Source organism: Cynocephalus volans, chromosome 8, assembly GCF_027409185.1.
Source record: "Cynocephalus volans isolate mCynVol1 chromosome 8, mCynVol1.pri, whole genome shotgun sequence".
NCBI lineage: Eukaryota > Metazoa > Chordata > Mammalia > Dermoptera > Cynocephalidae > Cynocephalus > Cynocephalus volans.
Window position 1 is genome coordinate 86644079 of NC_084467.1, and position 72089 is coordinate 86716167.

Consider the following 72089-nt stretch of genomic DNA (forward strand, 5'->3'; position numbering starts at 1 on the left):
CTAAATCTCTGGGCTCAAAGTCCAGCTCAAACATTTAATCAGCTGTGTGACCTCGAATAAATTACTTACCTTCCCTGGGCCTCTATTTTTCATCTGTTATATGTAATTTATATAGTTTTTTTTTTTTTCTAATCAGCAAGAGCATTGACCTGCCATGACCTACTGCATCCTCCACAAAAGCAAAAGTTTTATTTTCTCTCTTCTATTTTTGTCAATATAATAGATAAAAATAGGTATTTTCCTTTGATTTGTATTTTATGACTACAGTGAGACCAAGAATATTTTCTTAAACTTATTATCCATTTAACACCTTTTTATGTAGTTATTTTTTACTATCATTTGCCCAATTCTCTGTTGGATTGCTTCTTTTTTTTTTTTTTTTTTTTCTCTCAAATTTAGATTTAAGGAAGGCAGGAAGGGAAAAGCAAGTTCTCATTTCACTCTTAAAACATACGGTTGTGGAAATCCTTTCTCTAATCCAAGGTGCATTTTGAAACAATTTTAAATAATCACCATTCCAAATAATTTCCATGAGTAAAAATATGACAGTTTTCCTTAAAAATGTTATTGAAGTCAGTTAGGTTATTTATATAATGTTGCATGAACTGAAATGGTCTACATCAATACTACTCAAAGCAAGATGTGAACCTGCAGCATCAGCATCATCACATGGAGCTTGCTGGAAATGCACAATCTCTGGCCCAACCCCTGCTGAAAAACAAACTTCATTTTAACGAAATCACCAGCTGATTTATGTACAGGTTGAGAAATATTAGTACAGAAAATGTACTAAGATTAAATTTCAGTGTAAGAAGTAACTCCATCTGTTAATATATATTAGCCCTTTCTATGTCATATGGGTGGCAAATGTTTTCCTAGTCTATAATCTGGGTGTTTTTAAAAAAAACATAGTATCTTTGCCATATATTTAAAAACTGTTATGTACTCAAGGATGTTTATCCCATTCGTTATGAATTCTGATAGTTTTGGCTCCCTTAGAAGAACCCCACTCAAATCAAAATCATACAAATATTTTTCTGTATTTTCTTTTAATATTTTCATGTAAAAAAATCACACAACTTCTAAATGTGATCAACACTTTTTATAAGAAGTAAAACATAATACAATTTTAAGAGATCTGAATGTGGAGTTAATTTATTACGCATGATAGGCTGCTTTATTGCCAGGCGATTTTTTTATATCTCATGTTCACTGGATTATTGATGGGTATTTTTCCAGATGCTTTCAAGGCCATTCCATCCAAGAATCTAAAGCCTTCTGAAGAATATCTGTTAGAATGAGGCAAAATATTTTAAATTATTAGATCAATAAATTAAACATTGCATGAGATTTGCATGCTGGTCTCTGTCCTTTTTATGGAAGTAGGTCTTAGGTAAATGTGAGAATTTTGCAGGCTTTCCAATAGTAACTGAATAATATTGCAGAAGCATGATTTGTTTATTTCCAGACATGGATTCATGATTCATTGCTGTTTAGTCACTCTTGGACCCAGTGACATATTGTCTGAGAGATTTGGGTCCTGAGACCTGATAATTTATGTACCATAAAGTTCTGCAATATGTCTCTCTTCAAAGACAATGTATTGTAATATTCAAGAGCTTGGATTCTGGACTCTGACTGCCTGGGTTCAGATCTTAGCTCCATCATTTAATAAAACTGTGTGACTGGGCAGTTAGATAAATCTTCTGATTTGGTTTCTTCGTCTGCAAAATGAGGTAATAAGAGTACTTACAACACAGTGTGGTTACAAGGATTAAATCAGTTAATACTTATAAAGTACATAGTTCAGTATCTGACATGAAATAAGTATTCTCTGAGAACTATTATTTAATAGAGTTAGCTATTATTTAAACCAGGTTGAGACAAAAATAGTTTTTTAATATGAAGAGGAAGGACATAATTGGAAATTTCCTATATAAGAAATTAGTAGAGAACAGGTCCCCACCTCCCACCCCTCCGGGGGTTAATTCAGATTAAAATGAAAAGAGATGAGCAATTTCTTTGGATACCAGTTACCAGTTTCCCTATCCCTCTGCCCAATACACTGGCCATTTCTTTTAGGTCCTTTCTCCCTCCATTACAATGTCCCACCTTATGAACAACAGGGACATATAAGATCACCAGCTCCAATTAAATCGCCTGAACTTACTTTGTTATATAACAAATAGGTTTGGGTATTCAGAGTATATTCACTTATTATGTTGTACAGTTACCAATACAGCTTCAATAATAAAAACAAATGAGGGTTTTACTGTTAAAGCAAACATTACTTTTTATAATGAGGAGACATAGTCTTCCTTTGACTTTACCGTTTTGTCTTGTTAACATCTCTGTTTCCTCTCCTTCCACTCTATCATAATAAAGCTTTTACTGGAAAGGGGGGAAAAACCTAACAACAACAAAGAATCACTGCTCTTAAGGGAAGTAGGAGACAATGACTGTTAAGGATATCAAACTGGATAGCATGTTTTATGTCTGGCTTCCTCCTGCTGCCATTTTACTGTTGCTGAAATAAATATTGGCTACTGAAGCCTTATGAAAGTACATAAGTAGCCACATAAATCTGGCTACGACTATGTAATCCATCCTTTTACAGAGAAAAAGAATAGTCCTCCAAGAGTTGTACAATATTCTGCCTTTAACATCTTCTAATTTTTATATAATACTTTAGTAACAAATTTGAAAATAGTTTTGCAGCTATATTTAAAGTTTGAAATTGCACCCACTTTTGTTTCATTTCCCAGCAGTTACTGCGCAGATTGTTCCATTATTTCTCAAGTTACAAAGTAATTTTGCTGAAAATTTTCAAAACACCATTGGTGCAGGCTAAAAACTGCGTTTTGCATACAACCAAAAGAAGCAACATTTTTGCCATCAAAACTCATTACTTTCTTTCCTAAAACTATGAAAGAAATCAGAATATATATTTTCCCCTTTGAATATTAAATTTTTCCCTTAGGTATACATCTAATGTTTGTGTCTGAGTTTTCAAGCAGAACACTCCAATTGCAGTACTCAGACCAAGTGGATAGATGATGTTTTTTTAATCTCTGTGGCACAAGCACTGCACATCCTAGCCCAAGCATAAAATAACAAGATGAAAATATTATGTGTGTGGTTCATTTAGTGAATAGAAAACACATCTTCTAGAATCGTATATGTTTATGTGAAAACAAAATTGAAAAAGACAATATTTCTCACAATGTTGCTAATATAGAAATACTGCATTGATAAAGCTGGAGAGAATAATGTCATTGTTTTCAGTACCTCAACTTTGTTACTAGCTGCTTGTTATGTGCTGTAACATGATGAGTATAAAAGCCTTGGCAAAAAGCATTTTAAAAATAACATGTTTGCATTTAAATAGTTTTACGCTCTGAACCCTGGAGGTTCTTCTAGGTACAGACAGCTTCTCTAAGAACAATGGTTTTACAGAACCTCGCAAGCTTTCTATTTTTTTTCCTTTTGTCCAGGTTATTTTATTTAACTATTTCCTTTTTTTTTTTTTTTTTTTTTTCTGATTAGCTTATAGCTCTGTAGTTCCAGCTGTTTCATTCTGTAACTCTAAAACCCTATCGCTGGGGAGTTCTGTGTAATTGCCCATAATATGTACCACATTATCCATTTCAGGAACTGTGCTGAAAGACAGCAGCAATAAGGGGGTTTCTAAAGGCAGTCTGGCTTACACTAATGGACCTAACAGGAAGGAAATGCAATTTGAAAGAAGCTGATGCATATGTTCTATTGCCGAATATAATGTTTGATTTAATTATTAACTGTCAGTGATGGAGAGGCAGATCCTGTTCAGCTCTACTTAGAGTGCAATGCTTTGAATTCAAAGAAAATAAATGACAAAAATTTTGTCTTTCAATTCATGATTTAACAGAAGAATATGATATTTCTTTCCACCCACAAATCATAGTTTCTGAATTTTCCTTACTTTAGGCATAAATGGGGCAATGTTTTATTTTTTAATCTGCATTTGAGAACACGTCAATGAAAACTTGTGGCTAGCACTTCCTCCTTTCCTCCCTTCCCTCCCTTCTTTCCTTCCTTCCTTTCTTTTACTGTTATCCTACATGAATACTTCCTCTGATAAGTGGTTTTGAGTCAAAGTCCTGGACTGAGTAACTTCCTAAGTCACCTTCCAGTGTGGTGTTCTATCGTGTGCTGACTGGTGGAAGACATTTCAGTGAAGAAGGCTGAAATGTGTAGCTGTCCTGTCTTCCTCTTTTTCTCAGAATGAGTGATTTGGCACTAAGCTTCTGTCCATTTCTTTTAATAGGCATTTTGTGACTTCCCGTAAGGCTCTTCCTTGCTTTAAAAGCCCATAATTGTATGTGAAAGGCAGAGAACAAGATGTAAAGAACAGATTCATTAGTGAGCAAACATATTCATGCCTCTTCTTAGTTACTTTATTCTTATGTTGGTAGAAAATGACCTAATATATACAAAGAAATGGGTATCAGCCCACTGAATTTGCAAGGAAGCTCAATGAACATAATGCTCTGTTGGATCAGTCAGCTGGTTTAGTACTACGTGTAAACAGAATAATGGAGCTATGTAATTTTAGCTGTGCATTTTATATCTATCTGGTGAGATTATTATCTTTGACACTAGCCTAGGCAGATGCATAACTGGGACTGAAATTAAACAATAGTGATGATATTTGGAGCTTGTCCAAAATGTTCTCTATTATTTATGTAAGTGGCTCCAACATCATTATTTGATCCATAATTTCTCATTTTTTATTACGCATATGTTCTCTCATTTAAAAGTACACAACATCTACTCAGTAGGAGGCATTTTTCTTTTTTTAAAAAAATTCAGAAGAAATTTTTCATTTTTGTCATGAGGATAACAGAAAGCAATGAAGCTTCCAGGAAATACAATACCACAATTCAAATGTCTAATTGATTTAGAAAGATTAAAGAAAAAATATAGGACCAATCTATGTTTTTGTTCTCTCTAGCAACCCAAATATCTTATTTGAGAGTTCCCATTCTTATTCTGGGATAAGGAATTCACTACTTTAGTTATGAATGACAGGAATCTAGCTCGTGTAGAGTTATTACTGAACTGATAAAGTTTAATTTTAACATTCTCAGTTCTAAGGAATTTAGAAGATAATTTATCCGTGGAAGTGCCTAGTGAAAGAAGTGCTTGATGAACTCTAAAAAGTTCAAAACTCGTTTTCCAGAAGCATATCAATCACAAATCATGAATATGCTGCTAAATTCTATCATTGAAATCAAGCCTCAAGATAGCCATTCTTTCATTTTTTTTCCCCAGACTGTATAGTTAGATAAGTTTGATAACTTCTCAAAGATGATTTTCATAGAATTTTAAATCTTCCTGTAATTGTTCTTTGTTGTACTTTAAATAATTTGCCGTGCATTGTAATTTAAAATAACTACACATGTATTTTTTTACTTTTACTCTTAGAGATGGGTTATTTCATGTGTCTAGGCTTGAACTTAATTTTCAAATGATAAAATTTTTTAATTTTTTAAATGCTCAAAGAAAGTGTACCTTTGGACCATTACCTGCCTGTTCTTTTCTATATCAGAAATGCTATGTATGGTATCTGACTCATCCTGTTGTCAGAGTGAGATAATTAGTTCAGTTTTTGAACCCCTCCGTGTGCACACACAAGTGCTGAGGAACTCCTGTGGAAGGCATAACACTTCAATGTTAAAATGCCGTTTTAAAAAAATGGCTATTTGAGTCTACTAAATGGGCCTGAAGTCATTTCGGGGGTACAGTTATAAACATTTGGACTTATGGGAAGGTATTCACCCAAACACTAAGAAATATGTTTATAAATACAGTGCAAATATTTGACTGTGCAGGTGTATCTTCATTTCTAATATGATTCCTCCAGGCAGCAAAACAGGTGTTTTGGCTGCATGCTAATCAGGAAAAAGAATGTCTGAAATATGCATCTGCACACTGACATCTGGGCAGAGATTGTCCAAACACATTCTCAAGTGCAGAGTCTTAGAAAATGGGCCTCTTTTGCTTTACTTAGAACCAAGGGACATATTTTGCATGTGGAAAAACCCACCTTCTCCAGCCATTAGGGACTGCTACTTATGTGTGGCAGATGAGATGGCCAGAATGCAGACACTGACTAACAAGCTGGCTGAGTTTAAGACAACTTGGTAAAAGTTTCTAAGTTTTTTGGAAAGGTAAAGTTTTCCCCGACAACAGGATTGGATCTCCAGGAAGGTAGATGTCAGGGGTTGTTGGAAGGAAAGCAGAGAGACGGGTGATGTTTGTGCAGACATTTCTTGTTTTGGTTTCTTCATTTCACTCTGTTCAATTCTTTTTATTTTAATTCCTCCCTTTTTCCTCCTCAGGGACACCTCTGCTCTTTTCCTTCTTCTTAAGATAAGAACTGAATTTTAGCTGATGGGATTTTCAGAATACAAAATATGGTGAGCTGGATTAATTAGAATATTTCACAGAAACTTTCCTGCCTTCAGTTATCCTCTTGACAAAGATAAATGCAAATTCTTACAGGACTTATAAACTCAAGTCACATTTTCTAGATACATTCCTATAGGTGCTAGACAACTAAAGTAGCATAATAAAGAAGGAAACAACTGAAAAAAAAATGAACAAATGGAAGATATGCTGTAAAATGTATTCGCAGCTCCTGAAATGTGTTCAGTTTTGAATTTTTATTTGGTCCATCTGTCCTTCCATATATTAACACCAAAATTTGTCTCAAAGATATACTTCCCTGTTTGGGTTTTTTTTTTTTTTTTTTTTTTTTTGGCAGCTGGCCCGTATGGGGACCTGAACCCTTGATCTTGGTGCTATCAACATCACACTCTAACCAACTGAGCTAACCAGCCAGCCCCTACTTGCCTGATTTTAAGTATTTTAACATTAAAGTAAGTTACCTTGGATTTTTTATGTCATGAGTGGGTACTTTTTGCCTCCTTAAGTTTCACTTAATAATTGCCCAGAGAAAGAAATAACTGTACCCTTTACCCCATAAAAATAAATTACAAATTTTGACTATATAATAAACTCTCCAACTTTTATTTATTAACAAACAAGGAAGCTCGGTGGGAAACAGCCACAACCACAGCAGTCGCTGCTTTACCAGAGATCACAATTTCTCACCCTCTTTCCAGAGTCAACTCCAACTGGCTTCTATTAGATTCATAGCCTTCTATAATTTCAGTGGCTAATGAAAAGATTCAGTGGACAGTAAAATCTACATTTGAACAACATTTGTTAGATTGATGCAAATTCATCACTGATTTTTTTAAAATTTTAAGCACTGTGTGCTCTAGCTGTCAGTGTGTCTTCTATCATATGATTTTGCTTTTAAATTTTAAAAGAACATGAGATTTTAAACAAACATCTCCCAAGATTGTACAGTTTTTCAAAAGTCCAATTTGACAGTATCAGTAATAGTAGATTCTAGAAGACTTATTCTGCAAGGGTTGACATAAGGTAAAAAGAAGCTTGTCATCACTACCTCTCCCAACACTCTCAGGCCTGGATGGATGGCATTCCTGCACAAGTGACCCCAGCTTCCACTCCTCCTTCAAGGCTCAGTTTAAATGACACCAATTCTAAAATTCTTCTCATCGTAACCCTAACTGGAAATCAAATCAATTCATCCTTATTTGAAAACGTATGGTATTTAACCCATATTTAGAGAAAGAGAGAGAACAATGTTAAGAATCATCGTTTAAGTGACTCCACAACAACCAAAAGAGGCACACTAAATGTCGGGATTTAAAAAATGAAATAGAATTTGGCATATAGTATATTAAAATTATGATTATGATCATTCAATTGCTTAAGTCTTCTTTATAGAACAAGGTGGAGAATAAAAGATTATGAAAATTTTCATTTTACTAATTTCATCCTGAAAGTGTCCTATTCTCATTATTTGATTAAGATGTGTAAAGTGATTTGAAACAAATGGGCTTTAAGTTAAGGGGTGCCGGTGAATTCTCCCCACCGAGGGTTTTGCGTGACCTCCTATCTTGACTACCCTTTCCATACAACTTCCAGACTGAATTACAGCTGACCAAACACCATGGGTATCACCCATATAAATATCTTTAGATAGGTTTGTGGTGAGAAAGTCCTTTCTTATGTCATTACCTCATAAGGGGGATAGTCACCTATATTTTTTGGCAGAAGATATAATTGGCATATACTAAGATAAGTTATTTGCAAGTAGAATAATATTGATTGGGGCTGTTTTGCTTACGAATAAAGGTAAAAGACACAACTGACATGATCGGATCTCAGCTTCAACAAAATACAGTTTTTAGCTTTTGTATAAGGAACTGAAGTTACTGTGATAAAGCAATATTAAGCTCATTTGGGATTTGTCATAAGGTTCCTAAAATACATTTCGTAAATGAACAAGTTCTGTAAAAGAAAACATCACAAGTATCTATGCCTACTTATTTTAGCCATATCTATTCTTATAAATTAATTTGGGTAGAGAGAAGTTGAAATCAAATCATCACTTGCTTCAAAATAGCCAATTAGTTTTTGGCTGAATAATTTAACTCCCTTCCCTACCACCATTCCAAACTGTTTTGCCTACTTTCCATCAGCCAATTTAAGTTTAAAAAAAGAGTAAAGTGTAAGAAAAAAAGAAAAACAATAAACATTCCAGAAATTCTGTAAGTCTACATGGTATAAGAAAATATGTGTTGTTTGGAGCTTCAAAGAAGGAAAAAGGAATAAATTAAGAGTCTCGAAAAAGGGAACAATATCTCCGCATAGTCCTTTATACTTCTCGCTGAGAGCAGAGCTTATCGAGCAAGTGACCTTTAGGAGATTATTGTTTATGATCACTCGGCATGTGCCAAGAGTAGCAGGAAAGAATATTCCAATTTATTTCAAAGGTTACATATCAAAATTGAATATGCAGTACAACTACATTATCATATGGTATAACTTTTACATATGAAGTTGGAACTGAATCACTACCATCGTTTCCCTTCAACCCAGTGTGTTTTGATTTCTGTTCTGTGAAACATGTCCCTTCTGATTCCTAAAATGAAATATAGTGCCGTGATGCAAATAAAGGGAAAAAATGTTGTTGTTTGCTGTTGCTGTTGTTTCTCCAACTGAGAAACTTGCTTCAAGTATGAGAGATCTGTGGAGTTCTTTTCTCAATGTATTCTACTCCAAAGAAATAAAATTTAGTTTTAATTTTCACATCGTCCAACCAGGTGATTACCATCATCTACTAAATGTGCTATGATAGTTGAAAGAACAATACAACAGAGTCACATGGCTGTAGCAAGAGAGAATTTTGCTATTATGAGGGAAGGGAAATTGACCAACAGGGGGGTATTTTTTTTTCCCTGCCCATAAAAGGCTTTTTAGGGAGAGAGGGAGAGGCTTCTGTGCATTTTGCTTTCTTCAATTTTCCTGTACGTGCAACTTAACGTTTTAGTTCAATAAGTCTACTCATCCTCAAATTTATCGCTTTGCACAGAGTGAAACATAAACCAGAAGAGTATCCTCTCCTCTTCTTTCCCTCTCGGTTGTCAAACTCAGTTGTCAGAGAAACTCCAGCAAACGGAGGTCCACAGCTAAACCCATTTCTTTCTTTAAATTTGCTACTTGGAAAAAGAGTATCATTCCTTCACGTGATGGAGAAGCAATTTTTTAAATCAGCACATCGATCTGCAAACATTTGTTTAATGTCTGCTAGACCTTCAGCATACCTTGGTGTCAAGAGTTCAACAAGGAGGCAATCACTTTATCCTAGGGGCAAGAAAAATAAATGAAGCAACCGTCTTCTCATTTTCCTTTCATCTCCTGATCCTAAATCCTCCCCAGGAATTGCAGACATGGTAGATCAGCATAGCATATGGCTCCTCAGGAAAGGCTGCTATATAAGAGTCCTAGAACAGAAAGCATTTCCCCCCTGGAACTGGGAATTTTAAATCAGGACTCTGTCTGCTTAAACCACAAATACATTTCAAAGTGATAGCACAGAAGAGTCCAACACACCGTCTTCTGGCATCAGAGCCCCTTTAAATAAGAGAATCTGAATAGCTCCTGCAGCTTTTGAAATGCCCTCTGATCTCCACTGTCTCTAATGCCTGCTTTCACGTGTACTTCCATGGGTTCCCGCGGTAACTGACAACGCGGCTGCCTGAGACTTCAAAGCCAAACTTTTCACTCTGTCTGGTGAAAGAGAATTTAAAGAATGACAACAGTGAAGCAGGCATAATGCCGAAACTAGATCTTTAGGTAAACAAACCTGAAAGACTATGAAGAAATAGAAAGTTGCATCAGCATAGGAGAAAACCAGCACAGACACAAGCCGTATGGCTCCTCCTACTTGCAACTTGCAAGTTTCATAGGCTTGTCATTCATCTTGCAGACTACGCTGACCTTGTAAGTGATATTTTGATAGACTGTCTTCTCATTGTATAGCTGAAAAGCAAGAATAAGTCAGTCATTCCACTCTTCCCAGACAACAATGAGTATATTGCATCATTACAGGATTAATCAATTTATTTTTTTCTTCATTTATTTATTCACCTACCCCAAGTGCCTCATCTATGCCAGGTACAATGCTAAAGACTTTCATATACTTTTTCTCATTTTAAAATATTTTATTTCCATTTGTAGGTTAAGAAATTGAGACTCAAAGAAGTTAACTTATTTGCCCCAAGTTACAACTAATAGGTGAAGGTTAATTGTGAACTGAGGACTTTGGAACCCAAGCATACCGCAAGTGTCCCATGTGAAAAAAATACAGTGACAGGCTGTTGTGGAAGCAGAGCCGTGGGATAGACTAAGGGGGTGGGGGACAAGGAAGGGAGGTCTGAGAAGAATTTGTTGAGAAAGAGTCATCAGAAATAGGGTTTGAAGGATGGGTAGAGTTATCAGTGGTTCCATATTTATGCAAAATAGGCAATTTACATCAGTGAGTTAGGAGGCATAGAAATAGAAGAACGGGGTTTCTGAGAGCAATAAAGAAGTATGATGTCTTCAGAGTCAAGGCAATGTAGTAAGATTAGAACTGGATGTGTAAATTGGGTTCAGATAATGAAGGACCTTGAAAATCACACATGTATGATGTCAGCATAGCGCACAATGAAATGTTTCTGAGCACAGGGAGTTGAGGTCAGATTGTGCTTTAGGATGATTTTGCAGCACCAGTTTGAAGCTAGAGTAAGGAAGACGTAGAGTTAGGAAGACAAGGAAGAAATTGCTGTGCTTAGAACACCATTGAAACATTTCAGGTGGGAAGTAAAGAAATACTGACTTCAAGTGGGGGGGGGCGTGAAAAGAAGGAGGTGCACACCAGGGGATTGGCCACAGGAGTGTGGTCCTTCTCATCTGAAGACAATCTTGTCTGTGTGTAATAATCAAGGCCAGTAAGGCAGCTAAGGTGTACGATATGCAGCCGCTGGGTTAAAGAGATTCCCTGACCAGTTTCAGCATCCAGAAAACGGGACCAAGGATGACTCTCCCCCCCCCCCCCCCACACACAGCACACTTGGAGGAAGCGCTACCATTTTGTGCAGAGCCTCTGTTTGTGTATTGTAACCAACTCCTTCTTGGTTTACACACACATCAATAGCTCTGCTTCCCAGCAGTGCTCAGAGAGCTCCTACTGGTGTGTTTTCCTTCTGCCCTCCCCTTCCTCTCTAGTCCCCAGATGCTTCCTACACATACCTACCAGCTTCACCGCTCTCCTCCCTGCAGCTCTCTGCACATCCAGTCACCAGAAAGCACTAGAGTATATCCTTGGTTGGCTCCAATAGCACCACCTCAGTCCAAGTGAAGAAGTAAATTGAAACTGACACTATCCACTTAGAGTTTTAGGTGTTTGTTTCAGGACTCTCTCAGAGAATTTACTGGTTAGGATAAAATAAAAGCTCTTTTTTTTTTTTTGACTTGTTCCACAGCTTTTCTTCAAAAGATCTTTTAGAGTCTTGGCGATAACCATTCATTAATCTTTTCAGTATCTCCATGGTGAAGGAGGGACAAGGTGACTATTAACAACCCCATTTTACAGAAAATAACCCTAAAACAGGAAGAAGTTTAGTGACTTGCTCAGCATCACACTGTGAATCAGTCCTCGGAGGGATCAATACGAGCACTTATGTGGCTCTCAAGAAGTTTTCTTGCTTTTCATGTGACCTCAGGGGAAAATTTAATTTAAAACTGAGACTTGAACCCTGGTGTCCTATCACTTATAATTCCCTATTCTTGAGGTCAGTGATTTTCAAACTGTTGCCCAAAGAAGCTCAAGTGTCCACAGTCATGCTTCAGAGTTCAGGGCAAGTAACAAAATATTTTCTGCTGAAAAATGAAGATTTAAACCTCCAAGGAACCCATTATTTGCTTTTACTTTTTTTTTTATATATTGAAGTTCTGTGTAAAAATTCATTTTTAAAAAAACATCGATAACCACTGTATCAGGACATGTTGTTGCTCATAGTAGACTAGGGTACAATACTTATAAATCAGCTCTTCAGTAATGTCACATGCATAAGAATCATAGGATCGAAAAGATCTGAAGCTAATTGTATAACAAAGAATAATTTCTCATCGTGAGAAGTGGATACCATTACACTCTTGAAATAATTTGAGATTAAAGCCTTTTTTCTTTTAACCGTCTAACCTTGACTTATATTGACTGAAGACAGAGTTTCAATTCGTAGCATTTATTAATATGCTGTCTAGGGGTCCTATACTTTGTAATTTCATATCATACCACAAAAATAACACTACATTTAACTAACAATCTCACCTTGGATCTGACTGAAGACCTTCAAATAGTCTCCTAAAATCTGAAGACTGCAGGTATTTACAGGAGGTTCTGGTAGTTTCCAATTCTGAATACACCACCCCCACACCCATTTGAACATTGAGTTTCCTTGCTATCAGCTCATGGCAGTAAAGAGCATGCCCAGGAAGTCTCCTAGGCATACAGACTAAGGGTACATTCTCCCATCTGCATAGAAACCCTCGTTTCAGGCGCTCTTTAAAATGTTGTACCTTCTCTCTCTAGAGTGACCCAGTCAAACTAGCTATTGCATTTCTACTCAGCCTTCATGTCCCAGCTCAAGTGTCTCCTGCCACTGAAGCCTTCTGCACTGGCTACTTTTGTATGCCTGCCATATTGACTCTTGGTTCTTCCCTACCCTGTTGTGTGCTCTAGGGGGCTGACCTGTATTGAGTTCATCAATGGACTCCCTTGCCCTTCGCCTTCTGCCTGAGTTTGACCAATGTGAACACTGGCAGATCAGGAGGAAAGAGGAGAGTGAAGCAGGATTTTATCTCCCTAGCTCCCTCACTGGGGTTGCTGTGGGTTAGCTGCATCTGTAAACTGAAAACCATAGCTGCTGTTAAGCAGTTTTCTCCAAAGAGCTCTTTTCATTCCAGGATCCAGGAATTTTCTTGCTCCATGAGGCTTGGAAGTATAATGACTTTCAACATATTACACTATCTTCTTTCCCTACACTTGCCTATGCCTTGGTAAATGATCACTTTAAAAGCCTTTCCTCCAATTAGCCAATTTGAGGAGGGCATGTGTTTGTTGTCAGGATCCTAACTGCAACATTCACCCTGAACTCCATTTCTGAATCAGAGTGGATCTCTGGTTTCATTGGACTTTTTACTAAAACCTGTGAATGGGTGCTAATTATACCATGTTTTAATTACCTGTTTATAAGTCTATTTCCCTTCCCAGAGTTTTACGGTACTCTTGAATTCTTGCAATGTTTGCCACATTGTAGACACTCAGTGAAAGTCTCCGTAGCCATTTTCAGCCACTGCTTACTTTATCAGCCTCTTAACATGCTAGCAAGGCTATGAAGGAGCAGAACTTCGTGACACAGCTACATCTACATGCACTTGTCATTTCTATTCTGAGGCTCAGAGAAAAGAACATATAAACGTTTAGTATCTGTATCCCCCCATCCTGACTGTGAATTCTTCCAGGAGAGAATTTTTCCCCCAGTGCTTCTCAAGTACCTGATGTAGAATAAATGCTCAGTAAATGTTTGTTGGATAAATGGACAGGTCTCTATGTTCTTTTTATGAGAAACCTAAATAGTCATAAAGGAAACAAAATAAATATGGTATGCTCTTTTGTTTTCTTTTTTTTAGCAATTTATATTTTTCTTTACACCTTAATTTTGGGAATGAGAGTACATGGGCACTGTTGATTCCCAAATGCTCAAAAAGATATAAGAAATCCAGCAAGGATAATCAAAGTAGAAATCAATTGTCTATGTACGCTTTGTATATTTTTTATAAAGTCAGTAACCTTTTTATTAATGTATAGCACTCACTGTATTTTTCCATAATTTCTTGAAAATTGGAAGGACTTTTAGACACCATTTCATCCAGTCTTTTCTACATTAAAAAATATTTATTGTATACCTACTGTGCACCAGACACATTTTTAAATAAGGGAAATATGCTGATGAACAACACAAACTAAAGTTTCTGCTTTTGCGGAGTTTACATGCTAATGAGAAAAAGAGAGCGAGAGAATATAAACAAGATAAGTAAGTGCATAGTGGGTTAGTTAGAAATAAGAATTAAGGGAAAGACTAGGAAATGTCAAGAGGTTGCTTCTTTTGAGTGGGGAATTCCACCACCATACCCATAACACAATGACAGCTGGCTCTATCACTCTAATGATGGTATTAGAACATTTCCAGTAGTGGGAACCCTCTACTTCAGAAGGTAGCTACTTGCCTGGGTGAATCTCTCTAGTTGGTCGAAGATTTTTTCTTACATGGAAACCTAATCTTAGTTGTCCATGTCCAAACAAGAAAATGTCAACTTAATGGCAGTCTTTTGGGTTGGAAAATAAACTACTAGAATTTCACTACTCATGATTTTAAGGGTATCTCAAAAATTTCCTTCTGACTTTGTTTTTTAAACATGGTTCCTTTCTGAATATATGATACTCATATGCAATACTATGGCTATGACAGTAATGTTCTACATTTGTTACTGCTTCATCCTTTCAAAACGATTTTCATATACTTTATGCTGCCTCTTAATACTCAGAATAACTTCCAAAATAATAGTATCTCCATTCTCCAAGTGGGGTGACCAAACCTGAGATGTTAAGTGATTGCTTTGGCAGATGTCTGAATTACATAACAAGGAAATGTGAAAAATCTGAATATAAACCAGTGTGTTTACTCTGAGAAATCAGGCTCTCCAGGTCCAGTAAGGAATGGGTAGCTATATCTATTTTTCTGATGATTTGACCCTTCTGATCAGCATTTGACCTTGTTTTTCTACAGTGCTGGTTTGATAAGAGCAACTTATAGTCCTATGCATCTTCAGCTGATAATTGAAAATAAGCTTCCTAACCATTTCCTTCCTGTTCAAATGAAATATTCCTATCACCAATAAATTAGCAATTTGTGTGTGAAAGAGAAAGAAATAGCTTTAGAAAATTAAAGTGTTTTAATATTTAAAAAAGCACATCACTCGTATGTTTGGGGGATATAGAAATCTCTAGATGTTCATCCTTCTGTATTTAAGTAGGGTGGCTTATTCATTTGGGCACTTCTGCTTCTTCAAAATCATTAGCATAAAACATTTCTCCTTCATGAAAAATCTGAATTCTCTAAATGCAAAGGTCACAGAAATAATGTCAATTTGAAGAAAGAGGTAGAAGAACCCATTTAACGTTGCTAACGTATGATTAGGCATAGAAAAGTCCCTCTCTAAACATAGAGCATTCTTTCTTAACCAAAGGCAAGGCCATAGAATCCAGTCCTATGAAATGCTTTATTTAATAGAAAGGGACCGTAAAGCATGAATTTACAATGCAGCCACTATGTCGAAATCCCTCCTATGTCCTGGACAACATTTGAATCCCGGATTCAGCAGCTCAAAAATCCTCTTGCCTGTAGGAAATTATAATTCTTAAGTCTTAAAGAAATCTAATCAGAAAATCACAGGTACCTAGGAACAGATCCACATCTTTTAGGATGTCTTAACTATCCTTATAATTTTAATTTCCCAACATTTGCTGTATCTGTGGCTTTCCAGGTAGGGAGACATGTGTAATTTTTAATGAGAAGAATAAATAATCATAGATTGTAGGTAGTAACAAGGAACGTATACTGATGGGTTAATGGGAAAATGTTAGTGGAGGTTAGAGGCTGGGGGCAGGGTGAGGCATTGCTGGAGACATTTGGCTGCAGAAAGGAAAAAAGTTTAAATGACAGCAAATAACAATTAGTTTTTCTCCCTCTTACAAGGTTAGTAAGCGGCGAGTTCATGCCACTGGCACAGTCATCAACACATGGTGCTCATATGGATTTCTCATAGCGGGGAGAACAAATACGGGATCACTGCAGGAGCCTCAGAAATTGAGGGAGTCTTAGTGAAAATGCTCATCACATCTCCAGGCCAGCTAAGCTGAACTAGTGGACACATTTAAGATCCAGAATTTGGCACCAAAGCAGAGGAGGAGGAGTACTTCCAACTTTATAAACAACTACTGAATTCATGTTGCCTTTTCTTAAACTTGTTAAAGTAATTCAATGGTAAAAGAGCCATATTTCATATTTTGGACATGTTCAGGCAGGCTATGAAAGGGGAAATGCTAAGCCTGGTTTTCTCAGATCTCAAGGGGGATAGTGAACTATCATTAGGCTAAATGTATATGTATCAATGCATTTGAGTGAAATTCTGAGAATTATAGATATACAAGGTGATATGGATTGAATTTTGTCCCCCAAGTTTTATGTATTAGAAGTTTGAGCTCCACTGTGACTGTTAAGAGGTTGGGATATCCTACTCTGGTAATTGAAAGGTGGGACCTTGAAGTGGTGATTAGATTCTGAGCACAATGCCCTAATGAATGGATTAATAATGGTGGTGGTGGGCATGGTTCTGAGGGCTTTAAAAGGAGAGCACGTGAGAGTCTCTCCCTCTCTGCTTCGGCATCCCACCATGTGAGACCCCTGTGTCACTGTTGCCATAAACACGGCCTTACCAGATATGTTCCCTGGACTTTGGACGTCCCAGCCTCCAAAACTGTAAGCAATAAATTTCCATTTCTTATAAACTACCCAGTTTCAGGGATTTTGTTATAAGAAACAGAAAAGGACTAATACATGGGGGTACTTCTAAAAGTTCATGAAAAGATTCATATTATTTTCTAACTCTATTTTCCACAAACTTTTTGAAGTATCTTCATACATGTCTGCAAAAACATACATTAATTGTCCTTCATACATGGTCACACATCTTACAAACAGCTCACAATTAGCAATGCACAGTGATGGCTGCTACAACATTCTGTAAATATTTTGGTGGACCCATCCTTCATCTTCATCTTCACACATACTATATCTATCCATAGGGTAATGATAGATAAGTGGCTCCTCACCATTACGGTAAAGAGTGGCATGTCCTTAACTTCCTAATTTTGAAATAAGAAGGTATTGTTTTCTGTAGGTGACCTTGCAGGGCAATAGAATACAGATTCTGTAATCTATGGACCAGCTACATTTTGAGTTACATAAGCTTTGATGTTTAGGTTGAATCACTAGCCAGCATTAAACATCTTATTCCTAGAGAAAAATGCATTTTAAGTTAAAGTGAATTTTTCGAACACCATGTTTATCACTCTGTGATTGCAGGGATATAGAAATTGGAGTCCTGTTTGTCTATAAAGTTTTGGGGAGGGGGTGTTCTACTGGCTTTGGAAAGTGCTTTGGAATTAGGAGCCAAGAGTACCTTAGACTTGATGCTTTGAACTCTATGAGCCTAAGCTTCCTCTGCTAGAAAAAGATGCTCATAAAACTTCTTCACAGGGGTTTTGTGAGAATTCGATGAGAATGTATAGAAAGTGCCTAGCATCCAACATTCACTCAAGAAATGATAAATCCTATTGTCATAATATTATCTTTTTCATCCTCAGTTTTGCCTGTAACACCATTTCCAGATTTTCTTCTCATCAGCTTGATAAGACTTTCTATTTTCTTCTACTCCTGTCTTTGTGCCTTTGCTTCTATCTAGACCTGAAGCAACCCCACCACTTTATGCTCCACCATTGAATTGGATTCTTTCCCAACACCCACCTCCCCTGAGGCTCTTTATTTATTTATTTTTTAGGAATCTTTCTACAGGTAGCATTTCCTGAACACCTACTGTATGTCAAAAACTTGCCATGAGCTTCACAAATATTATAATCTCATTTAATCTTCACAGCAACCTATGCAAAATTATGTACTGGGAAATCTAAAGCTCAAAGAGACTATATAATATGTCCGGAAGGGAAGACCTGGCATGTAAAACTTCCTTTATCTACAACATTATAGTTTTCAGTTAAGATTAGGGAGAATAGTTCTCCTTTTGGAATAAGCAGAGAGAGAGAGAAAAAAAAGGAGAAACAGAAAAGAAAGCACAGACTCAGAGAAATGAAAAAAAGAGAAAGGGAAATTAATTATGCATGAAGTTCACCTGATCTGAATCTCCCCCCACCTAGGAAGAGAGTGTTCAGGTGTTTAAGCATGATGTCAATGTTTTTGTAAACAAATTCCAGTACAAATCCTTTTCTGCTCTTTTCTATACCTTGTCATAGATGTAATGGCATAATCCGAGAGGTCTGTTTGCGAGTCATATTGACAAAAACATAACGTAGAGAAAAACTCAGGAATAGAGGTGAGCAGCATATTCTGCTGGGGTGCAGATATTGCAGCGTGTGGTAAGCTTCTCACTGAAGTGTAAGGCATCTCACACTGCTTCTCTAGCTCCAGCATGCCTGGCTTAAAAAACAACAACAACAAGGTGACACATCTGTCACTTTCCTCTGAGACATGCCACATGCCATAAAACACTTCAATCGCCACTTGCACTCTGAGTAATTTTCTTTTAGTCTTAGTTCCTCCTTCAAGATTTTTCAGGTAAACAGCATGAGATGAGTGTACGTAATATGTAGTAAAGAGCAGGGATGGTTTCACTTCACTGTTCTTATTAAATTGAAACCACAGCAAATAAGTTTAATTTAACAGCGAATTTTAAGCATCAATAAGAACGAGATATTACAAAGGAATCCTAATATCAGGGAAAATCTCAGTAATCTACACGATATCTCCAAACAGTAGATCTGACATTAAAATTTGTATGTCCAGAAATTTATATACTATTCTAGATAGCCAGAGTTGCCTTCTATGGCTCTATCTACACAGGAGCGTGGTGATTGTGTCTGTTTTTCTGTGAGTTTTCTGAGGCTAAAGTTTCCTAGCTTGGCAACAATGTGGCTCAGGGGCTGTTAGTTTAAGACAATTGATTCTTTTCCTGATTTTGGCACTGCACTTGAATGGCTCTCAATCCAGAATCAAGGAAAAAGGAAGAGAATTGAAAAGACAAGAAGGGAGTGAGGATGGGGGGAAGGGCAGAAAGAAAAAAGACTACTGACAAAACACTACTGGAAAACCAACATTGTCAGTACAATCATTGTCATTCAATTTTAAATGGCACAATTTAAAATTCATAATGAAATCTATTTTAACTGTGAAATATACAGATTTTGAAAAGATTTTTCTATTGTAAAAATACAAATGCTATGAAATAGATGCTTCTTTTCCCCCCACTACATTTTAACCTTTCAAGGGAACTTTATTCTAAATTATATGAAGTTGTAGTTATCAGCCATATCCAATTAAAAATGCTAAGCCAGTTTCATCTAGAAAGAGAGACACGGACAGTATCTAAATATATATATATATATATATATATATATATATATGATAAATTAGTTATTGTCAAAGCTATCGCCACTCATTATTGTGCTTATGCAACAGTGTCATCTAGTGGACACTGGTCAGGCAAGTTGTAACCAAGATTCCTGAAAGCTTATTTAAAATGAGCTGGCTTTAAATGAAAATATGCTTTGTCTTTTTCAATTTCCTGAAACTAAAGCAATTTAAATAATTATATCCAATCCAGGCTGTCATTTTGATTCTTTTTTTTTTTTTTCCAGAATAGTAAAGGCACTGAGAACTTTTTATGCCTACAGAAAGAAAAAAAAGTTTTAAGATAATTTTGTCTTTTTGAAGACAGCGAAGAAGAACAAAAGAAAATAACAAAATTACTATAAAAGGTAGATGTCAGTATATACATAGTAATTAAGAAAATGAAGTTGAAGCTGAAAGATTATTAAGCAGCATTCCCGTCTTTAGATGGAAGTGAATAGTTGCTACATCAACAACAACGACAAAACAAAGGAAGTATATGGGAGTTCTGTTGTCTTATTTCCAAAGCTTTGCCATTGTTCTAGTACCATTTTTTGTACATTAGTGTAGAAAAGATATCTCTTTTGAAACTGAGACATTCCAAATCTCACTATTTTATAAAAGCATTAAATATCATTCACCTTGAGTATTAAATTTCTGTTTTATCAAAACCGCACTCAGCTCTAATTTTTTTCCAGCTAATCAAATACTGGAGACACATAATGGACATTGCAATATATTCCGTAATTTTGCTGATGCTGATTCCCTGAATTTTTGATTGGAAAATATGGAAATACTGTGATCACTGAAAAGATGAAAAAGTCAAAAAGACTATCAAAGAAAAAAAATTGTCAAAGTAAATATGGACACTATTTTTAAAACCTCAGTATAATATGGTGTGAATTTTTCTACATGAGGTAGTAGCTCTTAGCACCTCCCCAGTTCTACACTTCCCTTAAAGCTTAAAACTACTCAAAGGTAGAGTTGTTTAAAACCCTTTTTGTTTCAGAGAAAGGGGGAAAGGCATATTAAGGCTATTGACAAGTACAAAGTTTCTATTTTCAAGTATCGAGCTCTAGTTTCATATTCCAGATTGTCTAAATAGAATGCTTTGTGCCAATTTGATATCTTTACTAATATTGTATTATTTGGTTTGAAAATGTTGAAGTGACACTATAAAAACAGGTGCTAATAAATTTATCTCCCTTTGATTTGACAGTGTATTTTTTCCTATCTGTGTAAAATGTTTAAAGCATTGCTAGGATGAAATACCTAACATGTTATGGTATGGTAGATAATTCAGAAAACAGTGATGCAATAATATATTGATGTTACACTAAAGGTTCTTGCCTGTGTATGCCTCCACATTATTAAGAAAATATTTAGCCATTAATTTCCCAATTTGAAGTTATGTAAAATAAATAATGTAAATGCAAATCTGAGTTTTTATTTGCAACAGACATTATTTTCATAGTAAGCAGAAAATACTCAGCACTTCCCAAATACTATGATTTTACCTTTATTTTTTAAGTATGTATGATAAAAACAAACTGAGTAAAATATCCACCTGCTTTCTGGGTGCAATTTTTATTGACTATTAATTTTAAATTAGGAGGTTGGTATTTCAAGACAGAATGTTTAGATTGAATGGTTCATAACAATTCTCCGTAGTGTAAAATCTGTCATAAGTAGAAATGTCTTGTATTTTTAAGTATATTTATAAGGTGTGTTCGTTTGAAATGCTGAGCTTTTAAATTACAATACATGTAAATTAATGCAGTAGAAGTGTGCAAGTTATTTATTTGGGCCTTTCAGGGAAAAAGAAAATCTAGAATTTTGATGACAGCTGGCGAAAATAAGTTCTTTCCAAATTTGCACAGTTTTCCATTTTGAAGAATAAGTTACTTTGTACTCACTAAATATCTATCAATATTTATTGAGTATCTACTGAAGACTGTGAAAGTCACTGTGGGTGGGTTAGAAAATGAGATACATTTTCTATGACCTTCTCAAATCTTACAATCCAGTTGTAGAGATAAAACATACATGGGTGAGAAATTAAATGACAGTGCAAGATTTAAATAACAGTTCAATTTGATAATAGACATGTCACAGAGAGTTTCATGCTCATTTATCATATGAACAGTCCAGGAATTAAGAGATTCCCCTACCCGTAGAAGAATATTTTGTAATAAATCCTGAAGAACATATTCTAATAAAGGTCTTTGTAGGGCAGATGTACGATTAAGAGAAAGTAAATGATACCTGTGACTTCATTGTCCATTTCTCCTTGTGTTTTCCATGGGTATTTTAGTAATAGCTAGAGGCTGCCACTGTAGATGCTGGCCTTTCACTACAGAATGGAATTTGCTTGATTTCCATAAAAATATCAACTTTCTCAGGAAATTTATTCCCAATATCTGTTCTTCTAGTAAATACCCTCAGCAGATAAATAGCACAATCCGATTGTCTGCATTCAAAAGAGGCAAACTAAGTTCCTGATTTCTTAACAAGACACTAATGATTGTGGGACCAAAAGTCTAATAAACTTTAAGGCACTTGCACAGTCCATTACTGAGTCATAGGCTTTTTGGAAAATCAGATTAGTACCATGAAAACTTTCTTTAAAAATTTAAAAAGTGACATTCTCATAAAACCTTGTTTTGCTGCTCAAATTACTTTTCTGTTTTGTTTTATTCCTGAAGTATTAATATATATCTGATAACGCTATAGTCTACAACAAGGAAATAGGTAAATAAATTTTTAAAAAGTGAACAACTCTATGTATTAGTCTATGCCAACTACCTAATATCATGGAGATTTTCATATTATTTTTAGTAATTCATCTGTTCTAGTCTCTGATGAATTCCTAAATGAATTATCTATGTAAAACACTGATATTATATCTTATTAAAAGTTGGTTAATTTTTATATAATTACCTCTTTGGTTCTTGGTTCAAGGTAAAGATTTATGATCAATGATACATCTCATTTTTTTTTCCACCTGCACTGACCATGGCTAATTTTTTTTAACAGGCTAACTACATTTTATATATAAATTTTCACAAATGTAATTTCAATAATCTAATCTATCCTTTCCATCAAATATTTCCCATTTTCTACAGCAAAAGTTACTTTGTACATACTTTACCAGACACTTCTGTTTTAGGTAGATATGATAGAATGATACAATACAGTTTAAAAATAGATGATGTATATTTCTAGGAAGAAATAAAAAAAATCAAAAAGCATTCTCACTTAGACTTTTTTCTTATTTTTTTAAAGCAAACTTTGCATTTAAAATGGCAGTAACTAAAATTGGTAAAGGACAGATTGTAGAACATATTAAAAAAAACTTACAAGTGGTTGTTGGGAAATTCAGTCATTCTTAGATGCTTTCAATTCATTCATTCCCTCAGTTATGTACTCATTGACTATATATCAATTAGCACCAGGTATTTTGCTGGGGCTACATGTTTATCTCAAGGAGGTCAAAGACCAATGGGAAACACATGTAAATCACTTTGTAGACCTATGTAAACCTAGTATGGTTACAGGTCGTACAGCAGCTGTCAGGGTGTAGAGCAAGGAGTCTGTCACCTTATCCTGCCCCTCTGGAAGCACCCCAATCTTGACAGAACAGTTTTAATAATGCCCATATGAACCCAGAGGGACCCACACTATTAATAATTTCTCAGAGTTTAATAAGAGTCTTTGATAATTCATAGGCTACTTTTAAAAACACAGATTTAGGGCCGGTCCGTGGCGCACTTGGGAGAGTGCGGCGCTGGGAGCGCAGCAGTGCTCCCGCCCGCGGGTTCGGATCCTATATAAGGACGGCCGGTGCGCTGCTCACTGGCTGAGCGCAGTGCGGCCAGTCACAAAAAGACAAAAAAAAAAAAAAAAAACACATTTAGTTCCACTTCTGGTTATAGAAATAATATTGCTTGTTGTATAAAATTAGAAAATTATAAGTGAGGTGAAGAAGAAGTTCAAGTTGCTACAATCTAACAACCCAGAAAGAAGAGTCATCGGTTACATACTGCTTGGCTTCTTTACTCTCTCTGTCTCTACATAGATATACACTCCTTTCTCTAAAACTATATAAATATATAGTTTTGGGGGCCGACCCCGTGGCTCACTCAGGAGAGTGCGGCACTGGGAGCACAGTGGCACTCCCGCCGTGGGTTCAGATCCTATATAGGGATGGCCGGTGCGCTCACTGGCTGAGCGGGGTGCGGATGACACCAAGCCAAGGGTTGCAATCCCCTTACTGGTCACAAAAAAGCAAATAAATAAATAAATAATAAAAAATAAATGTATAGTTTCTGGCTCTGTCCATAATGGAGACTATACTGTGAAGTAAGTTCCCCTTCAACACATCCTTCAAATTAATCTAGGAATTAGTGTTTATATGATTTGAGGCTTGGAGAAAGCAATTCTACTGCAAAGCAAATCCTGGGAGAGATTATCCTAAAGGGCATGCAGGGAAGTGCTTTCTCTTATATGCCCAGGGAACGTCCATTTCCAGGACTCAAGGCAGAAGGGGTTTGTTCACTTTGTCCATTCTGCTAACGCCATCACATTATGATCCTTGAGTACTTGAGGTCGACTGCATCCAGCTCTTTCCTTATGATACTCTAGGAAGGCTCATCCTAAAGTTCACCATCTCCATGCTGAGCAGACTTCTCCTTCACCATGACTTGAGTTCTTTGGAGTTTAGATGTCACTCAGACTGTTGCTTTTTTGAAACCAATGCACAGTCATAGCCAAATTCCACCGTTCTTGGAACATCATGCAATACTGGCATAACCTTTCAGCATGTGGTTTTATGAGAAGAAGCAGTTTTTTCCACAAAACTAATTGGAGTTTCTTGAGAAGGGAATTTTAGTTGGTAATTGTTTTGATGAGGGCAAGACAAACAAATGGTCTTCTGGGCTGATACCAGAGTAGGGTCAGGAGCGGCCAACTATAGAAGCAAGTAGCCTGCAATAGAAAGCACTGTCTAATGAGCCCCAGGTTGCAAGACTCTAGGTGAAGAGACCAGTAGTTGTGGAGATAAAGCTGATTCTAGGGCAGACAACTGTCTAATAAGTGAGGGCCACTTTGCTCCTCTGAGGAAGATGATTTGGCAAAGGATGTTACTTTTCCATCCATCAGAGCAAAAATCTGAAAAATTGCATGTCAAACTCACCAGCTCACACTCCTAGTCCACACTGACTGTTTAACCTCTCAGAGACAACTGCTGACCAGCCCTGCCTGTGTCTGCAACATAGCAGCCTTTTTACTTGGGAGCCCAACCCCCGGCAATCCAGAAGCCAAAGAAAATTGCTTGCTGGCAAAGCTCTCACCTCAAGCTTTCTTTGATCCTTCATCCGTATGCAAGAATAGTTTTAAAACTAACCCCTCTAATGCACTTTTCTGGCCGCCAATTGCTACTGCAACTAACTAATAGCTTTTCCTCCAAAGGGTAACCCCAGAATAGTGGAATAGGCACTTTGTCACCATGGTCATGTCTGACTTTTCTCTGTCCATTCCTAACCTGATCCAAGAGGCTTCCACTAGAGAGAAGTTTATGAAGGTCTGCATCTATCTATGAAATAAATTTGTCACAATAATGGAGATATAAATAACTTTGTTTCTGCTAGAGAGTGCCTCTTTGAAAGACTGCTATCACTCAGCATCCATTTGCTATGTACTTCTGTGTGTCTATAGTTATTTCAGATTGTTAGCTTCTATCAAATCTATAACACTGTAAAATTCTATAATGTCAAGATTATGTCATCCATTTCTGCAGCTCCACAAAATTAAAAATATTTTTTTAATGTAGTCATAATGTATGCATTCTGAAAGCAGGAAACAATTTAAATGTAGAAAACATTCCAGTTACAAAAAACAGGCAAAAACTGATCTATGCTTTTAGAAATCTGGAATGTGGTTAAAACTTTGTGAGCGAGCTAGTGACATAAGAAGAAAGAAGGGGCTTGGGGGACCTAGTGTAAATGTGTTTCTTTACCTAGAAGCTACTTATACAGGTGTGTTCAGTTGAGCAGTACACTATGTTCACTTTTCTTCCTTATATTTCAACGAAGTGAAAAAAATGTATTTCAGGTGCTATGTAGATTATTTAGAATTGTTTGTTTGCCTTGGTTAAAATTTTAATGACTTCCAAAAAGATAAAACACTTTGGTGGGTGGGTGGATGGACAGAGGGTATATTTGGTAAATTTCATCATGAAATCAAAGGCTTATTTAATTGTGTCACTAAATTTCACTCAGTTGCTCCCAAGAATGTCTAACATACTATTCCAGATGGAGAACTTATTCAAATAATTATAAATAACATAGATATAGTTATATAGATATGGATATACATATCCATATGAGTCACATACACATATATATGTGTATATGTAACATACATACACACACATATAACTTCAGAATTTTATCACAATTTTTATCAATTGAATTAATAATGACAAATGTAAACTGCCTATTTTGAGAGAAATGTTACCACCTTAAGATTATGTAATTAGGTCAGTAGGTCAAGAAAATTTTAATAAAAAACTTTAAACTAGCTTCCTTTTGAAGATGTATTCATTCGTTTATTCAGAAAATATTTTTTATAGCATGCTGGGAGATGGAAATACAAAATAAGTAAAACATAGACCCTTTCCCAAGAATTTATAGTCTACTAGGGAAGAAATGACATGAAAATACATAATTCCAATGAGATATAATAAGTCCAGTAAATGAAGCCTAAACACGGTAAAATCATAGTGAAAAGGAAAAAAATATTTCCTTTCTCTAAAGAATGACAGAAAAGTTTAGTAGAAAATGATCTTCCTGAATGAGGTGTTGAAACATGAGAAGGAAATCAGATGAGTTGAAGGTTTGGGGAGAAAAGAGTCATTCCAGGCAGAGATAAAAGTAAGTGACAAGACCTGAAAGTTTGTGGCTGATTTCATCAGACACTATTGATGAATGGCCAGAAAGGGCCAAGCCTCTGAGCAATGTTTTGAGAAGCTATACCCTCACAACTCTTAAAGTCTCTCCCTTCTTCTCTACCTCTCCCTCTCTCCCTCAATCTCTATTCAAATCCTCTACTCCAATTCATTTCTATTTCATCACTCACACTCCCAAACTTGAATCTTCTTTGCACGTAAATTGTGCTTGCTTATCCTCCAATGTTTACATGTCGCACCTGGGCATCTCAATGACCTAACATCCTCTTCCATTTTAGGTAAGTCAAAATTGTTCTGCAATAAATCACACTCTGAAAAACTCAGTAGAAGTAGCAATTTCAATTCACATTCCAGATTTTTTCTTTAGCTAATCGAGTACATTGACGGAATATCACAGAAGCAGAAATAGAAAGTAGTAGATACTCTACTACAATCTAAATGATGATCTTTTTGTTCTTACCTATTAATAATCTGTATCTCAAATGGTTTTTGTCCTTACAGCAAAAGTCACAATTTCAGCAGCATGTAGGGGCCAGGACAGTAGCATATATTAATAGGCATTAAGAAAGACAAGGGCACAGGCTTCTTGATGAAAGGCAGTTGTCGCTGAACTTCAGTGAGAGGAGAAAAGGTAGGGTGGAAAATCTTGAAGACTAGAGAGGACACAATACTACTAAAGTAGAAACTTTCTATTAGAACCAGCAATTGTTGCCAAATAGGAATATGAGCCGTGTTTACAGATATTTGGATTTTTTTAAAGAGAAGCTAGAAATTCAGATTTTGAGTGAAATCTCTCGATTTTCTAATGTGGTCATCAAATAAAATTTTTCAAAACCACATTGGGTGGGTCAAATTAAACATGTCTAAAAGCCTCATAAACCATCAGGCTGCTAATTTACAACATCTTTCTTACAGCTGAATATACTTATCTGCTCTCCTAAATAGATGGATCCCTACTTTACTTGTTTACTATGCTCCCCCAGTAACTGATAAATTCTTCTGGGGCAGAAACTTGTATCTCATAATTGTTTTTATGCTTAGAGCTTATGGTAAGAGCTCAGTAAATGATTATTGTTGAATTGAAATTAGAAAATAAATTATTTTTAAGCCACAAGATTCTCTGATAAATTACCTTCCTAGTCTTACTTTATTGTATTTTATAGTTTGGAAAAAGATGTTTGCCCAATAATGACAAAAATATGATTTGTTCTGCTTATTAGTAAATTGCTTAAGAATATCTCTCCCCACTTCCAATTAAATTTTGGCACAGTTAGTTCTATCTAATAACATGTTGATTGGGACCTGGGTTCTCTTGGTTCAACTCCAGATTTCTTTCTTTCTAGGTGATTGCCCTTAGCCCAGTGACATTTTCTCTCTGAATCTCCCTTTCTTCATGTGCAAAATGGAGATGATAATAGTGTCTACCTCATAGGGTCATCTGTGAAGAATTTAGCAAGATTAATCAGGAAAAATGTTTGACATAATGCCTGCAGTGTGATTCTGACTGAGGTGGTTGTTATGAACAGTTGGATCGATTATAGCCTCCAAAAGCAAGGTCTATCTGCAAAGAAATGACATTAAGTGAATTAATGTCTCCTTTCTCCATCAGAGACATTCAAACCTGGGATTCATTTGCTTTCTATGCTTAGATTTAAATAAAGTTTTAATATATCAAAACTCTGCTAAAAATAAGACAAAATAATCCAACCATCACCACAACAAAAGATTTCATTCTCTCAGGAGCCAGGGCCTTAGTATCTCTCAATTTAGCCTAAGTGTCCCTCTTTACACTGTAATTTTGCTCATAACCTTGGCATTGCCAATTTTCCACCTAAGCCAAGGAGAAGCAGACCCCAGGGTTTCCATGAAATCTCTGAACGATGCTTCCGGAGCCAGACCTGTGACCACATTGGGGTGGCATTACAACATGACTACATGTTATCTCTTCTGGAGAAGGACAGATGAGAAAGTTCCATCTTCTTGGCTCCACGCTTGTGTTCACACAGCCACCACACCTTTTCATATGATTCTTTTTAGAATGTAATGTCACAGCGAAGCCAACAGAGAAAAGTTCCAACGAATGGGATTGCCATAGCAACACCCTACATTTCTCATCAAGTTTGGTCTTGTGTGGATCCTCACTTTAAAGCTTGTTTTTCAGCTTGGTGAAAGTCATGGCTGTAATCTTCAGTGTGAAAATCTCTTCAGCCCATCAAGAAGTTAAAAATAGAAGAGAATAATTTGAATTATTTCACAAACATAAAAATGTGGAATTGCAGCTCCTTCACAGATGGAAGGAGCTCAGAGAACACTGACATTTGAGACCACTTGAATATCCCCCTTATGGTATCAAATTAGATTCGGTACTTGTCATTATGACTTATTATTTGTTGAGTGCTGACCAAAATACTTAATTCTGACCAAAACAAAGGATACAGTACTCATCTCCTTCATGGACAAGGTGTAGAAGTCTAACACTGAAAAAAATCTGAACAAAGTGCGTGTGTGTGTGGTTTACTTGTTTTTGATAGCTAGAAAATTAGTCTATCTTAGGTCTTCTATGGCCAATAAGCATTATATTTAAATAGCTTTGCATTTGGAAGTTTTTCTTTGTGGTGATTTAACTTTTTTTTTTTTAAATAATAATTTTCAGAAAAATTAACAATATACACTAAGTGGTATTTTTAAATAATGTTCTTCCAGATTGCAAACTAGCCTTTGTTTGGAAGGCTACTTATTCACTTCAAATTCTGAAATATAAGGAATATGAATATCGGGGATGCTTTAGCAAAGGGTACCCTACAGTAGTTACCATAAAAATCAGCTGTATTATTATTCCAAATGTATAGTCAAATTTACTATCACATAGTCTTCATTTACCCCAACAAGGTGGCTGTCATGTAAACATTTTGCAGTTGCAATTTAAGATTATACATTGTTATTACTCACTAAAATCCAATACTGTAAAGAAATAATACTGAAAATATGCTTTGCCATTTTTCCTAGCAAAACGATATTATAAATTCATCATATTAAGAAAGAATATAAACTTGAACTGCAAATATTAAATCAAGGACTAATTAAATACCCTATGATCAAGAACTGTTACCTGGAGTTTACAGAATCAATGAAGAATAAAAAAGATGAACCTGTAGACATACAAGATTAGTTTGGTTGACACAGGGTTTTAAGCAAAAAATGATTGAAAAACTACTTAGTACGTGAAAACATAAGTACAATTAAACTTGTACATTTTCAAAAACAGATATCCATGGAATTCATTTATTGTTAACAACACTATAGAGTGAGGAATTTGGTTTGTTTTATACAATAAAAGAGAGAAATTACTATTAAATTATAAATTTTCCTTCTCTGCCCCTGAAACAGACATTGTCAGGCAATCAACATATTTTCACAGCCCTTAGCAATGATACATGCAATTTTAATCATGGATATTAATTCTCTTCTTTAAACCACTAGCCCACCCCTTTAACTACTCTATTACTTACACTGGTATTTATTTTACTGCCACAAGCAGTGATGCATGAAAATTAAACTATAGATATTCATTATTTTCCTGCTTTTGCCTCAGTGCATGAAATTTTCACTTGTACATTCTTAAGAGGTAAAAATTTCATCACTTCATCATAGGCTTGCCGTCACTAGACCTCCTTCCTGTGGTGATTAAATATTATGAGGATTTGGCATAAAGATATCAACTAGCAGGGACGAGCTACAGTAACTGGCGACAGGGAAGATGACTGTGTAACGTTGACAGCTGTGAAATAACCTACGATCTTAAGGAAAAGTCACCATTACATGCTATAACCCTAACCATCACTTGAAAGCCAAGGTTCTGCAATGAAAAAAAAACAGAAATTAAATTGTTTCAAATGACATATTGGGTTACAATATTTTTGTCAGCAATTACTTTGTCACAAAATCGTTTCTTCTTTTTATTTTTTTCTTTCTCCTGTAGAGTTAGTGATGGGAACTCTGGCTTTTCCCCAAATAACCTTTAATTATAGTTTTTGATCTTGACATTCTCGAAAAATGCCCTGCTGGTTAGTCTTCTATAAGTACCATCTGTAAGTTTTGATCATAAACTAACTGGTCCTAGAATCTGTCTGGCAAAAAGCATTGTGAGTCATTTTGGGAAAAGTCAAGGCGTAGTCAATTTTCACAGTCTTGAAACTCAATGATTTTTTCCAGCTTTCAGGAGGAAAAAAAATTCTGGCATAGAGTTTTGTGTTAGGATTTTCAGCAAAAATAGAGGAGAAAGCTGGAACACAGCAAAAACAAAAGGGGGAGGATACAGTAGAAATTTCAATATACTAGAAACTGCCTTTGTAAAGAAAACAAGAAAGGAATTTGCAACTACATTGTCACAGTTACACCTGATTATTTACAGTTAAAATGTGGTGAATTTATATTTCTGAAGCACGAATTTAAGAATGGAAGTAAAATAAAGAATAAAATATACCAGTAATTATGAAGAAAGTGTTATATAGCAACTTTGAATTAACTGATGCTTTAATAAAACAGCAAAGAGATGACGTGACAACTTTAACTGAGAAGAAAAAGAAAGAAGGGTAAAGAATACTGTATCTATGCTACTCTGTGTCAGGTTAACTGCAGACAGAACTAGCCTGCCATAACATGGCCAGCACTTAATGTTGTTAGAAATAATAGCACTTCACATTTACCTTAATAGTAAAGCATTTAAGAGGCCGTTACTTCTTTGAACAATCTCAGTGACTAATTAAGATTTTGACAAAAGTACTTCTTGGGAAGATGTGATGGTCTCTGTCATAAGTGGTATTTATGGGAAAACACAATGTAAAGCAATTTAACACAAACATGTTTGTGTTAAACTGCTTTATTTGCCTTCACTGTTCACTCTGTTAACTATAGATTCCTTGAAGTACGGAATTTGTTGTGAAGTATTCTTTAAACAACAAAATTTTTCCTCTTTGTTCATAATTTATAAACACATATTCCCTAAGAGTCCTGGGGTTTTATATTTGTGCCAATCCAGAGAACAATGCACATTTATACTTTTCTAGAGGGTCAAGAGTCCCTATGGAATGCCCTAGAATCATAGAATCAGCATGGCCTGAATTTTGATCAAAGTCCAAACTTGTATTTACCAGAAAACTCATGTAAATGTTCATTATAAACAAAGCTTTTTTAGGAGAAGATAATGGGTTATATCATCTTCTGATCTCAATTTCCTAATGACTCTAATATATCTTTCTGGAAATGGACACAAAGTGCTGTGATTATGGCCCTGTTTCTAGTATCAGTTTTATTTTAGTACCACCAGTTAAAAAATATGGAAAAACACATCTTTGCTCACCCATACCCATACTCATTTTTTATCTTTTTCTTATATAAACAAGTGTCAACAGAAAAACCTTTGCCTAATATTTAAATAATGCTATGCTACAACTAATGCTGATAATTACTATACTAGCATGGGGTTATAACTTATTGAGAACCTACAACCTGGCAGCTGCTGCGCTAGGTATGTTCTTCATCATTATCATCACTATCATCACAGGTAATATTAGTTTACTAAATGTTTATCTGGGAATGTACCTTATATATGCCGTCCACTTAAAATTCCATAAACAGAAGTTCAAAAAGAGCCTAGATTCAAATTCAGGCCTGTCTCCTACAACTTAAAAGTTTCTAAATAGTGCATAACAAGTTTTAAAATTCAGTACATTTCCCAATCATCCCAAGCAGTCCATTTTCAAAACTGAACACACAACCCAGTATATTCTGTACCAATTATCTCACAGTTGTGTCTATTGTAACTAACTCTGGATGTAGGAGTTCACATCCTCAGAGTTTCTTCTCACACTGGAAAAAATTGTCATTTACAACTTGTATTAGTCAGGGTTCTCCAGAGAGACAGAATCAATAGGATATGTTATAATTATATGAGAGGGATTTATTAGGGGAATTAGCTCAGATGGCTACAAAGAAAAGACTCACGATAGGCCGTCTATAAACTGGATGCAGGTAGCATGACTTGGTCCAAGTCCAAAGGCCTCAGAACCAGGGAAGCTGATGGTGTCCTTGGTGTAAGTCCTGGAACCCAAAAGCTGAAGAGTCTCAAGCTCTGATGTCCATGGACAGGAGAGAAGAGTGTATCCCAGCTCCAGCAGATCGAGATAGAGAGAGAGAGATTCACGTCTTTCCTGTGTCTTTTGTTCTCTTGGGACCTCCAGTGGATTGGATGGTTCCCACCCACACTGAGGGTGGGTCTTTCCTACCCAGTCCACTCAGACTCTCATACTAATCTCTGCTGGAAACCCCCTCATGGACACATCTGAAAAGATTGCTTTATCAGGTTTCTCAGCATTCCTTCATCTAACTAAGTTGACACCTAGAATTAACCTTCACACAACATTTCATAGTTTTCCAAACTTTTACTAATGATTAGAGATGTAAAAAGAGCCTGCCTCATACAATGACATCACCTAGTCCTTTTCCCCTCTCTCTTCCCTATTCTTTTCTCTTTTCTCTGACAACCAAAGTTCCCACCCCTTATCTCTTATTGCTACACACCTGGGAATCTTTTGAAGACTGAATTTTGGAGACCGTACCCAAGTCTCAAGTGGGCTTATAAAAGAACTTTTTCCAAGAACATTTATCATTCTCCCTGGAAGAAATTGTGGTGAATATAATTTTCTCAACCTTTCATGTGTAATTCACTTGAAATTATCCAAAAGGTAATAGCTTTTTGTTTCTGAGGATATGCATAGAACATTTCTTCAAAACCTATGTACTGTATTCATCACCTGTTTAATCTTCTGGTACCATAAAGCCAGTGTTAGTTTTCTCAGGCATGGAACAAATCTTTTATATTTCAAAAACTTCATGTGATTTTCTGCTTAAGGCCAGAAAGAGGTAACAGGGATGGGACATGCCCTTATACCATACGCAACTAAAAAACATGTCAAAATGTAAGAAATGTTTCAATCTGAGAGAGAATAATCAAAGGCAGTGAAATCAATAATTGTCCCTGCCTGAAGAGGATTTCCTCGCAGTGCCTCACAGAAGGGGAAGCCAAACAGAGCCCATCAGCTTCTGTGAGTTAAGGAAATAAGCCAGGAGCCTGGGGAGGCCACAGAAGCTAGAGTTCTCAAGACAGAGTACATGATAGGAAGAGTTTCTCTGGAGCTCCCAGAGATCTGTAGAGGGTCCTCATCTGAGTCTTTAGCTGAGTACTGACCAGAAAAATGTGTGAAGAAACTGTCTAACTTCATCATCCATTTTGTGTTACTATAACAAAATACCACAAACTGAGTAATTAATACAGAAAAGAAATTTATTTGGCTCATGATTCTGGAGGCTGGGAAGTCCAAGTGCATGGCACCAGCATCTGCTCAGCATTGGTGAGGGCTTTCTTGTTATTCTATTCCATGGCAGAAAGCTGAAGGACAAGAGAGCAAGAGAGGGCCCAGCCCACTTTTATAACAACCTACTCTCATTGTGAGGAGCCCACTCTTGAAATAATGACAATCTGTTCATGAAGGCAGAGCCCTCATGGCTGAATCATCTACTAGTGGCCCCACCTCTTAATGCTGTCACCATGGCAATTAAATTTCAACAAGAGTTTGGAAGGAGACATTCAAACCACAGCACTACCCAAGGATGGGGAAAGAATCTCCCAAAAGGAGCAAGAAGAACAATCCCAAGGGCTAACACAAAGCTGAGAACAGTTTGAGTTTCTACCAGCCAGAGAAGTTAACTTCATAATTCAAGGTACTTTGGTTAGAGTACAGAAGGGTATTGTTTCAAGAGTGGGGCAAAATTATCTCTAGCCTAAAGGATTTTCTGTACCCACGTAACAACACATAAATGCAACCTGGAAAGAACTAAATTTATCCCAAGTAACTGCACACCAGAATAAAGCTCAAGAACATTTATAAAAATATAAAAATATCCAGTGCCCAACAAAGTAAAATTTACAATGTTGGCATTAAACCAAAAATTACTAGATATGCAAAGGATCAAAAATAAGTGCCATATGGGAAGAAAAGAGGTTAGTAGACACTGACCCTGAAATGGAACATATGATGGAATTAGTAGACAAGGACTTCAAAACAATTATTATAACTGTAGCCTGTATGTTTAAAATATTTAAAGAAAGGTTGAGTGTATCTATCCTCTAAATAGATACATAGAGGATATTTTTAAAAGACCCAAATAACCATCTAGAGATCAAAAATACAATTTCTAAAATGAAAAATTCAGTGGAGGGAATAAACAGTACATTAGAAACTACGGAATAAAAAAATTAGTGAACATGAAGACATAGCAATAGAAATTATTCAAAATGAACCACAGAGAGAAGGAAGACTGGGAAAAAAAAGAAAAGAAAAACCACTATGCATCATTGAGGTGCAGGAAAAATTCAAGCAGGAGAATATACATGTAATTGGATCTTCTGGTGGAGAGGAGAAAAAGAAAAGGACAGAAAAATATTTTTAAAAGTAATGGCCATAAAAGTTCCAATTTGACAAAACCCATTAACTGAGAGTTCCAAAAAGCTTAAAGATGCCAAGCACAAGAAATGTGTGTGTGTGGGGGGGTGGGGGAACCAAAACTACTGCAAGTTACCTCGTAACAAAATTGCTTACAGTCAGTTATAAAAAAAAAAAGAAAAATCTTAAAAGCAGCTAGAAAAGAAAAACACAATACATATACTAAGTGGTTCTCAATTGGGGGTTATTTTGTCCTCCTTATGGGACATTTGGAAATGTCTAGATATGCTTTTGATTGTCAAAACTGGAGAAGTGAGTTTGCTACTGGTATCTAATGAGTAGAGGCCAGGGACACTGAATAACAACAAACTTCTTGTCTGAAATAATATAAGCCAGAGGAGAGTGAAGCAATAACTTTAAAGAATGAATGGGAAAACACTGTCAGTCTAGAATTTCATTCAAAACAATGGTGAAATATAGACCTTTTCAGACATAAAAATGTTGCAAGAATTCATTACTACGAATTAGCACTACAAGAATTATTGAAGGAATTCCTGAAGGAAAATGATACCAGATGAAAATCTGAATTTATAGAAAGAAATGAATAGCACTGGAAATTATAAGTGTGTGGATAAATATAAAATACATATTTTATTACCTTTTAAGATATCTTTAAAATTAGTTAACTACTTAAAGCAAAAATAATAACAATTTATTATGGGGTTTATAATACGCATTTAAGTAAAATGTATGACAACAATAGCAGAATGTATAAGAGAGAAGGAGAAAAAGAAAAATGCCATTGTAAGGTTCTTATATTATACAAAAAAAATGATATACAATTATTTGAGATTCTTATGCATATAACGTGATGGACTATTACTTGAATGGAGACTACAATAAGCTGAACATGTATGCTATACACCTTTAACAATTACTAAATATGTATGCGACATACCTTTAACAACTGAAAAAAAAATTCAGCTAATATAAATAAATGAAAAAGTGAAATCATAAAAAATACATAATTAATCTGATGGGAAATAAAATGAAATAGGAAAAGAAGATAAAATGGAATAAAGAACAGATGCAACAACTAAAAGACATGTAGCAAACCATATCCAAAAGCATGTTAATATATAGGGTGTATTACAAACACTCCATGTGTAATGCAGATTAATGGATTAGATTAAAAAAGAAGATCCAGTTATATTCAACAAAGAGGAAACACACTTTAAATATAAATATATAAGTCGTTTAAAAGTAAAATGGTGGAGAAAGCTAACATTAGTCAAAAGAAAGCTAGAGTGTTTATATTAAAAACAAAAAAGTAGATTTTGGAGCAAAAATGTTATCTAATAAAAATTGCCATTTCCTGATGAGAAAAAGGGTCAATTCATCAATAGGACATAACATTGTTAAATGCTTTATTTAAAAATCTGTAAAGGAAAGTATGCAAAGCAAAATACATGAAGAACTGCAAGAAGAAACAGAAAATGTTTTAATTATACCAAAAGATTTTAACATGTAGAATGAGTAAAATGAAAACCAAGTAGATATAGACATTTATTGTACACTTCATTCAACAACAGCAGATACTCTTTTAAAGCCCACTTAAAACATTTACCAAGATAGATGATATTTGGGGCTAATGATTTGGATAGACACCACCAAAAAAGTTATATGGATGGCAAATAAACACATGAACAAAAAAAGTTGGACATTATTAATCACTAGGGAAATAAAATTTGTAACAATGGGATACTACTATACACCCTATAGAAAGGTTATATTTGGAATATTGACCATTTCAAGTGTTGGTGAGTAGGTGGAGCAAATGTGTGTAATGGAAACCTTTCGGTATGTTTTAAGCAAGAGAGAAATATGATATGGTTTTTGTCTTAAATGATCAATAAATTGTATCTGTTGTATCATTACAGTAATTATAAATGATACAGGTTGTTCAACAATCTCTTTGAGTTCAACAACTGATCTAACTAATTAATATAATGAAATGTATAGAATATTCATGGTTCAACATGTTCAGATGTTTGACATGGATGAAAGATGAAAATCTAGAAATAGGAATTCAGTGTTCTGTATCTGTGTGCTGACTGTGCTATGCAAGAAATTGATAATTTCTAAAAGTGAAAATTGGTCTTACAAATGTGTAAAGTACCATTTCATTTTTGGCTATTTATAGAATACTATAAAGAATTTATTTTATGTGTCCTTTAGAGGAGTCTTTAGACTAATTCAAAGTTTTACAAGCAGTCATAATATCTTACTGCCTTCCATTTGGCATAATAAGAAGATAGTGATTACTTGGGGAAATTATTACAGTATATTTAATTTTCCTTACATTTCATCTACCAGCATGCTGAGAAAAACTTGATAGTATTCTTGTCCACCTTATTAAACATTGTAAAAGAAGTCAGTGGGTTTTAAAGTAAACCAGACAATGAATGCTAACAGGAAATTGAATATATTTGATGCCTTCTTTTTTCATTTCCTTTTGTTGAATTTTGAAGGATTATGGGTGAAGTTGGGCTGTATTTTCTGCAGACAGATGCTGAAGTTCTATTCTGCTAATGATATAATGAGGAAAAAGAAAAAACAAAACATGATTCATATAGTGCAAAGAATGCCATCCATGTCATTTTTATTCAATGTATATTCATTAAGTACTTACTATGTGGCAAACGTTGATCTAGATATTAGGGATTCAGTAGTAAACACAGAAGAAAAATTCTCTGCTTTAAAGAAATGTACATCGTAGTGAGACAGAGAGAGAATAAAGAAATAAATATAAATCTCAGGTAAGGAGGTGTGCTGTTGCGCACTTGGAAGGGAATGAGAGAAGCAATGCTCCGGTGTGGGGCGGGGTGGCTGTGGGCAGTGCTACTATTATACAGGGTGGTCAGAGAAAGCATCTCTCGGGCAATGACATTTGAGCCAAGACCTGAAGAAAGTGAAGGAAGGAGCTATGCAGAATGTCTTACAGAATAACATTCCAGTCTGAAGAAACTACAGGTATGAAGACTGTGGAAACTATGTTTCACCTGTTTGAAGAGCAGGAAGGAAATCTGTATGACTGGTGCAGAGAGGATGTGGAGAAGAGTGGTTGGAAAAATTATCAGGGTGGGAGCAGATCACAGAGCACCTTGAGAGTTCTTGGGACTTTACTCTGAGCGAGTGTGGATGCCTTTCTAAAGCTCTGAGCAGAAGGCGGGCATGATCTGACTTAAATTTTAAAAGAATTATTCTCACAGATGAGTTTCCTTGGGAAGGCAAGGATAAAAGCAGGAAGCCTTCCTGGTGGACTTTGCAGTGACCTAAAAGAGGAATAATGTAGGGAAAAAAGTGAGTTAGTTATAACTGATTTCCTAACAGAGTAGATGTGGTGTGCGAGAGAAAATAAGTTAAGGATGATTCTAAGTTGAGGATGGATATCTATAGGGAGGGAATAGAAATTAATGTGGAAGAAATGAGTTTGTAAGTAGACAATTAGACATTCATTTGGAACATGTAAAATTTGAGATCTTACAGAAATCTCTATTGGATTGAGTTATGCACCCTTCTTAACAACACAGCCTAGCACACTTACCTCTTGATGGTAGCACACCAAGAATGACAAACTATTCCTACAGTCTGAATGCCAGCTCATCATTACCACCATTATAGACCACAACATTCTAGCAACAAGCTGTTCAGAGTCTTACCATTTATCAGCTAGCATTTCTCAACAGTGGCACCTACAGCCCATGCCTTAACTATTTTGTCTGCTTCCTTGGGGATTCTCTGTAGACAACATGATGTAGGATGCTGAAGGCCCCACATGTTACCCACACATATGGCACCTATAAGTGGGGGAAAATAGATGATGGCCCTCCTGTTTAATCCTTGACCGATGAGAGACAGAAACTGGTGAATACATTCTTCTCCCTTTCTCCATGCACACATGGTCCTGAAATGCAGGGGTGTTCCAAAGGATTGGACAATTAGTCACACTTAAAAGTAGTTAGTTCCATAATGCATCCTTATTTTGGCTCTCTCTAATTTCCTTCTTTGCTTTCCTTATCCTTCATTCTTTATCCCTGGGATAGTATTTCATAATAAAATAATGGAGTACAAGCTCCATGACTCAGGCTACGACAACATCCGGATGGAAAGGTCTAATAAGCAACCAGATCGACAAGGCTAGAGTTTAGGAAAGAGGTCCAGAATATAAATTTGGGAGCTGTTAGCATATTAATGGAATTTAAAGTCATCGGACTGGAGAACACCTAGAGAATGAGTATAAATAAAGAAGATGTCTGAGAACTGAGTTGGGACATGTCATTATTCAAAGTTTAGAAGATGAGGAAATATAGCATAGGAGGCTTAAGAGTAGTCAGTAAGGTAAACCAGGAAATGTGTGGTATCCTGGAATCCAAGTGAAGAAAGAGTTTCAAGGAGGAAAGCATGATCAACAGTGACAAATGGTTCTGAGAGGTCGAGTAAGATGAAAACTGGGCTTTGGCAATCGAGTTTGTCAACATAATGGTCATTATTTTCTTGGTAAGAGTTTATTTGCTGGGGTACTGGGGCAAAATCCAGACTGGCGTGGGTTCAGGAGAGAATAAGAAAATGGGAAGTAGATTCAATGAGTACAGGTAACTCTTCCAAAGCATTTTTCTCTCTAATCTCTCTGCATTCATTCCCTTAGTGACTGTAAGTAGTTTAAATGCTTTAAATACCATCCATATATTGAGAATGTCCAGATGTATGTCTTCAGCCCAAATCTCTCACCTTATCTCCAAAATTATATATCCAAATACTTTCTTGATATCTCAACTTGGATTTCTAATGGATATTATAAGTTTGATAAGCTCAAAACAGACTCCTGAATGCCTCATACTCCCTCCAAAAATCTTCTCCTTTAGTCTTCTATGTCTGTTACTGAGTACTTCATTCTTTCAGCTTTTATGTCCAAAAATCTTAGATTCATCCATGACTCATTTCTTTTTACACTCCTGACATTCAATTTGTCAGTAGACTCTAATCTTGCAACCTTAACCCTGGCTGGCAGACTTATCCTGATTGTTTTATGTTACTTAATATTTTCTAATATATTTATAATTTATTTACCATGTTAACTGGCTGTCTTATTTAAGTAGAATGTAAGTTCTTTTGACAGACATTTTTATCTCATTCGTTTACTGTTGTTCACATTGTCCTTAATGCCTACAATACTGCTTGGCATATAGTAGGTACTCAAATCATATTTATTGAATGAGTAAACATTATTATTGCTACATCTCTGTGAAAGAAAGTGAGCCGAAATGCTGGGTACCAATCAAACTTTATTAAAGGAAGAAAATCTGCCAGGCTGCACTCAAAATGGAGGGCAGCACCAGGCTCGAGGGTGGGAGAGCTTATATAGACTGTAGAGTACCAAAGCCAGGCTGAAGCAACCAAGGAGGGGCATTGTGAGGGAGGGGCATTGCACCGATGTGGAAGCAAAAAAAGTTGCTATTTCGCAGAAGTCACAAGGATTCTGTAAAGGGAAGCAAGGAGGGGTTGAGGGCCATTTTGTGCTTGGACTTGCCTAAAATGGTGCTGGCTATGTCCAAGATCCATCATTCCTGCCTTTTAAGTATATGGAGAAGGGAAAAGGGGCAGAGGTCTCATTCTTCTGAAGCTACTTCCTGCTGGAGATGGGCGAAGATATGAAAAAAAATAAAAGATTAATGCTGGCGGGTAAAACAATTAGGTGGTGGGGTATTGGTTTCATGGGGGGACGCTGTATTATTCTGGGGAAGGGTCACTGATTCTGAGGGGCTGATATCCTCCTCCCATGAAGAGTTCAGTGACCTTTTGGTTGGTGAAGGCCTGCATACGTTCCTGTAAGAAACTAGAGAAACACCGAATGAGGCAGGGACCAAGAAGAAGGCTAAGCCCCATCATGGTGAAGGGTCTGATGTGTTTTGTCCTGAAGTCCTCTCCTATCACTATAGCCTAGGTGAGTGGTTTGGGTGAAGCAGAAATGTTTTTGTCAGCAGGGGCCACTGGACTCCAGCAGAATCCCCTTTGGAGAGAGCTATCCAGTAGTTTCTACCTCCGTAACAACATGATGTGGCGGTTGTCTGGTCATAGCATGTTGTGGGAACGTATGTCAGGGATGTGAATGTGTCCTGTAGAATTACCCTGAGGATTCTGGGTGGCAGACCCAGGAGGTTGGAAAGTGTTCTTCCACCCACCAAGACCTTGGTTATACATTGTGAACAGGGTGTGGCATATGTCTGAGTTAGGAAAAGAAGCAGGAGGAAGAGAGAAGGCAAGTGTTCAGTGGCTGAGAGGTCGAGAAGGTGCATAGTAGGAAAAAGGAGTAGAAAGTAACCTCATCGGGGGTGGAATCACAGAGGGCGCCCTTCCAAGCTAATTCCGTTACCCACTCAAGGATGTCTTCAACACTGGAGGTGGAGGGTTGGGACCAGTCTTGGAGCAGCTCCTGTGTGAAGGATGTGAAGCGGGCCTGCAGGAATGAGAAGATAATTGCTGGGGGAAAGATCATCCTTCTTCTGGGATTAGGAGAAGAGTAATGGTCCTGGAGATTTTCAGTTTTGGGGGTCCTAAAGTGGATGAAGTGTAAGGAGGTGTTGGATTGAAGGTTGAGCAGTGTGTTTTGTGGTTAGATCTGCCAATTTTTTTCCCTGGGCTATGGGGTCATTGGAGGTTTGGAGTCCTCTGCAGTGTATAACCTCAACCTCCTTTGGGAGTTGCACAGCCTCAAGAAGTATCTTGATAAAATGTCCATTTTTTTATGGGCCCTCCTTGAGTGGTCATGTATCCTCTCTCCTTCCATATGGCTGCACAGAAGTGTAGGATTTGGTAAGCATACTTAGAGTCAGTGTATATATTGACTCATTTGTTACTTGCTAGAGTGAGAGCACGGGTGAGGGCAATGAGTTCTGCCTGTTGGGAACTGGTGTTAGGGGTTGAGGGCAGCCTCAATAGTTTGTGTTAGATTTACTATGGCATAACCCACCCAGGGGGAGGACGTGGAGGTGGCACTCCCATCTATGAACCATGCAATGGGATGTGGGGAGATGTGTGAAATGGGATTGAGAAAGAGGTCTAAAGCCTCCCTGCAATTATGTTCTAAGGGTTGTGATACAGGGTTGAGAGTGGCGGGATTTAAGTTAGAGTGAGGTTTAAAGGAGAACTGGGAATTTTTTTTTAATTTATTTTTTATTTTTTTAATTTTTTTTTAAATTTTATTTTGTCGATATACATTGTGGCTGATTATTGTTCCCCATCACCAAAACCTCCCTCCCTCCCCCCCTCCCCCCAACAATGTCCTTTCTGTTTGCTTGTCGTATCAACTTCAAGTAATTGTGGTAGAACTGGGAATTTTCAATGAAGGTAAGATGGATAAGTTGTAGGCAGGAAGGGGAAAGAATTGACATGGCCTTATGGCTGAGAAGGTCTTGAAGATGCTGGGGGGAACAAGTAACTGTTTGTTGTCCAGAAGTTAGTTTAGAGCTTTCTTGTGCTAAAAGAGCAGCTACCACCAAGGCCCATAAACAAGGAGCCCATCCCTGGGCTGTGGTGTCTAGTTGTTTAGAGAGGTATGCAACTGTCACTTGTCCTAAAACCCCAACTGCCAATCCTTGGGTTTTACTGATGTATAGGACAAACGGATGGGATAAGTTTGAGAGAGAAAGAGCTGGGGTTGTAAGGAGAGTGGCTTTCAACCACTGGAAGGGAGAATGAATGGGCTTTGTGGGATCTAAGGAAATGGCAGGAACCCCTTTGGCTGTCTCATAAAGTGGTTTTGCTAGCATGCCAAAGTTAGGAATCCATAGGTGAAGATACCCTGCTAGTTCCAAGAAAGAAAGGATTTCACCCTTTGTGGTAGGAGTAGGGACTTCAGAAATCAAACTCTTGTGATCCACTGTTATTTCTCTGGTGTTGGGAGTGAGGTGGACTTCCAAATAGGTGACTGAAGGAGAAGAAATTTGGGCCTTGCTGGGGGACACTTAATATCCCCTGGAGGCCAGGAAATTAAGGACAGCAACAGTGTGGGCCTGTGAATCCTCATAGCAGGGACTACAAAGGAGGATGTCATCCACATATTGTATTAAAGTGCTAGGAGCCAAAGGGAGCTCAGGTAAGTCTCATGCTAAAGCCTTGCCGAAAAAGTGGGGGCTGTCCCAAAATCCCCGGGGCAAAACTGTCCAAGTAAGTTGTTGGGATTGTGGATAGAAGAGTATAGGGGTTAGAAACGATTGGGGTTATGGGTAAAACAGCCACATTAATGGCCCTGAGGTCTTGAACTAAAAGGTATGAGCCATTAGGCTTTATAACTAGAAGGATGGGTGTATTAAAAGGTAAGTGGGTAGGCCATAAGAGATGAGAAGAAAGGAGTTTGTGAATGATGAGTTTTAAGTTTATTAGGTGTTTGTTAGTGATGGGGTATTGTGGAACATTAGGGAACAAAGAAGGGTTCCACCACTTAACAAGGATAGGGGAATGGTGTGTAGCAATGGAGGGAGAAGAAGCATCCCATACTACAGGATTAACCTTGTCTGAGAGGGAGGGGAAGGTGAAAGCCTCAGGGGCCAGGTCTGGGTGGCGTGTAACAGGAGTATTGTAGCTAGAGTTAAAGTGTCTAGCGTAAGGGTAGCTTTGAATTTGAAAAGAGTGTCCCATCCCAGTAAGGGGGTTGGGCATTGAGGCATTATTAAAAATTTGTGTGTGAATTGGGTGTGGTGTAAGGTGTGGGAAAGGGGTTGAGTGATCCATGGGCAATATTCTGATCCCATGACCCCTACTATTGTGATAGAGGATGGGGTTATTGGTCCTGCATATTCAGGAAGGGTGAAGTGAGTGGCCCCTGTATTGATGACAAAAGAGATAGGTTTACCTGCTATGAGGAGAGTTACCCTGGGCTCATGGGTGGTGATCTCCATGGGGGCCCCAAGCCCTGGGCATCATTAGTCCTCTTCTTGGGTAAAGCCAAGAAGCTCCAGTAGGGGTGGCTGCAGAGCTAAAGGTTGTGGGTTAGGGACTGGGCCACTCCCTCACCGGGGAGTGGCATCATCAACTCCCCAGTGACCTGGTTGTTTGCAGTGAGGACAGGGCCTGGGAGAAAGCCTGGGGTTATGACAGGCCTGTGTCCAGTGGCCTGGTTGACTGCATTTGAAGCAGTTTCCAGGTGGCTTGCCCATAGAGGCAGCTGGCTTTGGAATGTGTGAGCCACGGATCACATTAGCCAGGAGTTGGTATTTGGCCTGATCTCTTTTGTAATAATCCTTCCTCTCCTCCCCCTCTCTATTGTTAAAAACCTTGAAAGCTATGTTGAGGAGGTCTTGTTGGGTGGTATTTGGACCATCCTCAAGTTCTTTTAATTTTTTTCAAATATCAGGGGCTGAGTGGGTAATGAAATGAGAGTGTAAGAGGGCCATCCCTGCAGAGGAGTTTGGGTCTACACGTGTGTATTTATGTAAAGCCTCAGAAAGGTGGGTTAGTAATTCACTGGGATTTTAAGTGGATCTCTGTGTGATTTCTCTAAGATTGTCATGATTGACTGACTTGTGAGCAGCCATTTGGAGGCTGTAAATCAAGTGTGTGATCATGTTATCCCAGAGATTTTGGTCCCCATGGCCCACCTGGTAGTCCCAATTTGGGTCTGTGTGAGGAACAGCAATGGCTCCCACAGGCTGCCTATTATTTTGGGCATGTACCTCATCTGCCTGTTGTTGGACTGTTATCCAGACCTGCTCCCTGTCCTCAGACGACAAAGTAGTAGTGAGAATCATAAAAATATCATGCCAAATGAGATCATAAGACTGGATGAGATATCTGAATTCCTTAAGATATGTGTTCAGGTTGGACTGGAAAGACCCCAGTCATTTTTCAATTTGGGAGAGATTGGAAAGAGAAAAGGGGATGTGGACCCAGACAATTACCTCCATCCCAGCAACATCACAGAGGGGGTATAATGGAGCCAGAGCTGATGTTGGGTTGTTACCTGATGAAGGGGAAGAAGGAGAGGGGTTAGGTGGCTGAGGAAGAGCATCTCGACACCAGGTAGGGGGAAGAGAGGGAAAAGGTGAAGGGGCTGGTGAAGGACCTGAAGCATAAGGAGGTGGTTGGGGAGCAGAGTGGTCTGACAGATCAAAAGATCATCCAAGTCTAGAAGGGGAGGTGGGGCATGGGCTCAGAGAATTTGAGACATAGGACAGTTTTAACAGAAATAAGGACATGATTGAAGATAGAAGAAGGCTTGAACATAAGGAATCTCTCCAACTTTGACATTTCAGTGACAAAAGTTGTCTAAATTTTTAAGAGTATCTAAATTGAGAGTGCCATTTTGTGGCCATTGGGTTCCATTGTCTAGTTTGTACTTAGGCCAAACCTGATTTCAGTAGAAAATGAAGCCTTTGGGTTTTAATGTCTCCCTGGAGGCTGAGAGATTGTAGACATCCCAGAGTTGTAGAACGTGGAGGAAATTGACCAGGAGACAGCCCAGAGAAATGGAGCATGGAGGTTTGGCCTGTGAGAATCCCATGTAGAGGGTGAGAAAGGAAATAGGCAGTCCTAGTAGAAGAAGAGTGCCAACAAAGAACATCCTCTTTGCTATGCACCTTCTTTTCAACAGAAAAGCCACTGACTGGCTACAGGAGTTTCCTCCAATAGCTGGGGAGCATAAGAAGGGTTCCCTCAGCCAGGCACCTGGGCTTCATAGGGAGTAGACAGTAGTCATGGAGAGTAGTCAGGGGAACCTATAGAAATAGGACAGACCCATTGACTCACCCTGAATTGAGGCCGATATTGGATGCATTGGTCTGAAATGGAAAAAGGAGAGAGTCCCAGAGGCACCCAGTTTGGCAGTTTAGGGAAGTGCAGCCAGGAGGGCCAATCAACCCAAGAGAGGGGATCATCTGAAGGTCCTGGCCAGGACCCTTACCAGGTTTTGGCACCAAAATGAAAGAAAGTGAGCCAAAACACCGGGTACAGATCAAGCTTTATTAAAGGAATAAAATCTGCCAGGCTGCACTCAAAATGGAGGGCAGCACCCAGCCCGGGGGTGGGAGAGCTTATATAGACTGCAGGATGCCAAGGTCAGGCTGAAGCAATCAAGGAGGGGCATTGTGAGGGAGGGGCACTGCACCCATGTGGAAGCAAACAGACTTTCTATTTCACAGAAGAGGCTTCTTGTAAAGGAAGCAGGGAGGGGTTGAGGGCCATTTTGTGCTTGGCCTTGCCTAAAATGGTGCTGGTTATGTTCATGATCTATCACTGTGTGTGTATGTGTGTGCATATTTCAGAAGCAGAAATGTTGGTAAGATTTTTTAAACAAGCCTGATAACATCCACATTGGAATCAAACTCCCTTGATTCACTAGTTTACTTTAAAACTAATGTAATCTTACGTTTATGACATAATCTTGTTGATGTAAATGTTCAAAGGTGCTTACATGTTCTGTCCAGCATGTTAGAATTCTCTTACTGATGTAGAGAGACAAAGAGACAAAGACAAGGTAACAATAAGAACAGGATGAAAAGAAATGTTTAAGTTGAGGATATTTGAGAACATTTGCTGATAGAGCACAGAGTACGTGTATGTGGATAAGAATTTCTTATTCCAAGCCAGGTCAAGTAACGTTACCCTTTTCCAAAGCTTGTTACACTTACCTTATATTCCTGATGTGAAGCTTCTGTTTCATTGAAGCTTATGGTGATAAGAAGATTGGGTCCAGATTAATCCAGCAACTCCATTTTCATTGAAATCCAGTGAAAGTATTTTATCACTTAGTAGGAATATCATATTTTTGCATTCAGATAAAATATTGAGAGCAGAGAAAATAAACTGTTCATTATGGGCATTACGAACTAGGTTTCAACCTATCATTGTAAAAGAACACTTTCTTCCATTTCTTTTAACAAAATATATTATTTCCAAAGATACGTTTTATTTTTCCTTAGAGATGTTCTGAAGCTTAGCAGAGAAAAACAGGTTGTTAGCACATGACTTAAAAATAAAAGAACAAAATGTCACTTACACAATGTCAAAAGAAAACATAAGAAAATGTGCTGCCCTGAATTTTTAGCTTTGGTTATAGAGTGACAAATGATTACTTTAGAACCTAAGAAATCTTTCTTTTAAAAAAATTGTTATTTGAAGATTTGAAGAAAATGTAAAAACATTATGTAAAAAAAAGACGGTATAAAACTGTGGGTGATGATTGGCAAAAACAACCTAGAATTTGAGATCAATGAACTTTATTGTTATTCTAGAATAAACATCAGAAGGAAAATAACCATTCATTAGACTCAACAATAGGCAGAAACCACAGCTGGCATAAAGGGTGTATTTCTCTTATGCAAAGTCTTTGAGTAGTGCTTTAGATTTGTTTAACAAGACAGACCTATTTACGTTTCCTTATATTTCTTTTTCTTGCTTGGATTTCACCAGTGTGTACTGTTGGGGCCCTTTTTCCTTAAATTTTAATTTGCTTTCTGATATATGAATTCATTTTTCTAGTTGAAGGAATGAAACAATCCCTACAACACAGTGAAAAATGAAGCTTTTAATCATAAATCTAAGTTATTGAGGAAAACAAATGGCAATATGTTTAATAGATCACGATACCAAATATGTTGAATGGCTAAACTTTTGAACATTTTAATCTCTATAACTATTTTACTATTTTTTCCTATGATTCTTTTTTTTCTTCTTCTTTAATTAGTTCTTTATTTAGTTCTCTTTCTCTGTAATTTTATCAAGTGTTTTTATGTGTGTTTTGGGAAATATAAATTTGACACTTAACAAACATAAATATCGGTACCATTTAAAAAATTGAAATCTGTCACAGGAAAATGGTTTAATTTAAAATATAAATTAAATTTAATACATATATACTCGTAAAAATCGTATTAAAAATGACTATATTATTATACTGTGCCTTTACAAATGGTTATATATTATATCAAACACATTGAGGATATTTTATATTTTCATGTACTAGTAAGAATTATTTTAGACCTTGGCTATAGCATCTAAAAAGTTATTTTGATATTATGTGAATATTTGCTCAAGTAATTTCTGTAGAGATTCTACTTCCAGCCAAGATGTAGTAAGTTCACTCCCCTGTCTCTCCAACTGATTGCAAATATAATGTACCCCTAAACCACAGGTGAATGTCCCTTTTTTCCCCCCACCATCAGTATCTCCTGCCACGGACTCAAATACAACCTGAAACCTAGAAGTGCAAACTGGTGAGGACAGAGAAGGCCTCATTTTCTATACCAGGAACCTAGAAAAAAGACTCCTAAAGTCAAAAAAGAAAGGTAAATTCATTTTCATTTCTCTCCTTCCCCTGTCCCCAGGCTATATGTTAGTGGCACATGGTCTGGGCAGGCACCTAAAATAATGAAGGGCTGAGACTTTTATTTCATGAGCAAAGGTGCAGTTATATCTAAGAGCAAGGGATGAATTTATTTTGCTTTATATTCTCTCTCTGTCCTCCCACTGCATAGCCCTGAATACAGTCTCAATTTCAGGAAATGGCAAAATAGAGAACCTAAAAGCCTGGCTTTCTGACTAGAGGACCATGAAATGCGGACACAGAGAAATAGAAAGTGTTGAGGAGATCTCAGAGAGAAGAGAATTCAAGAGAGCTATTGCATAAACTGGTGTAATAACTACTGGACTCACATTTCTATGCTGCACATGCATGGATCTGGCCCAGAACAATATATCAAAGGCTTTGAGAACTATGGTCTATATCACTTCCAGGTCTGAGACCAGCCATTGAGTTGTCATAAAGATTTTCACTAGAACAACAGCCCACAGTAGCTGGGCTAGAAATAGTAGCCTGAACCTAAGTAGGTTGGCTAACTACTAAAACAAAATTAAAGAATAAAAATTAACCATCAACCTAAGATTTAAAGAAGACCCAGAGTCTCACGACTTAATATTCAAAATATTCAGGATACAATGCAAATAAGAACCAGGCATATGAAGGACCAGGAAAATATCAGCTCACAAAGGAAAATACAACAGATGCCATACCGAGAGAACACACAGCTTGGAATTACCAGGAAAAGATTTTCAAGCTGCTATAACTATGCCCCAAGAAATAAGGCTGAACACTCTTGAAACAAATCAGAAGATAGAAAGTCTTATAAAAGAAAGACAAGATATAAAGAAAAACCAATAAGAAACTTTAGAACTAAAAAAATACAGTAACCAAAATTTAAAAAAATTTACTAGATGAACTCAATAGCAGAATCAAAATTACAGGGGAAAGAGTCAATGAACTTGAAGATAGATTCTTCAAACTTATCCATTCTGAACAACAGACATTAAAAAGATTGTAAGAAATGAATAGAGCCTCAGGGACTGTTGGGACAATACCAATATATCTAAAATTTGTATCATGGAGTCAAATAAGGAGAGAAGAAAGAATGAAGAGCAAAAAAAAAAAAAAAAAAAAAAAAATTGAATGGCTGAAAATGTCCCAAATTTGTTGAAAGTCCTAACTTACAAATTTGAGAAACTCAACAAATTCAAAAGAAGATAAGCTCAAAGAAATCTATGCCCAGACACATGATAATAAAACTGCTATAACTGAAGACCAAGAAAAATATTTTAAAGCCAGCCAGGAAAAAAAAATGTATAACATCATTATTTTATGTTATTATAATATTATAATTACATTATATGCATGATGATTCTAACGGCAATGGATTTCTCATCAGTAACCATATTGACCAGAAGGAAATGAAACTTCCTTAAAGTGCTGAAAGTAAAAAATTGTCATCCTAGAATTCTATGTCTGGTGAAAATATTCTTCAGGAATAAAAATGAAATATATACATTCTCAGATGCAGAAAAACAAGAACAATGTATATCCAGCAAACATGCTAGAATGGAAATGATTTGACTTGCTTTGTTTAAAGATTAATTACAGTTTCTGCAGGATATTCAGGATATTAGTGGTGAAAGAAGTATCTTTTCATTCATTTAATAAATATTTATTTAATACATATACAAAACACACTACACATGAAAGGGAACACAAAGGTCAATCAGCTACAGATCATGTTCTCAAGATGCTTATGACTTTCAAAGAAAATTAAAATATGTATATTGAAAATATTAAGTGTCTGTTCTGGTTAAATCTCCAGGTCTGGAATATCAAGAAAGAAGAAAGAGAAATAGAAATGATAAATATTTGGGTAAATATATTAGACTATTTTTTCCTCTTAAATTCTTTGAAATGTGTATAATGGTTGAAAGCAAAAATTATAACATTGCCAGATTATGTTTTCTATATATATGGATGTAATATATATAAGAACTACAACATAAAAGGGAGGATTAAAGGTGCTATATAGTGGTAAGTTTTCTGTATTCCACTTGAAGTGATAAAATATTAATTTTAAGTAGAGCATATAAAAGCTAAGCTGAGTATGCATATTATAATCACTAGGGCAATCACTCCAAAAAAATTTTACAAGGAGATATAGTAAAAAACTTAATCAATAAATTTTAAAAATACAAAAGAAATTAAATAATTCAAAAGAGAAACAGGAAGAAAAACAGAAGAAACAAGCAGAAAACAAATAAAAAAATGGCATACCAAAATTCAAATATAGCAAATCGCATATTAATAATTACATTTTGTATAAATGATTTACACACACCAATAAAAGAGACAGATTGCTGAGTGAATGAAGCCAGTTTCAAAAGCTTGCATGTTGTATAATTCCATGTGTATGACACTCTAGAAAAGGTAAAACTACACTGATGGAAAACAGAATGGTGGCTGCAAGAGGTAGGCGTGAGGGAAGGATGTGACTCTACAGGAATAGCACTAGGGAATTTTGGGGTGATGGATTTCTTCCGTATCTCAAGTGTAGTAGTAGTTGCATAAATCTATACGCGTGTTAATGTTCTTAGAATTATTCACCAGAAAAAGATGTTTTTACTCTGTGTAAATTTAAAAAACAAAATTAAAAGTAATAACTATATATGGACTATCCTTTAAGACATTGTTTTGTATAACCTTTAGAACACCTTTATGAGTTAGTTATTTTTTTCTATTTTACAAGTGATAAGATTCTAAAGTTGAATGCCTTACTAACACTTAGAACTCCACACCATAGTATAACCAAAGTATTTCTGACTCCAAACTTATTCTCTATGCTATGATGCCTATTTACTCAGCCGCAGTAATCTATATCCAAAATGGAAAAAATAAAATAAAAAATCTCACACAAATTAGAAAATGGAAGGAAACAAAGACATTATAACAAGTATATTTTCCCCTAAATTATTTTCGTTTTTTTATTTTGATTTGCTTTGTTTAAAGATTAAATATAGTTCCTATGGGATGTGAAGGTGAATCAGATACAGATTATGTTCTCAAGGTGCTTAGGATATACAATGGATATTAGAACATGGATATAGAAAATATAGAGTCTGTTCTGATTAAAAGTCTACGTGTAACAAACCACATGAAAATTCAGGAACTTTTAGTGACTTAAAACAAAAATGTTTTATTCTCTCTCACAGTGATGTTATTGATTGGGGTAAGCTGTTGGTTTTGACTTGTGATCACTGATGTAGTTGTAATTTTGTATCAACTGGGCTGGAGACATCTGAAGGTTCTAATGAACTAGGTTTCCAAATGTGAGTCATTCCCTGGCAAGCAATTGATTCTGGCTGTTGGCAGGAAGCTCAACAGGGGTTATTGACAAGGATGTCTATGCATGTTATCTCCATGTGTCTTGAGTCTCTCACAGCATGGCAGCTGGGTTCCAAGTGGGAATGTCCAGCAGTGTGTTCCAGAAGGCCCAGGTATAACTACAAGACTTCAAAAGACCAAGCCATGGAAATCACACAGAATCATTTCCTGTACATTTTATTAGTTAAACTTCTGAGCCAGCCCAGATTGTAGGGGAGGGGACAGAATAGGATCATAAATATTGAGAGATATGGCATACTTTCAGACCATCTTTGTAACGTAAGTACCACCCTCTGCGTCTTTGGCTGCCAGTGATTCACATTCTTTACATATGCAAAATTTACTCATCCAGGATCTGTAGTCTTATCTCATTATCTCATCAGCTCAAGCTTGAAGTTGAAGAGTTTGTCATTTAAATCAGGTGCAAGTGCAGTATTGTTCTGTTTGATCATAAGTCCTGTGAACCAAAGACACAGGTTATGTCTCCCACACACACCACATGCACTTCCAACAAAAGCGGTTAAAAAAAAGCATGATATATCCACAATAGACACTTGCATTTAGAAAGAGGGTGGGAGACAGAAGTGTAACTCTGCTTCATAGCAATTCTGAAATCCGGGCAAACACATGTCACCAATTCCTTCATTAGGGTCAAGTCTTGCTTCCTGGCAGTGATTCTCCACTCTTCACTCTGGGTTACCCTTCACTCTTTATTATAAATGCCCCGTGTTTGCCACTGAGTAACTCTCTCAGTTTGCTTCCACCTGTAAAAGGTTAGAGCTTTAATGGCTCTTTTATTTTTGAACTGTCTCTATCTTTTTTAGTGTAAGTTAGTGGTGCTTCTGCCAATACCATTTGTTTAAAACTTCATGAGTTACTTGCGAGTCTTATTCAGAATAGGTTTTTTTTTTTTTTTTTTGGCTGAAAATCATTAATAAAAGAAACTGTCTTTAAGATTCTTTTAAAGCATGCCTTAAATCTTTTTGTTGTGTCCTAATGGGTCTTTCAGCCACACCCTTGATCTGAACTTTACCTTGGGGCTACAATTTACTGGCAATGACCTGAACTTGATATGTGCCCTAAGGCATTTTTTACTTTAAGAATCTTTTATAAGATCTGAGGATGAAAACAATTCTATAATTTAACTCAATAAGTCCTAAATCCTTTATATTTCCTATAAAATCTGTTAGAAAACTGAATAGGACTCTTTTTAGTTCATCTTTCTATATCCTTTCCATAGATGGTGAAAATAAACCAATTAGCACTTTAATATTATGCCTGGAAGTCTCTTTATCCAAATCTACCAGTTCTTTTTTTTTTTTTTCCATACCACGTCATTAACTTTTATTTCAACTAAACAAAGGAAAACAGCAACAACAGCAAAAAAAGATAGCCAATGAAACAAAGGAGACATTTTGATCAAACTACATGAAACAAAAAGCTGAAGGATAAAATAAGACATTCAGTAAAATATTTACTGAGCAGTTTACCACTCAAGTACAGAGTACTATGTTTGATATTATGTTTTCCATTCTGATTTGTGATATTTTCACTTCCTAAATTTCAGTTCTCCACTTCAGAAGTATTTGGAAAATAGTATTATCACAAAAGAAAACTTTTAAAATATTATTTTAATTCCATCTGAATAACATGCTATTTTAAAGTAGTAATTGAAGGAAATCTACAGTAAATCCATTTGGAAGTTTATAAAAACAAAGCGAGAGAATAAATTTATTAAAGTTATTGATACACCCTTAGTAAATTTCCTTTATAACTATAAATCCACTTCACCCAATCCTTACCCCTTGAGAAAAGTTAGTTCCTATTCCTTCTATGTTCCCACAGTATGCTTGACTCTATGTCTAGAAGGATGTCTCACACTGAAATTATTTACTTACACACATCTGATACTTAACACATAGTAACATTTGAAATTTGTTAAATAAATATCTTTACCTTATACAAATTATTTAAATCTTTTTGTTCTTCTGAACATCAAGAATTTCCCATTAAGCTTTCTGAATATTTAATACATATTTCTAAATCATCATTTTTAAATAAAGGAAAATCAACAAATAAGTTCCCCAAACTCTTGCCAATCAATATTAAGCTATTAAGCCAATTCTTTCTCCCTAACTTAAGAATGGCCCTACATCATGAACATTAGTGGGGTTTTTTTGGTGGCTGGCCAGTATGGTTATCTGAACCCTTGACCTTGGTGTTATCAACACCACCACATTCTAACCAAGTGAGCTAACCAGCTCACTAATGTTAGCTTTTAAATACTGGACAGAACTAGAGTGTTAGATATCAAAGCACTAAACACACACATCTTTCTGTCACATCTGTGACAGAAAGATAATCTTATTACCTTTTCACATTCTTCCCAAAGGATCTTTTTTGTGTGTTTATTTATTTATTAATATATGTATATAGTTTTACATTCTATGATGTTGCAGAGCAGTTGTTGGGGAGGCGGAGACAGGAAAGGGGAAGGAGATAGGGTGGGAGAAGGGAGAAGTAGGAGGGGCAGAGTTGAGGTCTGTGACACCCCCCTCATTCATGCATGGGAGACCAGGGTGCTTCCACTGGTGGTTTGGTCATTGCTGAGATGGTTGCAGATGTCAGAGGGATGTGACTGAAGCCCTTATACTCCCACTGCCCCAGCTAGGGACACTTCCTATGGTGGCTCAGTGGTCTTCCCTGGGCTGGTTGTGGGTGTTGGGGGGTGTGGCTGAGGCTCCCAGCCCTTCCACCTCCATGGCTCAGTAGCCCGGCAGACATCTGGTCCGTCTAGGTTTTAGGTGTTCTTTGGTAATGTGAGAACTTTAGTACTTAATATCAAACTTTGTCTCTGGTCTGTGATTATTTTGTTTTTTATTTCAGTTCTGTGTTGGATTATTTGCTGTTCCTACCACTTAAACTCTGCACTGGAACTAATTTGTTATCCTTTGCTTATTTCTAAAATGGGAGAAATTCCTGTGGGGACTAGTGCTTGAGCTCTGTAGCTCTGTGATTGAGCTAGATTGTTGCTTTGCTACTGATTCCTTGGGGAAAGCTTTCTGTGTAGCTCAGGTTTTAATGGTTGACTTTATAGGTACTTCTGGGTTTTGTGAGGTCTGGTACACCTGAGTTGTGTAGAAACTCTCATCTGGGCCTGAGTCTTTTCAGCAAACTGTACCCCTGCAGTTCTATATTCCTGACCAGTCTCCACTGAGTGGTCTTATGCTGATTGGGGGGAAGATCAGCTGTCCTTGCTGTGCCCCAGTGTTCTCCCCATGGCTTGTCTCCCCCATCACCTGTGCTCTAAACAATTCCGATCGGATGGGCCATGTGCTGGTCCCATACTCACCAGCCTCTGAAAGGCTCCTTTTCTTCAGTTGCTGTGGCTCCTTGCTCCTATGTAGGTCCATGGGAACCCTTTTAGTAGTCTTGCTGGCCTGGGGGCCACCAAGGCCCTTTTCTCCCCTGCAGCCTCCAAGCAACTTCATCGAATGGCACAGCTATGGCTTTTGCCAGCTCCTGCTTTGTGCATTCACCAGGGCCAGCCTTGAAGTGGTCTGGGCTCAAAACAGCTGGAGTGGTTCTTTCTTTCTCTCACAGTGGCTTCTCCCACCTTCATGCACTCTATAGGTCTCTCCTCTTCAGCTTGGCTGTGGTTACTTTCTAATCATTGTAAACTGGTTGATTTGTGGGAGAGAGTGATGGTGGTCACCACCTATTCCACCATCTTGACGGGAATCCAAAGTATCTTCAATAGATTTTTAAATGCTATCTTGAGGAAGGGACAGCCCGGGACTCTGCACCTGCCCAGAACGGCAGGTTGGTTGAAGGGTGGAATGTGCTGTCGGGAAAAGCGGGTCCCACATGAAGGCAGAGCAGAGACGTTGTGTGGGCTAGTGCAGGTTTCCAGGCTGAGCAGGGGTGGAGGAAAGGGAAGGCGGGAAAATGGAAAGACCTGGACTCTCCACCAGTTCTTAGGTACATTTTCCATTTGCAATGTTACTAAAATCTTTGCCACTGAAGATCATCATGTCTCCACCCTCCAATAACAATTTTCTCATTGTCTTTCAAGCCTTCATTGTCTCCTTCAGGCCTTTCCAGTTTCCACCTACCACTAAGATTATGTGTTGATTTTAGCATCGGATTGTTTCCCTGTCCAACTCATCTACCGGCATCATCCTTTTTCACATCAATGTTCTTGTCATTTCTCCTAAAACTATGACTCCACAGTCCCTTGCAATCCTCCATTTTCTTCAGTTAAAGTCATTTACTTTCATCTTTGTTCAATTCCAAAGACCGTATTGTCAACCTTCTTGTCAAAGTTTCAACAGAGACACTTAAAATTACAACTATGCTATAAAAAATAAATATATTCTGCTATGACTATATAATGAGGGAATTGACCTAGTTAGAAAGGTCAGGAAAGGGTTTCATGAGAAAACCATGATTAAGGTAACATTTAAAGAAAAAAATAGAGAAGATATTGAGCCCTGTCATCATTTAGCATTACTCTAATTATCTCAGTTCAGAGTTTTCATTTGACCACAGTCATATTACATTTTAATGGTATTATTTCTCATGCTACCAAATCTTCTTTGTTCTTATTTCAAACTCCAGACTCTAAACTTCTCTATATTTCCTGCATACCTGCCACTTGCCTTTCTACCCAAAATCAGCCTCTATGTCAACAATGCTCACATCACACACTAGAATATCCCAACAGATTGATTTTGCTGTCAATCTCCATGTTCTTCAACCTATCTAATGCATCTACCCTGCCCCCAATTACTCTTTATTATATCAGCTTGTTGATTTCCTTACAGTAAGTCAAAGTCTAAAATTACCAGGGTTTGTTTTTTTTTTTTTATCTGCTAATCCTATCCTACATGGAATCACGCTCATCTCAAAAACTGCCTGGCACACAGTATGTGGTGAATAAATAAGAGGACATGTCAAAAAGTTCATATATTCAACTTATCTTTTAATTCTGTTTTTCCATGAACTTTTTGAAGTACTTCGTATTTGTTAAATGAATGTATGAATGGATGAATGTCTCTCCTTATTTCTTTCACAGAAAAAATTTAAAAGCCTTGATAATTGGGAGTACCATAAATTAAAGCCACCAAATCTCAACTAGCTAATTCAGTTTTTTTTAATTGCTTAAATCCCCCTTACATTCCTTATAGAACTTACTTCTAGAAACCATTTCTGCCACGTGCATTTTCAGCAGATGACTTCAAATTTGCTAAGATCCAAATGAGCTCCTTCAAATACCTTCTTTTTCTGTTTTCCTCTCTTTTCCAGTGTAGGTCTTGTTTGGGTGGTTCTTTTCAAATGAGTTAAAAAAAATTAAGCCAACCTGATGTAATGGTAACTTCAGCTTTCACTCATTCATTTACTAGTGCTCATTTATCAAAAACATTTTAAAGAACTACGTCTAGAACAACAGGATCAGCATAGCATTATCCCTGCCATTAGGAAGCTTGCATCACAAATAGTCTATGTAATATGGTAACTTCATGCTCAAGGCCCTGCATGGTCTGGTGTCTTTTTTTCTACATCCTCAGCTCTTATTTTTCTCCTCCTTACTCACCATATCCTAGTCCATGTACTGCCCATAAACTATCCAAAGGACTTCCGTGATGATAAAAATGTTCTCTTTTTATACCATCCAATACAGTAGCCACTGCTTCTCATGGCTGATAAGCACTTGAGGCATGGCTAGGATATCTGAAATCTGAAGTTTTACATTTTATTTAATACTAATTTGAATTTAGATTTAAATTTAAATATGCATGTGAATTGCTACTGTATTGGAGAGCACAGGTCTAGCTACTCTGGCCTTTTGTCAGTTCTATTTGTTCCTTCCACATAACCAGATATGTTCCTCTGCAGGGCCTTTGCACATGCTGTTTTCTCTGCTTCAAGTACCTCCTGTTCACTCCAACACTCTCTCACAAAACTGTTTTTGTCTACTTATTTTTCTTCCTTTAGAGGTTGGTTTAAGGGAATGCTCCCCCTCTCCTTGCACTTCCTATCTGAAGTAGGGATCTCTTCACGCCCATACCCCTTATATATATTTTTTTATCTCTTCCCTTTGTTTCCTTCATACAACTTACTAAAAATGAAAGTATTTCATTTATTTGTCTGTTTTCTTCATTACAGTGTGTCTCCCTCATGAGAATGTGAGCATAATGAAGGCAGGGACTATGCACATCTTGCAAATCCTTGTGATTCCACAGACTAAAAGTGTGCCTATTACGTAGGCATTTAAAAATATTTTTGAATAACCCAGCGAGCAGAGGATGGCTGTAATTTTAGCATGCAAGAAGTATTGCGGGAGCCCAGAACTCGTAAACAACAATACAACTGGGACAGAAGCAGGGATGTGGATCAGTGAAGATTTTTATGGAAGTCACATTTGAGCTAAGTGGAAAAGATAGTGAAGAAAATTCTAAGCAGAGGAAACATTTTGAGTAAACGCATAGAGGCATGAAAAGTATGACCTGTGTAGAAACAGTGAGAAATTACAAATGACTAAGTGTTTTGTGTTTTTCTGTTTCTTCGCTTGAGACCATCCTTTCCTTCTCAGGAGAAAGAATTACTTCTTTCCAGGATGAATTCTGCTACCAGTCCTGGTCTGATACTTCTTCCATAGCTCCATGTTACGTGGCCCATCAATTGTCCTTTTCTATTTGCTCCATTTCTTTATTTCCACTGACTTTTCTGGTCTGCCATAGATTTCTGAATTGTAACAACATCTACTACAACTTGCCATAATGTTGTTTTATCTGTAACTAATAAGTTATTTTTCTCAATTGCTTTTTTTAATTAAAGATACTTTCAGCCTCACTGGCATAAGAATACAGGTTGCTTTTATTCCTTGCTACGTCTTCCCGTATTTAAAAAAAGCTTAATGGCCCTATATATGACAGCTTTCCTGTATAAAAATTGCCATCCTGGACTGAAAATTTGCCTTCTACCTCATTCTTTATTTGTTTAGAAGTCCTACCTTTCCTTACTGCTTGTTTAAAAAATTTCTGAATGTGATTCTGCTGAAACACACTACCATTTGCTTATAATTATTGTTCATCATCTGCAGCAGAAGGATCCCATCCATCTTCCTCCATGTACTAAAAGTATGTGCCAGAGAATTTCAGTAGAGCAGACATTCTCCTTTTTTTGGCCCTTTAATATAGGAAAGTCATAAGTGGAATCAGAAGATTTATGAAAATTTGTCCTAATCAACTGAAGAATGCTTTTTGAATACAGTCTTACAACAACAAAATGTACATATAAAGTTAGTATAAAACTATACAAGCTAATTTTTATAATAGTAATAGAAATAGAATAGTAATTCAATAGTTAAAGGTGAACGCATAAAATGGGTCCTGTCATGAAATTTTTATATCATGAACAACTGCTGATTTGGCAAAATTATGTAGAGAAGATTCCAATACCACCAGGGCAGCAAGGTCAAGGGACTTTCTATCTTATGATTAAAACATGTGGTGAAAGGAAAAGGAAGTGGTCGGATGTGTGATTCCTAATTCCCTCCAAGGACTTCCCTTCAAAGTGAATGTGTTGGAGGAGGAGAGCAAAGGGGGACAAAAAAAAAAAAAATTCAATGGGGGGAAGGGAGCTCTTGTTTTGATTCCCTTTTTGGGACTCTGAGAAGTAACCAGCATAAAGTCAACCTAAGACAAATGTGATTTTTAACTTCCATGACTGATGGAGTTTGCATGTGTTGTCCCCTCCAAAACTCGTGTGGAATTTTGATCCCCAGTGTGGCAGTGTTGGAAAGTGATTGATTCATGGGGGCAGATCTCTCGTGAATGGATTAATGCTCTCCCTGGGGGAGAGAGGATAAATGAGTGATTTCTTGCTCTATTAGTTCTCACGAGAGCTTGTTGTTTAAAAGACCCTGGCACCTTCTCTCTCTGTCTTGCTTCCTCTCTCTTGCTTCCTCTTTCACCAGGTGATCTGCTTGTACCCACTGGCTGCCTGCCACTTTCCGCCATGAGTAGAAGCAGCCTGAGGCCCATGCCAGATGCAGCTGTCCCAGAATCATAAGCCAAATAAACCTGCCTTCTTTATAAATTACCCAGTCTCAGGTATTTCTGTTATAGCAACACAAAACAGACTAAAACAATGAGGTGTTCTCATTTTCTGTGTTTATAGAAAGAAGCCAGAAGTATGAGAGTCTACCTGGAGTGCTTGCCAGAGGAGACATGGAAAAGGGATGAAGTGGTTTTTCAGTGAAGCAATTGAGGCGGGAGTTGAACTGTGCACAGCCAACTTGCAGAGCACCCGAGTTGAGCCCAGGTCAAGCCAAGCCAGCCATTAAGCATTACTGGACTTCAACCACACTGAAAGGGACTACTATTTTAGATCACGCCAGGTAACAATGACAGATTCATATACTTGCTGGTAAGCAGTGCACAGATGGAAAGGGACACTGGGTGGGACTAAAAGAGCCTGCAAACATCCTATCCAAGAACATCTTCAACTCTACCGTGAGGTTGCAGACACCCACCTATCATCTTGAAGAACGCTTGGGTTGGAGATAGGGTGTTTCAGAAGTAAGGAAGACCATATAATCAAAGTAATATCATCAAAGTAATAAACAAAATCAAAGGAACATTTCACGTTAATAGACTAGGCTAAGATTAAGGTGCTACATATCATCTGCACTGTAGAATCAGTTTAACTTACTACTCTGTTACACATGTATGTGAATGAATACATATGCTGGTATACATATTCAAAGACTTTTAGCTTAAAAAGTTTTAAGAAAATATTTGCCAAGTGGTTGGGTAAAACATTATCATCCCAATTGGAGGAAAGAAAAAGGAACTATTAATAATTACTACCAAACAACAGGCATAAACCAGGGCTCTCCATGCTATCTGTAACACACTCTACAGAAGAAAAGTTTAATTCTGTTCAAGATGAGAATTTTTCTTTGATTGGGATGGGGAGGGGAGTGGGAGAAAACTTTTACCTTAATGTATATATTTATTTATAAACGGGATATTTCCTTGGGCCTACCTTAGGTCAGAGAGTTTACACAAATTAGACTTAAATCATTATGTTTAAAAAATAAATGGAAATTCAGTGGATGTGAGTAGGCTAAAAAGTGGAGAAAAGAAGAGCCCTGGACTGGAAAGAGAAAATAGCAGTTACATAGTGCCAAAAATCTGGGTTGGGTGAGGAAAGACTTCGTCAGTCATAAATTCTCAGTGGAAGGATAGTTATGGCTGATAGGGATTTTAAACTTCACCTGAACTATGATTTTCTGCCAACTATATCTATATTCAGCATGCCCTAAGCTTTGTGAAATTGGAGTGCTCTTTGATCTTAGTTTGGGGGGATTGGAGGGAGGGAATGAAGGCATAGGAGCTGTCTCTAGTCAGGGGTGAAGCCAAAGCATCATCAAAATAATTCAGGGGCCGAGCCCGTGGCGCACTCGGTAGAGTGCTGCGCGGGGAGCACGGCGACGCTCCCGCTGCGGGTTCGGATCCTATATAGGAATGACCGGTGCACTCACTGGCTGAGTGCCGGTCACGAAAAAAAAAAAATGAAAAAAAAATAATTCAGGAAGCTCAGAAACTAAGACCTAGTGGAAACTGAAAATTCACCAGAAGCAAAAACTTAGAGAAAGATGCAATTTAAAGAATGTAAGCCCCTTATGAATCTAAGAGCTATCTGTGGGTGCACTGGGTGAGTAGGGGTTTCCAATAGAAAGATGAGGGCTCAAACAAATCTACCAAAATAGTCAAGAAAATGTTGTTCTCCTAAGCTTGGAAAATGAGAAATAACTAGGTTGCAGAAATCTAGGTCAAAACATTTTACACAATTTTATATATACAAATTATAAAATTTATAATTTGTAAAACATAATTTCAATGGTCAATTACATTTACGGAGTAGCCACTGCAAGCACTATTGCACTTTAGGCAATGAAAGTCTTAAACTCACAAAAAGTTAATTCCATAGTAAAAAATAAAATAAGGAAAATTAGCATTTTTCTATGATTATTGAAATGTCCTTTCCTTCCTTCTGATAGCGTTAACTATAAATAATATCAATTCTTCACCCTTAAATTGTTTTTGAAATTATTAAGTAACTGTAACTTACAGACATTGGCATACATTTATACCTACTGGTTATTTAAAGTTCATAATGCCTTCCGCTCCTAGAGAAAATGCACCGAATATGATTAAAATAATAATAAGATAATAATATGCCCAAGGATAAACCGTCTTTCTATGTTTTCATACTGTGAGCTTCACGGGCATTTTACAGCACAGGTTGTTTATAAATGAGGCCCCCAGCTGCTACTGAAAGACTCAGGCAAAAAGAGGGAGTAAACGGAGGATAATAACCCTGATTATAATAGGAGGCTGTTTCTATAGTGAACCAGGGTGAGTTACATTCTTCCTAGGAGTAAACTGCTCAGTTGGTAGCTCCTGCAAAGTACCATGTGGTAAATTACCTCTTTCCAGGTTCTAAATGATGCCTTGGAAAAATTAATGGGTGAGTGGTTTACTCTGAGAGCATTTTATTCCCTCTGAGTCAACATAGGATTCTGCCCAATTAAGTTTTGGAGGGCAGAATTTGCCCTAGAAAGAGCAGTTTAAAGGTTTAGAGTTATCGAAGCAATATAAAAACTAGTCCCAGATGTACAGTAAAGATAGGGCTTTTCACCATGGGTAAGACTTTCATTATCAGCAGAGTTATTACATTTCCCTCAGTGGCCAAATGAAGGGAGAGAAAGGGTGGGAGCTGCCATTAAAACATAAAATACTTTAACATATTTTTTTTATATTTATCTGCAGTTGATCAACTATCTCTTGGTCTCTTCTGAAATAAGCCAGGTCATTTGGCATATCACTGTGTCGAAGATAATTCAGACTATTACCACATTAGGTAAATAAAAATGGCTGTTTTCTCTAAAAATATATTTTCTACATTTAATGGCTTATATTTTCACTGAAACAACATAGAATTTAAATGTGTAGGCTGGAGGCATTGATGGATTTCGAACTGTTACGTTTTTGTTTTTTAAATAGAGAAGGCTAAAATGCCATTTTATTTAGCTTTATCTAATTATTTCTCAGGTTCCGTTCTACAGTCAGTTAAATTAAATTAACAAAATTAAATGAATGTATTTTCAAGAAGGGTTTTCTTTAAAGAATCTGATATTAGTGTGGTTATTTAAACAAAACGGATATATCTTTTTTATATAGTAAAAATGCTTAAAGTGTCTTTGCATCTAGGATAAGTATAAATTATAAAGTAAATATTTTAGCAGTAACTATTTTATGTTGCCTTATCAAGTGATACTAATATTATGACACTTACAAAGCACATTTTCTGAGAAACTTTGGCTGTTTTATTCCAATATTTTAATTTTCTCTCAAAAGCCATCTAGGAAATATGGAGGAGTGCAGGATACTCAGTTTTCTTAAAAGCTGAGGTTCTAGGGTTGAAGACCCTTAGAGAGCTTTTTTTTTTTTTTTTTTACTTTAGCCTTCTTCCCCACTCCTCCAGTGTATGCTTTCTTCAAAAATGAAATTCTGATCGTGAAACATAGATGTGGAAATGAATGGAAAAAATATAAATGCATACATTTGTTTTTACTAGAACGGTGATTGAGAAATAAATTACACAAAGTGCAATTTTAATATCTAGAGTTACACTCCTCAGATCTGCCTTCTGCCATAGCCACTTAATTACTGTGTAGGTACCCCTCTAAACTTTAGATTTCTCATCTGTCAAATGAAATAATGATCATACCTACCTCATGCAGTTGTCTCGATGATTGTGGTGATTTAATTCATTTAAAGCACTTAGCACATTGCCTAGCAATGTCAAGCCCTCAATAAATGTAAATATTATTATCATGTTATTATCATCTTTATAATGATTGTTTTAATTTTGTGACCAGCCCTGGGCAGTGTTGTGTGGAGTGTAAATAAAATAGAACATATAGTTCTTGCTATTTGAGGGAATCACCTCTAATTAGTGAGAAAATATTAACAAAATAAGGTAATGTGATGTAAAAAGTAAATACCATAGGCAATGCACATGATAGTTTTATCAGAGTTGGAATTCAGCTATCGATTTCATTACTGAGCAAATCTTATTAAAACATATTAATTCATTCAACTAACATATCCTTAAGTGCCTACAATGGACCAGGTACTTCTGTTCAGAAATAGACAAAACATAGTTTTCCCTTCATTGAATCTACCAACTAGTGAAAGAGACAGACATCTAGCAGATGAACATAAATAAAATAAATAGACTGTGATATGATTGTTGGAGGAAATGGGCAGCATTATTCATTTAGATTAGAGGGTCAGAGAAGACCTCATATAAAAAGAAAAATGTCAAGTGAGACCTGAAGAATAAGTTGAATTTGCCCAAGGGAAGTGTCTAGGGAAGAAAAGGTCCAAGGAAGTAATGGGTATAGTGGGTCTAAAGAGCTGAGAGAAGGAAATCCAGTGCTTAAAATGACTCAGTGTTAAGTGTTGGGAAATGTCCTAGTATATTTTGGGTTTAAGATGTGGTGGAAGAGAAAAATGCTGGGTAGAAGGAGGAGTAATAGCAAAGTCAAGGATGTATGAAACAGCCATATGTTTTAGGAACTCAGGTTGGGAGTAGGAAACATGGGGAATGCTGATATGGATAAAACTGATAATGTGAGCAGGACACAATGTTTAAGCAATACTATGGAGTTTGTAGTTTTTCCATAGGCAATGGGAAACCATTACATTGTTTTAAGCAATGAAGTGCCATGATCAAATTCTGATTTCTTAATGTTTGTAACACATCAGAATTTCTTGGAATGGGGTTCGGGATTTGCAATTTTACTATGCATGCCAAGTAAAAATTTTACAGACTGCTAAGCATTAAGGGTCACTGTTGCTGTTATTCAAAATAGTCTTAAGAATTTTAATAATTAAAAATAAAGAGAAGAATTCCTCAGGCAAGTAAACATAGGAACATTTGGGGGGTGTTGAAAATGTTCCATATTGTGATTGCAGTGTGGTTACACAACTGTACACATTTGTTAAAATGCATCAAAATATACAACTATAATTTGAGAATTTTATTGCTTGTAAATTACATCTCAGTAAAGCCGATTTATTAAAAAGGATATTGGACTTGGTTAAAAGCAGGGTAGTATTGCCCTTCAAAAGAGCAATGTCATTGGTATAGGAGGATCAAAAAATTGTAAGGAATGATGGATACTGCAGCAGTGGAAATGAGAAATACTTATTTAAGAAGTACAGGGAGAGATGGAGATGGGGTGTAGTTTGATAGAGGAGGATGACTAAAGAAAAAATTTCCTGATCATATTTGTAGGAATAGGAGGTGAAACCAGCAGAGAAGAGGATATTTAAGATAAAAGGAAGAGAAAAAGTAATTGCTAGGACAGTTGTCATAAATGGGATTAAGAGAAAAACTGGTAGAATTAGTGTAGTTAAAGAAATGTCACATTTTTTCTCAACAATTGAAAGAAAGAAAAGCAATAATGAAATATGCTTCTCAATTTTGCCAAAGCAGTACTTTTGTCAGTAATGTAGACAGCTAAATTTACACTTACCCTTTGCTCACTGGGTCTAGCACTGTTCTGTTTCTGATACTCTGCCATGACTCTGTCCCTTTACTTGGATCCACAAAGAATCTATTTGCAACAAGCATTTCATGAGATTTATAGACTTTTAGTGAGTGCCTTTTTTTTTGATATAGTGATCATGAGCAATGTTCAGATCTAATCATAATGAATTTTCCCTGATGACATTGTGCTTCTTTCAAGATTTGACTTCAGCTATGATTTTTTTATGTTCTTTGACCCCTTGGTTGGGTAACTTTAAGACATCCACATTAGTGGGAAAAGACAGATATTCTCAATTCTCTGTCTCTGGCCAAACTTGAGTACACTTTTCAGAACTATTCAATTCCTTTTTGAGAAATGGGATGCTTTTAACTTTTTGCTCTTTCCCCTCTAGCTCAAATTGGAATTAGTCCTATACTAATTGAAGTGTTTTTCCTTTTCATTTTTATCTCCAAATGTACTCAGAGAAGGGCTTCAAAGCCAGCTAGAAATTGGACCCAAATTTCAAGGTGTTTTCTTCATCTTTCCTATCCCTTAGTCTTACCCCAGACCATCTGGAATCCTGCCTTTTAAATTCTAAGAATCTTATGAAATTATTTGGGAAGATTGCTTCTCAAGTTCTTCATTGTACTTCTACACCAAAACCAAGGGGTAAAAATGGTGAATGATCAACTTCTTTCTAATTCTCCACCTGACCGTGTGGTATATTCCTAAGTCTTCAGCCAGTAGCCATTTTCAATGTAGAGTTGATCATGCATAAATACTGATCCTTTGATCCTTTGATGCTCTTGCCTTCTTCACCTACCCGTAACAGAAAAGTTGTGTATGTTACAGACCTCTGATGAGAATATGTGGAAAAAGCTTTTGTTTGTTTTTTGGAGGCTGGCCAGTAAGGGGATCCAAACCCTCGACCTTAGTGTTATTAACATCACACTCTAACTGAGCCAATCGGCCAGCCCAATGTGGAAAAAACTTGATAGTCATCATGGCTTAAATATACTGACATACCTCATTTTATTGGGCTTCACTTTACTGCATTTTTTACAAATTAATGGTTTGTGGCAACCCTACATTGAGCAAATCTATTGGTGCCACTTTTCCAACAGGATGTGCCCACTTTGTGTCTCTGTGTCACACTTTGGTAAAATTTGCAGTACTTCAAACTTTTTCATTGTTATTAGAACTTTTATCATGATCTGTGATCAATGATATCTGGTGTTGCTATTGTAATTGTTTTCGGGTGCCACAATCTGTGCCCATATAGGATGGAGAACTTAACTAATAAATGTTGTGTGTGTTCTGGCTGCTCCACTGACTGGCTCTTCCCCCTTTTCTCTCCCTCTCCTGGTGCTTCTCTATTCCCTGAGACACAACAGTATTGAAATTAGGCTAATAAACCTACAATGGCCTCCAAATGTTCAAGTGAAAGGAAAAATTGCACATCTCTCACTTTAAGTCAAAAGCTAGAAGTGATTTAGTTAGGAAGGCATGTTTAAAGCCAAGATAAAGCGAGAAGGTAGACCTCTTGCACCAAACAGTTAGCCAAGTTGTGAATGCAAAGGAAATTTCTTGAAGGCAGTTAAAAGTGCTACTCCAGTGAGCACACAAATGTTAAGAAAATAAAACAGGCTTACTGCTTATATGGATAAAGTGGTCTGGATAGAAGTTCAAACTAGCCACAACATTCCCTTAAGCTAAAGCCTGATCTAGAGCAAGGCCCTAACTCTCTTCAGTTCTACGAAGACTGAGAGAGATGAGGAAGCTGTAGAAGAAAAGTCTGAAGCTAGCAGAGGTTGCTTTGTAAAGTTTAAGGAAAGAACCATCTCCTTAACACACAGGTGCAGGGGAAGCAGCAAGTGCTAGTGTAGAAGTTGCAGCAAGTTATCCAGATCTAGCGAAGATCATTCGTGAAGGTGGCTACACTAAACAACAGATTTTCAATATAGACAAAATGGCCTCAGAAGATGCCAACTGAGACTTTCATAGCTAGAGAGGAGAAGTCAATGCCTGGCTTCCAAGCTTCTGAGGACAGGCTGATTCTCTTATTAGGGGCTAATGCAGCTGGTGACCTTAAGTTGAAGCCAGTGCTCATTTACCATTCTGAAAATCAATAGGAGCAAGTAACTGCAACTGTAAATTTTATTATAAAATATAAGTGCAACATGTTTATAACATTAAAACCCAATCTGCCTAGGAGGGTGGGGGATTGTTTTCCTAATGGAAGTGATGTTTAAATTGAATCCAAAGAAGGCAAGTAGGAACCAACTAAATGAGGACAGGATTAGAGGAAGAGTAGGGTACACTAACTATAATATGTCACACGTCAATTAATATAGACTAGAAGACAGGCTGCATTGTTAGTGTTGTTGGAATTTTGCTTTTGTATGATTATAAAATAACTTTATTTTTGTTTAAAATACAAATAGTAAAAAAGAGAGATACAAAAAATAAAATGTGATTGCCCTACAAACTCTACGATTCCTGCTAATAGTTTGGGTGTATTTATATTTACATATTTATAGAATTGTTTCTATCTAATATTATGCACATAAACACGTATCCCAGATAGGCTTATATTATACTAGTGTTCTATATACATCATAAAACTTCTAGGTTATTTCTTTTCAAACACATCAATCTATATTGAAACACACCTTTTCTTTAGGTACATGAGATATCAAAGTTGATTAAACAAATTTGTATGTCAACATTTTTTCTATTATTCAAAATATTGCTAATAATGCTAGAATAATCTGTATACATTTTTCTAATTACTTCCAGGATAAACTACGAGAATTAGAATTTCTGCATCAAATTTGAAACTTGATATTTAAAGAAGGCTGTTCATAAATAATATAAGTTCTGTTGTCAATATGCTCTCTTTTTAACATCAGTAACCATCAGGGAAATGCAAATTAAAACCACAGTGAGTTATCATCTCACCCCAATTAGAATGGCTATTATCAAAAAGACAGAAAAAGACATATGCTAACGAGGATGCAGAGAAAGGGGAACTCTCCTACCCTGTTGGTGGGAATGTAAATTAGTACAGCCATTATGGAAAACAGTATGGAGGTTCCTCAAAAAATTAAAAACAGAACTACCTTATAACTCAAGTAATATCACTATTGGGTGTATAATAAAAGGAAATGAAATCAATATATCAAAGAGACATCTGCACTCACATGTTCAGTGCGGTACCATCCACAATAGCTAAGAGATGGAATCAATCTAAATGTCCATCAACAGATGAACAAACAAAATAATATGGTATATATGCACAATGGAATAGTATTCAGCCATAAAAAAGAATAAAATCCTGCCATTTGCAACAACGTGGATGATGGAGAGCCACATGTTGAGTGAAGTAAGCCAGGCACAGAAACACAAACACTGCATGATTTCACTCATATGGGGAATCTAAAAAAAAAAAAAAAAAGAAGTGGTTCTCATAGAAGCAGGGAGTAGAATAATGGTTACTAGTTGTTGTGGGGGAAAGAAGGGTGGAAAGAAGGTGGAGAGGTATATTGATGGATACAAAGATACAGGTAGATAGTTCCATTATTCTAGGCTGACTGTAGCTAATAATATTGTATTGTGTGTTTCTAAATAACTAGAAAAGATGATCTTGAATGTAATCACCACAAAGAAAAGATAAATGCTTAGGTGATAGATATGCTATCTACCTTAAGTGAATCATTGCACAATATTTGTATATGCATGTATTGAGACCACACAATGTACCCTACAAATATGTGCAATTACAAATTTAAAAAAGAAGTCTGTTCATAAATAATGTAAATGCCATAGTCAATATGCTCACTTTCTAGATAGTAGAATATCATCTATTTTTTTTTTAACAAGAAATATATTTAAATGTCTCTAAAATACATTGTAATGTCCCTCGGTTGTACTCCACAATTTTTCAGAGTATCAATTAATTTAGGCAGATAAACATGAGTTCATTCGGCAAAAATGAAACAAAAATGCCTGAATGTTATAAGCCAGCATTCATTTATTTCATTGGAATATCATAAAGGGGGAATTAGACAATAAATGAGAGATTTTTTGAGCAATAATTACTAACCAAAAAATAAAATGTGAACTTACTACTCCAACTTTAGTATTTGCTTTTTTTCATTTATCTTTAGTAGTTTGATTACTGCAGTATAACTCTGGATAATATTGATAAATTTACTGAGATCCCTTTTAATTTGGACTGTTCTACCATATCGAGACAAAGATACGGACAATAACTTCTTAAAGTGGCTGCCTTGTGATTAAGTCACACAAACCTTTATTACTATCCAACACTGAGCTATGATTTAAATTTTCTAATTGATGGGATTGCTGTTTTTAGATACTGGCAGTAGTCATTTACAAAAGGGAATGTAGTTTAATATCCTTTTTCATGTTAACATCAATCTTAAAGTCTGATCTTAAGGAATGGAATTTCACTTGTTTTATTTAAGTAAGAATTCTCTTCTTGAATCAGAATCTCTGGCTCATAATTTTTCAACTACAGTACTTGAACACTATGTTCTCATTTTAATAAAGACAATCTTTTATTCACAGCCTACAACCCATCTTTTTTCTCTGACAGCACATGCAAAGTTGAAGTTATTTTATCAGCAAGTGTACTCATATAAAAAGGATAATTTTGATAGATTCCAGACTTATTGCTCCAGTTGTGATGGAAAACGTAAAATGAATGTTACCATAATGTGAGGTTAAAAATAAATTGTGCAGCTTTCCAAGGAAAGTCCAGCTAGCTGAGATTCTACAGGGAAGTTAGTATCTTAGAGAATCTGTCATCATTCAGAATTTGGCCCTTAGACCTGCAGCACCAAAAATTGTGCTTCATCAGTTTCCCTGAGATTGTTAGACTATAAAAAGCCTGTACTAACCAAATTTTCAAAAGATACATGTATATAGATGAGTAGATAAATGTTACAGTCCATTTCTTAAATTAATTTCCTAAAAGGAATGATCTTATTATTCACCCACGTGTAGAACAATTTTTTCCTTGCGTCAAGGTACCTATGAGGTGAAATTAATAAATGGAAGGTTGCTTGATAAGGGTGGAATTGGATAAATTGCAAGAGAATAATTTGAAGAGCTATCTTATTTGGGCCAAGATGAGACCTACTGAAACTTCCTTCCTTAAAGGACAGAGGATCTCCCTGATAACCACACATCTTTTACTGGATGATGAAGGAAAACATGCTAATCTGCCCCTCACACTGCCTTTGTAATCTGGCCACTGTCATGCATTGACATTCTTTCTTAGGGTACATTAATGGCTTCAGGTAGCTAGAGTAGAATGGGGAGAGTCTTCTTGTTCACAGTAGATATTTATTTTCTTGGTTTAATTTTTAGAGTAAAGTTTTATGTAGCTTAATCTCCTAGTGCTAGAATATCTCCCCATACAGCCCACTCACAGTACTTGCTGGCCTTTTACCATACATAAACTTTTATAAACTGTTGGATGAATTCATGTAAATGGGTCTTCTCAGATGTGGCCATTGGCTCTCACAGGCTACAGAGTAGAAAACAGTTATCAACACCCTGTTTCAATAAAATGTAATAGGTATGAATCAGGAGTGCAAAAATTCCAAATAGCATGGTGCAATTAATTACAGAGCCATGTATGTATATTTCTCATTGGAAAAGTAATATTTAATTACTGTTGAAATTTTGGAATATAAAGAACTATATGCAGAAATTTTTAAAAGATCACCCATCCATCTAACTCCCAAAGATAATCACTCTTAACAGCTTGGTATTTTTTTAAATAGTTATTTCTATGTGTATATATGTGAAGGTTAATTCTAGATGTCAACTTGGTTAGATGAAGGAATGCTGAGAAACCTGCTAAAGCTCTCTTTTTAGGTGTGTCCACGAGGGTGTTTCCAGCAGAGATTAGCATGAGAGTCTGAGTGGCCTGGGTGGGAAAGACCCACCCTCAGTGTGGGTGGGAACCATCCAATCTGCTGGGGGTCCCGAGAGAACAAAAGACACAGGAAAGAAGTGAGGCTCTCTCTCGATCCCCTGGAGCTGGGATAGACTCTTCTCTCCTGTCCGTGGACATCAGAGCTTCAGACTCTTCAGCTTTTGGGTTCTAGGACTTACACCAAGGACACCATCAACTTCCCTGGTTTTGAGGACTTTGGACTTGGACTGAGCCACGCTACCGGCATCCGGTTTATAGACGGCCTACCATGGGACTTTTCTTCATAGTCACGTGAGCTAATTCCCCTAATAAATCCCTCTCATATAAATATAACATTCTATTGATTCTGTCTCTCTGGAGAACCCTGACTAATACAATATGTTATTTTGATATAGCTGCAATGAAACATTTCCTCTTGTCACCAGAACTTTTTCTGTGACCATTTTTCTTCAGCACTTATACATTTAGTGAGCATGTAGTGGGTGCTCAATAAGTGTTAAAGTTACTGCCCAGAACGTTCTT